Raw genomic sequence first — 66,546 nt, forward strand, 5'->3', positions numbered from 1 at the left:
AAACTAAAATTAAGAAAATAACTTGCTTTTGTTGTGGAATAGTAGGACATAAAGCAAATGCATGTAATTTTAGGAAAAGTAAAACTAAAAGAAAAAATAAAAGGGTATGGGTTCCAAAAGGAACCAACTTGACTAACCATGAAGGACCCAAGAAAACTTGGGTACCTAAGATGACATGATTTGCTTGTGTAGGAGTGTCTTGCAGCCAAGGTCAACAAAACTGCTGGTATTTGGATAGTGGCTGTTCAAGGCACATGACGGGTGATAAAGATCAATTTTCACCCCTTGAAGCTAAGAAGGGAGGTGCTGTGACTTTGGAGACAACAACCAAGGTCACATCATTGGTATTGGTAAAGTTCAAATCACCCCTTCTACCTTTATAGATAATGTAGATATGTTGATGGTCTTAAGCATAATTTGTTAAGCATTAGTCAATTATGTGATAAAGGATATGATGTTATGTTTAAACCATCACTATGTATTATAACAAATCCTAATGATAATAGTTTAGTTTTTAAAGGGATGAGACGTGGAAATGTATATGTGGTAGATCTAGAAGACCTTACAAACATAACCAATGTTTAGTTGTTAATGAAACTAAAGAAAATGATGCTAGTTGGTTATGGCACCGTAAGTTAGGTCATGCAAGCATGGACACAATAACTAAACTAGTTAAAAGAGACTCCGTGATAGGTTTGCCAAAATTAAAATTTGAAAAGAACAAAATATGTGAAGCATGTCAATTTGGCAAACAATCTAGAAACTCTTTTAAATCCATAAAATGTGTCTCTACTTCTAGGCCTCTAGAATTACTACACATGGACCTATTTGGTCCAACTAGAACAACAAGCCTAGGTGGAAATAAATATGGTCTAGTTATAGTAGATGATTACTCTAGGTACACATGGGTCATGTTTCTAGCGCATAAGGATCAAGCATTTTCTATGTTTAAGAAGTTCCATAAGGAAGTAACAAATGCTAGAGAGTCCTCAGTTATAGCTATTAGAAGTGACCATGGTACCGAATTCGAAAATCAATTATTTGATGAATTTTGTAGTAAAAAGGGGATAACCCATAATTTCTCAGCACCAAGGACACCACAACAAAATGGAGTTGTGGAAAGGAAAAATAGAACCCTAGAGGAAATGGCTAGAACGATGTTATGTGAAAGTAACCTCCCTAAGTACTTTTGGGGAGAAGCCATTAATACTTCTTGCCATGTATTAAATAGAGTTCTATTAAGACCCATCATAAAGAAAACACCATATGAACTGTGGAAAAACAGAAAACCAAAGGTTAACTATTTTCATGTTTTCGGATGTAGGTGTTTTGTACATAATAATGGGAAAGATAATCTAGGGAAATTTGATCCAAAATCTGATGAAGGAATATTCCTAGGTTATTCTACAACTAGTAAAGCCTATAGAATCTTTAATAAAAGAACCCTAGTTATAGAAGAATCTATACATGTTGTTTTTGATGACTCTAGTGACATCTCATCTAGTAAGAAGGTTAATTTTGATGATGATATTGGAATACTTGAAGAAAAGATAGATGAGATGGGATTACAAGATGATAATCAAAAGTTGATTGAAGGAGAATCATCAAACCAAGAGCCTATAGTGGATCATGGGCTAACTAAAGCTTGGAGGTATGCTCATGGGCATCCTAAGGAACTAATTCTAGATGATCCATCCCAACCCGTTAGGACTAGAGCATCCCTTAGAAATTTGAATAACCATCTAGCTTTTGTTTCACACTTTGAGCCCAAACATATAGAAGAAGCCGAAAATGATGTAAATTGGATAAATGCAATGCAAGAAGAACTAAACCAATTTACTAGAAACAAAGTGTGGGATCTAGTAGAGAGACCTTCTGAATATCCAATTATAGGTACAAAATGGATATATAAAATAAGCTAGATGAAAATGGAATTGTTATAAGGAATAAGGCTAGACTAGTAGCAAAGGGTTATAATCAAGAAGAAGGTATAGACTTTGATGAAACCTTTGCTCCCGTAGCTAGACTTGAGGCTATTAGACTATTATTAGCATATGCATGCTCTAAGGACTTCAAGCTATATCAAATGGATGTAAAAAGTGCTTTTCTAAATGGGTTTATTAATGAGGAGGTATATGTGGAACAACCTCCTGGTTTTGAAAATCATCAATACCCCAATCATGTGTATAAACTGAACAAAGCACTTTATGGTCTAAAACAAGCACCTAGAGCATGGTATGAGAGACTTAGTAAATTCCTATTAGAACATGAATTCTCTAGGGGAAATGTAGATACAACATTATTTCTGAAAAGAAAAATAAGGATATGTTATTAGTACAGATTTATGTTGATGATATCATTTTCGGTGCTACTAACAATCGCCTCTGCGAGGAATTTGCTGATTTGATGCAGAGTGAGTTTGAGATGAGCATGATGGGAGAGCTGAACTACTTCCTCGGACTTCAAATCAAACAATCTGAAGGAGGCATCTTCATCAATCAAGCCAAATATATCAAGGAGATGCTCAAGAAGTTCGATATGGAGGGAAACAAGTCAATCAGCACCCCCATGAGCTCATCATGTAAGTTAGACCAAGATGAATCAGGTAAATCTGTAGATCAAAACTTTATAGAGGTATGATAGGTTCTTTACTGTATCTTACTGCAAGTAGGCCTGATATTATGTTTAGTGTGTGCATGTGTGCTAGATATCAGGCTAATCCTAAAGAATCACACCTAGCTGCAGTTAAGAGAATCTTTAAATACTTAATAGGAACTAAGAACATAGGGCTTGGTATCTCTAAAGAATCTAGCCTAGACTTAATAGGGTACAACAGATTCAGACTTCGCTGGATGTAAGCTTGATAGAAAAAGTACCAGCGGGTCTTGTCAATTTCTAGGAGAAAAACCTAATCTCATGGTTTAGCAAGAAACCAAAACTCGGTTGCATTATCCACTGCAGAAGCTGAATATGTTGCAGCCGGGAGTTGTTGTGCTCAAATCTTGTGGATTAAACAACAATTAGAAAGATTATGGCAATTAAACAAGATAAAATCCCATTAATTGTGATAATACAAGTGCCATAAACCTAACTAAAAATCCAATTCAACACTCAAGAACTAAACACATGAGATAAAGACATCACTTCATAAGAGATCATGTATTGAATGGTGATGTGACTCTCCAATTTGTTTGGTACTGATAATCAATTAGCAGATATTTTCACAAAACCCTAAGTGAAGAGAGGTTCAGTGTAACTTAGGAGGGGATTAGGAGTGATTGACCCATCCTAGTGGGAGTTTCCACTAGATTAATTGATTTTGATGGTTAAAATGAGGTTAAAATAGAGTTTCTATTCAATGATCATCAAATCAGATCCCAACTAGGTGATTTTCCCTCATTTGGCACGGTTATAAGCATGATTTTTAAGTGCGTGCCAAGGTTAGAGACGACTCGAGTAAGTTTCAGAGCCGGCTCCTAAGGGGGAGTCGACTCGCGCATTTGGGGGAGTCGACTCGCAAAGTTGGCAGCTGAGGGGGAGTCGACTCGCACATTGTCGGGAGTCGACTCGAAGTCTACAGGCGCATAAGGAGAGTCGACTCGCGCATTTTCTGGAGTCGACTCGAGGTCGAGTCGACTCGCGACTCAAGGGAGTCGACTCGCAGTCGGGATCCGACTTTTTAACCCTAGGTTTGTCGTTTCGCAAACACTTTTTCTCAAGCCGCCACTGTTCACAAAGCCCTAGAGCCGACTCCTAGGTCATCCTCGATCGTCTCCAAGCCCTTTTCCCGTCGATTCTTCGCCGGACATTGAGTTTCCGTCCGTTCCTAGGTCTTTTCAGGTCAGTCCCGAGCTTCCTCTATCGATCCTTCTTCATTCTCTAGGTTTTCATCTCGTTTAGGTCAAGATGCCTCGCAAGGGAGTTGTTAGAAAGAGGTCCCGTCCCGTGGCCGGTCCCGAGCGGCGCTCCAAGGCGCGGCACGATCCCGCGAGGCAACCTCCTCCGGATCGTTCCCCGCCTAGGGTGGTTCATGTTAGGCCGTTGGCCGGGAAGGCCGTCACCTCCGGGAGGTATGTCACTTTCGACTATCTCTCCCGAGAAGGATTCACCATAGGCGATAGGCTTAGAGCCCAGGGTCTAGAGTACTTCCTCACCTTGGACCTTCCCACCTATCCTGGCCTAGTTCAAGAGTTCTACAGTACCGTCCATCGGGGAGATGGAGGTATTGAGGGCACGGTATTAGGTGTCCCATTGGTGTCACAGAGGACCTCATTGCCCATATCCTCCACCTTCCATTAGTAGGGGTGGCTCCTGCACATCCTGAGGATAGATTTGAGGCCCTTACGATCGTCTTAGGGCATCCACCTCAGTCTCCCCTAGATGAGGTATCTGCTAGCTCACTTCCTATTGAAGTGAGAATCCTTTTGAGCATTTTGTCCAGGTCCATCTTCCCTAAGACAGGAGATTTGATTTTGTGAATGAGAGGGAACCTAGCTATTATGTCTTACATTCTTCAGGACACCCCCGGTCAACTTCTCCAAGCTCATTTATAGGTATATGTGTGAGCCCCTGGATAGACTAGGCTCTCCCTCCCATACGGATGTTATTCACTCTTCTCTTTAGGCAGTACGAAATTTCCATTCCTGAGAAGGAACCCTCTCGTGCCTTGCGATGGGACTGATCGCTTGGGTACGGGGACCATGCACAGGATGGGATTTCGGAAGAGAGAAGGGATCTGGGTTAGGAAGTCCACTCTCACCGCTCAGACCACCAGACCATCACCCAGTCCTGAGCCAGATTCTGACTACCCAGAGTCCCAGACCATTCCAGACCTTCCATCCACTCCTCCTGCTCCTAACCACCTCTGCCGGACCCTTCCTCCTCAGCTTCCACCATCTATGGAGGTCCGTATTGATCCAGAGCAGCTCCGGGAGCTGCGGCAGGAGATCGTCCGAGATTTGAGGGACGAGCTGCTCCGGGAGCTCCGAGTTCCGTTGCCAGCTCCCACTCCTGCACCACTCCATCCTCAGCACTGGTCCCATCCTTGACAGCCGTGACAGACATTGACGGCTGAGGTGCGGCAGGAGATCTACAACATTAGGACCCTGGTGCAGGCCCAGTTCCACAGCATGAGCGAGGTCACGAGCACCACGAGGAGGATGCGGGATGACATCCGCCGTGACATGCACACCACCACCGAGGGGCCGAGCGCTTGTCGAATGTGCTCATCGACAAGCTGGACGCACTTCAGACCTCGGTGACTGGGCTTCAGACGTCGGTGACTGAGCTCTCCACTACACATAGCAGAGCCACCACGTCTATTATCACGCAGCTGGGCCATGTTACAGAGGCAGTCGCCCTCCTCATGGAGCAGAGCCGATCGAGAGGAGGAGCTACATCCTCCAGAGGAGGAGATGTATCCTCGAGAGGGGGAGCTACATCCTCCAGAGGAGGAGATGTATCCTCGAGAGAGGGAGGCACATCCTCGAGGAGGTCATAGATGATTTTGAGTTGTGTTTTGTCCTCTTTTGTATTGTTCTTGCTTTACCTATTGTATGCTCAAATGTATTCACCTTCATATCAATACAATGAGTAGACATCTTATCTTTCATTTCTGTGCCATTTGATGATTGACTGTGCCATTTGTGCCATTGATTGTGCGTGATTACCTCCTTTTTGGTATGATGACAAAAAGGGGGAGAAATGTGTAAAATAATGTAAAAGGGGAGAAATATTAAAAAATATGTAAAAGAAATCAATGGAAATAAATAAAATGATAAACTCTTAAAAACACACATAATTTGTTCTAAGTGGATTCGGTACCTTGAGGCTCATTATCTCTCTTTTGGGGCTCCTAATGGAGTAATCTCCAGAATCTATTCAAGGGATATTCGGAGATTAGCTGAATCCTACTCAAGAACAAATTGACAGATTTTCCCTCTAAAAACAAAAATTTTAGTTCAAAAATTTCAAAGCATTAAAAGGAAATTCAGGAAAATCAAACATAGTTGAATGCATATGTTGAGGGGGAGAATCTGAATTTTAATCAAGCTAAATCATTAATGTCATATAAGCCAAACAATTGATTGCAGAATATGAAGGCTTATATAATTCCAAATGAAAGGGGGAACTTAACTCCGAAATTTGATGTTTCACTCCTTTCAAACTTGGATAAATTAAATTATCAAGACATTTGAATTCATTTATGGAGTTTATTTCATTATTTACTGAGCAACTCATTTTACATATACTCAAAGTTTTGTCATCATCAAAAAGGGGGAGATTGTGGAGTGATCGATTAAAACCCCGTTTGATTTTGATGAGCTCAAAGCATTTGAGTATATTTTGTGATTACTAATGAATTCAATTGAGTGTTTCAGTGAAAATCCTGTCCAAGTGTCTCTAGACTTGGTTCATAGCATTTTGGATAAGTTAAGAAGTCTGCATGAACCAATGTCTGAGATACGAGTCGACTCCCGAGTTTCACGAGTCGACTCCAAGCGTATCAAGGTCACTGGCACGAGCTCGAGTCGACTCCTGATCAGTACGAGTCGACTCCGACTGAAAACAGACAGAAGGACAGAAGAGCAGTTTTTCAGGTCTGAGATTCGAGTCGACTCCAGTGGAATGCGAGTCGACTCCCAGCGGTACACACAGAAAAAAGTCAGAGAGCGTTTTATGGACTCTGAGATTCGAGTCGACTCCAGTGGAACGCGAGTCGACTTCCAGCGGTACACAAAGAAAAAGTCAGAGAGCATTTTATGGACTCTGAGATTCGAGTCGACTCCCGCAGTACGCGAGTCGACTCCGAGACTGTGCGACCATCGACAGACAGAAGACCATGTTACTGCCTCTGAGATTCGAGTCGACTCCCAGACAGCTCGAGTCGACTCCAAGACAAGCTTCACGTCAAAAGGCAGAAGACCAACTTTCGAAAACTGAGAGCCGAGTCGACTCCAAGGAAGTTCGAGTCGACTCCAAGACTGGATGAGCCAAAAGACAGAGAATCGGGAGTTCGGGCTCTGAGATTCGAGTCGACTCCCAGGACAGTCGAGTCGACTCGAGTGGACAAAATTCAAATTTGGATCCACGGACTACAGAGGATGAGCCGACTCCAAAATTGCCAGGTCAGCGCCAGAAGTTGGCGAGTCGACTCCGGGTCAAGACGAGTCGACTCCCAGTCAAGACGGCAACTTTAATTCAAACTGGGAACAGTTGCCGAGTCGACTCCGGAAAAGCTCGAGTCGACTCCTGCTACAGCCGAGTCGACTCCTGATCGCGCGAGTCGACTCCAACCCACCAACGGTCACATTGTCAGGCTGCGCAGAGTGTGCAGAACGGCCAGAAAAAGCAGAGTAACGGCTAGTTTCCGTGGGGGTTGACTTAAATAGCCACAGAAGACTGTAGCAAGAGAGACAACACATATTCCACTCCTAGCATTCAAGTCGTGAAGCTCTCTAAGTGCTCTTCAACGAGAAAAAGGGAAGATCTGCATTTACTGCTCCACCAACATCTTCCCAGCATTCAAAGCTTCCTCCTCCTGCTTTCAAGTCGATCACTCTTTCAAGAGGAGACCGGAGTTCCAGAAGCCACACCTCTTCACCATCTTAAAGCGTTTGAGGGCTTCTAACTCCTTTACGATTATATTGTTTTAAATCTGCTTTTTGAGAAGCTATTTTCTGTTTTCTTCTATCTCGTGTATTTACTTGATTCAATCGGGGGATTGAATCAAGGGGATTAAGGTTGGTTGGTGAGCCGGTTTAAAACCAACGAGTGTAAGGGTTTGATTGTGAGCCCGGGAAAACAATCGGGGTTGGTTCTAGTCGATGAGCCTGGGAAAACCGACCGAGTTCGTTGTGAGCTCGTAAAACAACAAGTTCGGTTGTGAGCTTGCAAAACAACCGGCTGTAATCCAAGGGGTTATAGTGAAATTTCCAAGTGAGACTTGGGGAGTAGACGTAGGAGCAAGGGTTAGCTCCGATCCACTATAAAACTTTGTGTTTGTAGTGCATTGTCTCTCATCTTCTTCCCCACACATTACTCACAGCACTTAGCTTTAATTAAATAACTGGCTATAGTATTTCGTTAATCATCCACAAAGTTTTAATTAGCTAAGTTAATTTAAAAACCCAATTCACCCCCCTCTTGGGTTGTCTATCTGGGCAACACAAACCTATAAGGTCACACGCATAGAAGTTTCCTGAATGATCAAGAAGGCTGATGAATGATTAAGAATCATTTGGCGATAATTTGGTCAATTTGATTAGCAAATTATCTTATAAAATAATTAAAGTAATTATTGAAGGATTAATTAGTAATTAAATTACTAATAAACTTAATTTGATTGAGTAATTGTGCTAAGGATGAGCCAAATTGAATTGGATTCAACTTTGGGCTCAATCAGGGTTTTGACCTGATTGGATTAGGTCGGAACCAAAAAGGACTTAAGCTGATCAAATTAATTTTAAATTAATTTGCGCTTAATTGGGGATTGACCTAATTGGATTAGGTCCAACATAAAATAATTAATTCAATTTGATTGAGTTTGGATGAGCCAAAAATTGAATTGGGTTCAATTTGAGCTCAATCAGGGTCTGACCTGATTAGATTGGGTTCAACCAAATTGCTTTGTTTTAATCCGGGTTTGACCAAATTTGATTAGGTGCAACCCAAGGGGATTAGGCTCCGATGATGTGGCAATTAGTGGTGACATGGAATTGGATTTCATGAATTTTAAATAAACCAAAATTATTGCATGGCGCATGGACCCATTGCTTGACACATGGCGACATTGTTTGTTGTTTGAATTTGAATTCAAACATTAAGCAATATATTAAGTGATTTCATACATCAAATAACTTTTCAAGCTGGCGTGTGAACCTCTGAATCATTTAAATTTGAATTTCAAATTAAATATATGCGACAAGAGGAAGGAAAATTCTGCCGCATGGATTTCAAATTCCTCCCCTTTTGCATATGTGTTTAAAATTTGAATTTAAATCAGATTTGATTGAGATCTGATTTAGGTTGTTTCTATTCCATTGCATGCGCCAACTAAAGGAGGTTTTCTAAAGATAATTTTTGAATTTTGAATGAAAATTCGGAGGCCATTAAAAGGGGTTAAACATGGGCACCGGCAACACATCCATTGCAGCCTTCTTCCTCACACGCCTCCTCCTCCTCTTCTCCATTTTAGATAGGGTTTTCAGGGTGAATATCTAGAAGATTCAAGATCAGATCTGAGTCCTCTACTTTCCTTACAAAACTCATCTCCATCTGCTTCAAGATGATTGATCAAGAGTTGATTGAATCTCGGCGAGCAGATTTCAGCTTTCAAGTATTCTGCAGCTGCTAGCACTATTGCGGAAGAAGATCCTTCAGGGCTTCGCATGTACTTCTCGTAGAGGCCATTCGTGTGCGTGGATGCGAAGTCAAGAATCAGATCCACAACTTTCATCCATCATAAAAGGTATTAATCTAGCATTAATCATTTATTATGGTGTCAAAGTCTAGGTCCGATTCCCCGAGGTTTTACCCTCTTTTGGGGCTCCTCACGGAGATATCTCCAAAATCCATTCGATGGATATTCGGAGATTAATTGGAATAGAGTTCTTAAGTTTCAGATCTGATAGTTAATCATGCATAAAAGTTTTAGCATAATTGTTTAAACAATTCCGGCATAATCCTATGTGTTCTTAATGTGCTGATTTCTAGATTTGATCTTGTAAGCATGCATGAATTAAATTGTTTGATTCATTTTTCCGCTGCGTTTTGAAATTTAAAAAGAACTATGTGTGGCTTGATCCTCCTTGTGAAGGGGTACGTAGGCAACCCGATCAAGTTCAGCCATGGTTTTAAAAAAAAAAAATTCATCATGCTAAACACCGAAGAACCTAGGATACACTTTCAGGTTTTGTGCAGGTCCCCAGGAGCGCAGGAGGCGGCTCCCCTTCTTCATCTCGGACGGCGGCTTCTCGTCTTCCTCCAGCGTGGTCACCCTTTGGCCAAGTTTCAACCACAACAAGCACCATCTTATTAAAATATTGTGACCACACTTGCCAGAAAAGCGCCATGGGAGTCCCGTTTAAATTGTGCTGCGCATGATGAGGACGAGGCACATGTGGAATTTGGATATTAATATGTCGTGGACCCACGATATCCATTTATGGATGGTGTTACGGGGGAATTTAGCCACCATGCCCCACGTGACCGGCACGCGCGCCCAGGAAGACTACGGCAGTCCCTTGATCCAGCAATCCGACCCCGAGTCGGATATCTTCGGCTCCGCAGCCCGACCCCGAGTCGGCTGCCCCTTGATCCAGTAATCCGACCCCGAGTCGGATATCTTCGGCTCCGCAGCCCGATCCCGAGTCGGCTGCCCCCTGATCCAGCCATCCGACCCCGAGTCGGCAATCTCCCGACAACGACAGGCTGTTCCCCTGAGGCACGCCACGGCCCCCTGCTCCACTACTCCCTGCAACGGTCGCATCCGGCGCTGCTCCACGATCCCCTGTAACAGCCGTACAAAGCGGAGCCCCACTACGCCCTGTCATGGCCGTACCCAGCGCTGCCCACGACGCCCTGTAACGGCCATGCCAGTGGCAACTCCATCATGCCACACGATGACCAACCCCCCAGAAAGACCCCCCAGCCTGGTATATATGCGGCTGGGGGGGAGAAGGGGGAGGGTAAGCAAAGGTTTTCCAGAGTATTCTCTTATCCGCTACTACTATCTCTCCTTCTCCTTCAATCTCCTCTGACTTGATCGTCGGAGGGCCCCCACTACCCCAGTGGTGGTGCGAGGCTTGCCTGCAGGTTTCCCGGTGGAAGGTGGAGCGCAATCAACCCAACTCCAAGGGAACCCCGTTCACACCGCTGTGCCAATCGTTCTCGGTTTGGACCACCAGCAACAGTTGGCGCTAGAAAGGAGGGCACGGATCTTAGAGCGATCGTAATGGCACGGCGAGGTGGTCGTGGAGCTTCCAATGCTTCCGGTCGCGGGGCCTCTCGCGCCTCTGGCCGGGAAGCCGCTGCATCCCCAACACGCTCTCAGCAACACTCCACCGCCCCACCGCCCATTCAGATGGTCGAGGCCGCCCAATTCGACCAGCTAACCCAGCAGGTACGCACCCTCGCGGAGGCGGTGCAGAATCTGCAGGGTGCGATGTCCCGGGCGCCGCAGCAGGCTCAGGAGCCGCCGCTGCCTGAGCGTTCGCCTGTCCTCCTCAACCCGCGTTCCTTCCTCTCCCATGGGGAGGAGCGCCGACGCGAGGAGGATTCTCGAGCACGCTCCATTCTGCCGGGACCTTCCCACCGGAGCTGCGCGGGGTACGAGAGGCGGGCCCGGGCGCGTTCCCAGACCCGCCAGTCCTCGAGGAACCCGTGCTCCAGTCGGTCCCCCTCTCGCCGCTCCTTGTCTCCCACCCACCGGTCGCGCTCCTGGATCGGCGGGTGGACGATCTCCACCGACAACTCCAGGTCCTGAAGGGCCATTCCAAAGATCCCTTCGCCGACTTGGAGATCTCCTCCCAGCCGGCGCTTGCCTCGAGGATCCTGCGGACCCCGAATCCGCCGGGTTTCAAAATGCCGGCGATCGAGCCCTATGACGGGGCGGCGGACCCTCGGGATCACGTCGAGAGTTTCAGGACCCTCATGCTCCTCCACGGAGCATCAGATCCCCTTCTCTGCAAAAGCTTTCCCGGCAACCCTCCGTGGCCCGGCGAGGGCGTGGTTCGCCGGGCTGGAGGCTGACTCGATCCGGTCCTTCGACCAGTTCACTCGCCTCTTCATCACTCACTTCGCCGTCAGTAGCCGGCGGCGACTGGTCTCCGACTCCCTCTTTGATGTCCGGCAAAACGAGGGAGAGAGCCTGCGGGATTATCTTACCCGCTTCAACAAGGCTACGCTGGAGGTCCGGAACCTGAGTCAGGAGGTGGCCCTTTCAGCCCTGAAGCGTGGCTTCCGGAAGGGCAGACTCACCTTCTCCCTGGATAAACGCCTGCCACGGAGCTTCCCGGAGCTGTTGTCCCGGGCGAACCAGTATGCGGACGCCGAGGAGGCGGCCGCCCACCGGAGCAAGGAGGCCGCCGAGATCCCTCCAAAGCTTGGGAAGAAAAGGCGAAAAGAGGCACGCCAGAGGAGGAGCCCGACGCCCCAGCGTCGGCGCAGAAGCCCGTCGCCGGCGAGGAACCACGGCGCCCCACGCCCTCGTTCTCCGCCTCGACGTTTCAACCGGTACACCCCTCTCCTGACTCCCCGGGCCCAGATCCTTATGGAGATCAAGGGGCGGGAGGATCTCCCGGCTCCGAGACAGATGCGGAAGATCCCAGGGAAGAGGCCCTCTCGGGCGTACTGTGAGTACCACCGAGACCACGGCCACGACACGGAGGACTGCTTCCAGCTTCGGGACGAGATCGAGGCTCTCATCCGTCGGGGGCGTCTCGGTCGATATGTGAGCGACCGACGTCCCCCCGTGGACCCGCGTCCGGCCGACCCGGCTCCTCCGGAGCCTCGGGAGCAGAACCGACCCGTTGCGGGCGTGATCCATACTATCACTGGGGGCTGCTCTCGGCCTGTGAGGAACGCAGGGGGCTCGGCGGAAGCATCAGGGATGGCCGTCGTAAAGAGGCAGAGGGTCGGCAATGTAATCACCTTTTCTGATGAGGATGTAAAGGGGGTTCAGACTCCCCACGATGACGCCATGGTGATCTCCCTCACTATGGCAAACTATGATGTAAGGCGTGTTCTTGTTGATAGTGGAAGCTCAGCCGATATTTTGTTTTACGAGCCTTCCAAAAGATGAGCTTGTCCAGACAATTGTTGCACAAAACATCCACCCCCCTCATCGGATTCACTGGTGACGCTGTTCCGGCCGAAGGAGTCGTCGAGCTGCCTGTGACTGCGGGCGTTGCACCCGCAGAAGCCACGGTGCGACTCGGGTTCTTGGTCGTCCGTGTTCCCTTGGCCTACAACGCTATCCTCGGACGACCCGGACTGAACGCCCTTCGTGCGGTGGTCTCTACGTACCACTTGCTCATGCGGTTCCCCACGGCGGCTGGGATCGGAGAGGTCCGAGGTGACCAACCGACCGCACGGCAATGTTTCCTAGCGACTCTCAAAGGGAAGAAGCCCGTGGAAGCCCTAAGCGTCGAGTCCCTTGACGCCAGAGACGAGGTGGCCTTGCGGCAGGGGGAGCCAGCCGAGGGTGTGGTCGAAGTTTCCCTCGAGGAAGGCCGCCCGGACCGGACGGTCCGGGTCGGCGCCAATCTCGACTCGGGAGCTCGGGCCCGGTTGGTGGAATTCCTCCGAGCCAATGCCGATGTATTTGCCTGGTCGGCGGCCGATGTACCTGGGATCGACCCGGAGGTCATTTCTCACGCCCTCAATGTCGACCCGACCCACCGACCAATAAAGCAGAAGAAGAGACACTGTGACCCGGATCGGATCCAGGTGGTCGACCAGGAGGTAGACAAGCTCTTGGAGGCAGGATTCATAAGGGAGGTAAGCTACCCCGAGTGGCTGGCAAATATTGTACTTGTCCGGAAGGCGAGCGGGAAGTGGAGGATGTGCATCGACTATACCGACCTGAACAAGGCGTGCCCTAAGGATAGCTTTCCGCTTCCGCGAATAGACCAACTGGTCGACGCGACTTCCGGATATCAGCTGCTGTCTTTCATGGACGCCTTCTCCGGTTACAACCAGATAATGATGGCCCCACAGGACGAGGAGAAAACTGCCTTTATAACAGACCGGGGGCTGTACTGCTACAAGGTAATGCCCTTCGGTCTGAAGAATGCTGGCGCCACTTACCAGCGCCTCGTCAACAAAATCTTCAAAGAGCAAATCGGCCGGAACATGGAGGTGTACGTGGACGATATGCTGGTGAAGAGCCGCCATGCAGACCAGCACATCGCGGATTTGGAGGAGACTTTCACCACCTTGCGGAAGTTTCGCATGAAGCTGAACCCAGCGAAGTGCGCCTTCGGCGCTTCGGCCGGGAGGTTCCTCGGTTTCATTGTCAACCAGCGGGGTATCGAAGCCAACCCAGACAAAATCCGGAGCCGTTCCGGCTCTCGAGGCGTATCCTCCCACGATCTCCTAAGAGTCGTTCTCCTTAATTGCATTCTTCATGCAGGACACTCCGGGCAGCGTGTATCCCGCGGCCCACGTATCTCCGCTCGCGCCCAGGCCGCATCCGCCTCGAAGAGCGCGCGTATCGCGGCCGCTTAACTGACACTCCTTGCAAGCAGCAACTGGCGATCCGATTTCCCAAGTAACGCTTCAATTAGCATTTAATGCCCTTCCAGTGTTCCTCAGGCGACGCTTGGAGAGGAGGAGAAACACGATCGTAGCTGGCCACGGAGAAATTCCGTCGAGCGGCAAGCGACAGGCGCGTGGCCAACGAGCGGAATTTCCCGAGGCTCGGCCCTCGGATGCCAGGCTAACCCGATGATCATCCCGGGAGCAGACTAGCCTGAAGCCCCGACCGGTCGCCTCGGCTTGCGCCAGCCTTGGCCGACTAACGAGCGGAATTTCCCGAGGCCTAACCCTCGGATGCCTGGCCTAGCGCCGGAAGAATTCCTGAGGCCTAACCCTCGGATGCCTGGCCTAGCGCCGGAAGAATTTCCTGAGGCCTAACCCTCGGATGCCTGGCCTAGTGCCGGAAGAATTTCCTGAGGCCTAACCCTCGGATGCCTGGCTAGCGCCGGAAGAATTTCCTGAGGCCTAACCCTCGGATGCCTGGCCTAGCGCCGGAAGAATTTCCTGAGGCCTAACCCTCGGATGCCTGGCCTAGCGCCGGAAGAATTTCCTGAGGCCTAACCCTCGGATGCCTGGCCTAGCGCCGGAAGAATTTCCTGAGGCCTAACCCTCGGATGCCTGGCCTAGCGCCGGAAGAATTTCTTGAGGCCTAACCCTCGGATGCCTGGCCTAGCGCCGGAAGAATTTCCTGAGGCCTAACCCTCGGATGCCTGGCCTAGCACCGGAAGAATTTCCTGAGGCCTAACCCTCGGATGCCTGGCCTAGCGCCGGAAGAATTTCCTGAGGCCTAACCCTCGGATGTCTGGCCTAGTGCCGGAAGAATTTCCTGAGGCCTAACCCTCGGATGCCTGGCCTAGCGCCGGAAGAACTTCAAGAGTTAGGAGTCGGCGAGACGCTACCAAGAGTTAAAAAGAGGAAGGACGAAAGTGAAATGAAGAAACTCTATTTGCATTAACTTTCATTGTTTCAGGGCCGAGACCCATACAACTTGGCAAAACGCCAACATACAAAGAAAAGGACAAAGAAAGGTACAGAGGGTCAGCTTGGAGGAACCCCTGGGTCGGGAACGCCGGGCACGTCCGCAAGGGGTAGGGAGGCAGTTGGAGAATCAGCAGGCAATGGCGCCGGAGGGGAGTCGAGGAGGGAGACCCCACTCAGGTCAATCCCGGGGTATTTGGCCGACACCCTTGCCAAGCCTTCATCGAAGCCTAAGACAAAGGAGTCGGACCCCGCGTCCGACATGTCACGGATGAACTCGGCGGACTGACGATAGGCCTGTACTGCCAGACGCCCGATTTCCGCGCTCTTCTCGGCCAGCGCCGCCTCTGCTCGCTCCGTAATCTGAGCTTTTGCCTCCATGACCTTCGCCACAATCCGGTCGTCCGCCTCGGAGGAGACCCTCAGCAGATCAGCCCGAGCCTCCTTGTGCTTCGCCTCGGCAGCAATGCGAGCAGCCTCGGCCTCCTCCAGGCGCGAATGAAGCTCCTGGTCGCTCGCGCGGGACTCCTCCAAGATCGACTCCAATTCGCCCAGCTTGGCTTCAAGAGACCGGGTTCGGTTGCGGGCGTTGTCGGCTGACTGCCGGGCCTTCTCCCACCTCTCCCGGAAGTCGGCAGCCTTCCGGGACTGCTTTTCGGCCCGCTCCTCCGCCTTCCTGATCTCGCTTTCGAGACCCGAGGCAACCTTGAGTTGCTCCTGAGCCTCCAACAGTTGCCTCTCGAGGGCGGCGAAGCCGAGTGCCCACTCTTCGGCCACCTGGAGCCTCGTCTCGAGGTCCCTGGTCGTCCTCCCCGCCGCAGCCTGGCCTCCCTCCTCTACTGCTTTCAGTTGGCTCTCGGCCCTCGCCAGGAGCCTCGCCTGTTCCTCGTGGCTCTCCTCCAGACGAATCATGTACTGGGCGAGCTAAAAGATAGGAAAAATGAGAGCGTCAGACGGGGATTAATAGAACTTATAAGTGGCGGAAGCGACCAAAAGAACACTCACCGACATAAGACAGACGCAGCTGGCAGCCCCGACGTCAGGGATCCTTATCTGCCGGACCTGCCTACGGTCCTTCTCCAGCAGCACCGTCTCGATGAGGTTTCGGGCGCCGGCGAAAGTGAAGGCCGACCCCGACTTCGCCCCGGAGCCGGACGGTGGTTCTACAGCCTTACCCTTACCCATCGCTTGGGGAAGAGTCGTGCTGACCGTGCTCGGGGCGGGGGCCGCTCCAGGAATCGACAGGGTCCCGCTTGGCCGGGGCCTCGGCGCGCCCCTCCTTCTCGTGTCATCCGAAGCCGACCGAGTCGAAGGCCGGGTTGGGGACCGATCGCGTCCAACCCGGCCGTCTCGGGTGCGCTCGGATGACACCTCCGGAATAACGGTAGTCTCATCACCGGAGGGCTGATACAGCGCCAACTGTCGGTCCGAGCCCGCGGCGTCCCCGGTTAAATAGGCGGAAAGGCGGATGACGCCTCGGTGACGCCAGAGGACGCCTGGCTGCCGAAGGATCGCTCGCGCCCCAAAGGCGAATCGACGCCATTAAAGAAGGATGTCCGCCGAAATCCGCAGACTGCCAGTTCGGCGACAACCGCTATACGCCATAAAGGAGGCGGGGAGCTCGAAGCGCGCGCGCCTTTCCGAGGGATGGCGGCAATCTCGAAGCATCACTCCCTTCACCCGTTCCCCTCCTGGTTCTAGGCTCGGAAGTGGGGGGCTACTGTTACGGGGGAATTTAGCCACCATGCCCCACGTGACCGGCACGCGCGCCCAGGAAGACTACGGCAGTCCCTTGATCCAGCAATCCGACCCCGAGTCGGATATCTTCGGCTCCGCAGCCCGACCCCGAGTCGGCTGCCCCTTGATCCAGCAATCCGACCCCGAGTCGGATATCTTCGGCTCCACAGCCCGACCCCGAGTCGGCTGCCCCCTGATCCAGCCATCCGACCCCGAGTCGGCAATCTCCCGACAACGACAGGCTGTTCCCCTGAGGCACGCCGCGGCCCCCTGCTCCACTACTCCCTGCAACGGTCGCATCCGGCGCTGCTCCACGATCCCCTGTAACAGCCGTACAAAGTGGAGCCCCACTACGCCCTGTCATGGCCGTACCCAGCGCTGCCCCACGACGCCCTGTAACGGCCATGCCAGTGGCAACTCCATCGTGCCACACGATGACCAACCCCCCAGAAAGACCCCCCAGCCTGGTATATATGCGGCTGGGGGGGAGAAGGGGGAGGGTAAGCAAAGGTTTTCCAGAGTATTCTCTTATCCGCTACTACTATCTCTCCTTCTCCTTCAATCTCCTCTGACTTGATCGTCGGAGGGCCCCCACTACCCCAGTGGTGGTGCGAGGCTTGCCTGCAGGTTTCCCGGTGGAAGGTGGAGCGCAATCAACCCAACTCCAAGGGAACCCCGTTCACACCGCTGTGCCAATCGTTCTCGGTTTGGACCACCAGCAACAGATGGATTCAGTGGTTGCGGTCTCCGCTCCTTCTTACCCATATCCGTCTCTTCCTCGTTGTGGTGCAGCGCCTTGGACAAGTCTTCATTTCTAGGAATTTTGGGAGAAAAAAAATCACGGCCAAGTGACAACCGCACAACTCGAATGAGCCAAAAGAGATAAAATTATGAAGTCAAGAGCCAACGGCAGCACATGCACCACTAAAAGAAGCTTCTTTCTGTGGATGCTCTTATTCCACTTTAGTTATCACATTGCCCGTGTGCTATAAGTAGGAGATGGGTGGAAGGATCATCGCATCTCGGAAGAACAAGGAAGTGGGGATTACCAAAAACTAGAAAAAAAATATGATGCCATTTAAGGCGTTTTTCATCCTTTTGGCTCTCCTCTGCAGTTTAATCATCCAACCAAGTATGGCTACCAGGGATCATGCCCATGATACACAAACAAGTGAGCGTCATCTTATGTCGGCTTTCCTCAAGCCTTATTTATCTGTGTTTCTTATGTCTTTCTTTTCCTCCATTTTTCTGCCCAACCAATTTATTTTGTTTCATTTTTAGAGGCTCACTAGTTTAACACTAACATGTGAAAACAAATTCATCGCAGCAGACATGGTATGGTTTTTCTAACCGGCATATGACAAGCTATGACCCCAAAAAATGATACTTCACATACCAGAAGGGACAAAAATATAACTTTGAGCGGTGTTGGCATAGTAATAAAGACTTACACAATAACTGTTGCATAGATGAAGTTGAAATTTTCTATTGATTTATTGTGGGAGATGTACGGTTATTGATTGCAGCATGTGGCCTTGCTCAGTGTAATCAGAACCCCCTCTTAATCTTAAAAGTTTCTTTTCTTCAATTGCAATAGCCTCACTGATTTCGACATGCGGCCTTGCTTAAAGAAATCAGAACACCTTTAATATCTCCCAATTTACTTCTTTTATTAAAAATATATTGCTTTCTTTTAATTAATATCGCATAAGTTGTAGCTAGAATATGGAGTAAAACATAAGTTACAGCCAAGCCATTCTTTTTTGTTCTCTTTTTTTTTCCAGATTTCCCACTTTATTACAAGAAATTTATCTCATATTTGAAGCAAAAAAGATAGGGACATCTGTAGGCACATAATGTTCTCTGGCTACATGATATGAAGGGACAAGTTTGCTCTTTGAAAATTAATGTGATAGGTAGGGGTGGTTTAATATTGAGTTACCACAAGTGGTATTATCATGCACGTATTAGAACTTCTTACGCACAAAATAGATGTCTTCTATCTGAAAGTGGAAGAGGCCTGACATGAATTAGACTGGTTGCCCACGTGCTGCCATCAAGGCCTAGGGGTCTAAGAGAGCTAAGCTTGATCAAGCTTGGACCTGATTAAGCTTAATTTGAAACTAATTTTAAGCTGGAAACTCAAAGATCAAGTTCGATTTTTCTTATCAATACTTCAAGCTTAATTTCGAACCAACTCGAAGACGAGTGCACTTGATCAGCTCAATAATCTTAAATTGAGTTGAAATCAATTCAAGCTTGATCAAGCCTGGTTCAAGTTTGAATTTTATAGCTTGATTTTAAGCTTGACTCAAGTGTGAATTAATATTTAATTGATTAAAAGAATTATATTAATCAAAGTCCTAATTCAAAAATCCATTATCTATCTACCTGTGTACCTCTCTATACAAACGTACTCACGTACACAGTAAAAGCTTGTTTTATTGATTTAGATTTAATTTATTTATCTGCAATTTGCGCTTTCCTCAATCTAAAGCTTGATCTGAGTTTGACACAATTGGTTTGACATCCCTATCTGCAACACATCATACTGCTAGGTTAAAATAGTTGAATGTGAATTTAACTTCCTCTTGTCCTTCATAACCTAGTATAATCTACTACAACTAGTTTAGAATGGAGGTAAGAAACTTCCTTCAAATATTTTTCTTTTTAAAAAATGAATGGCAAAGGTAGGTCTTGGTGAATGCCGTTGGAATGTTATAAATTTTGAGCTTTTATCTTAAAAAGAAAATTAAATACATCTTTCCCTCTAAGATAATACAAATAATAATTTACAATTGGTTGCGCAGAAGTAGGTGGCCAGAAGCCGGTAGATGCTAAGCCTATTACTCCTGGTGCGTTAAATCCGCGTAGGCCAGTTTATGGAGTGCCCAGCGGTAGGCCTTACCAACCTGGCTGCAGAAAGATCTACGGATGCCGTGCTAATCCTCCCACCCCATAACTGCCACTAAAATTATATCTATACTAGTATCCGGGGCCATTGACCAATCCCGGGTCGAACGTATATTATGTTCACTTTGTATCAATCCATGCATGCACTAAATAAGCAGCCCAACGCAGATGTCAGATCTGGGCTTGTTCAACTTACAACGGAGAGCTATATAATATATACCTCTATATTTTGAGTGCTCTTCTACTGTTATTGTCATTGTTCTAAGACTTGGGGCTCATGTCCATATTATGAAAATCATCATCATTATTGCTGAGTAAAAGAATATGGACTCCTACCCTTGAAAATTATGTTTTATGCTTATACTTTTCTGTTCTGCACTTTTTTATTTTTATTTTTTATTATTTTTTGACAAGCCGGATAGAAGTATGGCAGATCAAAAATAATTCATCAAAAGAAATCAGATAATGCAAATAAACAAGAGTAATAGCAACTGCAATAAATGGCGATAATCTTAGGAACTAAGACCCTATACAAGCAAGTCCATATATGGCTATATTAAAATTATTTTCGTTTGCTTTATAAACTATTTCCATGTTATTAAAGCAGTAGCAATTTGAAAGACAAATCTCGCATGAAATGCAATCCTGATTGAAGACATTGCAGCTGAATCTAAGAAGTTGGGACCACAGGCCTTACGAATTAGAACACTAATTAGTTGTTTCTTCACATGGCGAGCCAACATCATAGTCTGAGGCATACGAGATCCCACAACTGGATGAAGTGAAATCTTGGTTCTTGGTATTTTTTTCTTCCTCATAGTGCTTTCACGCATTCTTCATAACCTTAAATGGTTGGTCTTTGAAGAAGCGCCGCCCCCGTTCTCCGATCCTTCACAAGAAAGTGAAACGAGTGAAATTCCAAGAAGACATCATTGTCTTTAGTGAAGTTATGAATTGAATTCAGGTTTGTGTTAATTGACGGAACACAGAGAGTATTAGAGAGTTTGAAGGAGTGAGGAGAGGAGGGAATGGATGTAGAGCCGACATGGGTTACACGCAAACCTGAACCATCACCGATGACGACCTCGTAAGTGCTATCATATTCGGAGTGGATGGAGAGATTGGCAAGATCGGAAGTGACGTTGTGGGACGTCGCCGAATAAACGAGCTATTTCTTGTTCCAAGAGGAAGATGAAGGAGATGCACAGTTGGCAGAGACGCCAGGCCGCGGCTTCACACAACAAGTTTTAGCTGAATGACCTGGAATGTCGCAAAGTTGGCAAGTGAGGGTGGCCGTATCAGGACGACGATGAGGCCTGGACTTGCCAGAGTGTGGGCGAGAGGTCTTCTTGTTGGAATACTTGTGGTGGTTGGACGCCCGGCATTGGGTGGAGTTCGCAGTGGCAACAAGAGTAGCCGTGGACGTCTCGAGACGACGGATACACTACAACAATAAAGGGTTCTGGCGACTCTATATTGCCGACGCTACAAAAAAGCGTCGGCAAATTTTTTTCTTGCAACGGTAAATGCCGACGCTTGGGAAAAGCGTGGGTAAAAACGTTCCGCCGACGCTTTTAAGCGTCGGCGTAGGAAAAAAATACGACGACGCTTATAAGCGTCGTCGGACTTCACTTCTCCCCCCCACAAAACCCCATCGACCCCCTCCCTCCATAGCCCACAGCCCTAAATCCCTAACTCACGGCGACCGACCCTCTCCGTCCTCAGCCCTTTTCACCGATCTCAGCCAATCTCCTCCGACGAACGATCCCAAATCGTGTTCCTCCGCCGCATCTCCTTCCCCTCCTCCCCCTCTCCGTTGGCCAGGTTTGGGATCTTCTTCTCTTGCTTCGATCATAGGATTGGGATCAGGTATGTCGTCAATCTTGGTTTCATTTTTTTAGAGCTTGCAGGAATTTGTTCATGTTCTCTTGGGTATGAACCCTTGAATTTTATCTATATACGAGGGTTTTCCGGCCGATTTCAGTTTTTTTTTCAAGAAGATGATTAATCTTCCGCACTAGCGAACGATATCCTCTCTTCTTGGATCATCAGCGGTAGATGCTTATCTGAGAAAATTTTGTTTCGTTTAGTTTGGTTTGGCGATTGTTCTCTCCTTCTGGATCATTTTGGATTTCGAAAAGGAATGAGGTTTTGTGGATCTGATTCGGGCAATCTCCGCGTTTTCGGACTTTTAATGGAGCAATAGCCTTCTTTCTTTTCTTTTTTTGTTCGGTTAACGCCTTTTTTGCTTTTCTTTGTTTCTTCAGAATTTTAATGTTGTGATTTCTTCTTGATGAGGTTCTCTTGATCTTTTCTTGGTTCTCTTGGAATTTTTATGTGGTAGTACTTCTGTTTGAGACCCTTTTCTTGATCGCGCAGTTATTGCTTCTTTCCTGATGTACCCATATTTTTTTGGAATTCTACAAGGTGATTCCTTTTTTTCGGTTTTCTTGATTGTTCAGGTGGAGGATATAACGATGGCTGCTAAAAATGGCTCAACGACTATTGAGAAAGAGCAGGTATTCCGGCATTCTTGACAGACTCATAATCTTTTTTATTAGGCATTTTCAAGAAAACAAAGAAATGATTGAAAGAGCAAAAAATAAAAAATTCCCATTTGTAGTTGGATGTGCACCATCGTTTGCTCGACTTCATTTCTTGTCACCTGTATTCTGCCTCTAAAGTGTTTGCCGAGGTCTCTACAAGAGGCTGCATGCATGATAATGCATAGGCATCAATTATCCTGTCTTATCAATTTGTGGGTGGATGTGTAGATCCTGCTCAACCGTTTTTATTAGGCATTTTCAAGAAAACAAAGAAATGATTGAAAGAGCAAAAAATAAAAAATTCCCATTTGTAGTTGGATGTGCACCATCGTTTGCTCTGACCTTGTTTCTTAGTATGGATGGCATGTAGGGTGGTTATCCCTCTGGATCTGCTCATTTGGTTCGGTGGTTGATGAGATAAGTAAATTTGCAGGATTGAAGAGAACAACTGCAGGATCCGCTTCTCCCCCGGCTCTCGCCTACTCCTCCTCCGAGGAGATCCCGTCCGAGTCCCCTGTGTCATCTTGAAGGATGTAAATCTGTTTTCAAACATAATCTTGGAACTACTTTGCTTGAATTTGTCGTTTCTTTTTTTTTTCTTGAGTCACCATGTTTTCTTGAATGCTTTTCTTAGTGGAATATTGGAAAGCTCTGCTACGAATTCGACAGAGCCATACTCGCTCGCCCGGGATAAACAAGTCAAAGTGAGTTATTCATATTGGATTTGCCTCGCTTTTTTTTTCAGGCAAAAAAAAGCAAGAAAGATTTGGCCTTTTCCTGGCTTTTCTTCTCATTAATGATATCTTGCAATTGTACTTGTAGGATTTTGCCTCTCTATCTGGAATCGAGGTGTTCTCCCCTGTGAGCCATACTCTCTTCAATCCTGCAGTTGTTATAGGAAAGGTAGTCCCTAGCTCTTGTACTATCAATTATTATTAGCAGACTCATCAAAAAAAAGGAGTATTACTTGAGGTAAGACTGAAGTTGTGGTATTGGTTGCATTTGTTTTAGAAGGTAATATGGCAATCGATAGGGGGTGGTATTGACAACCAACAATGAAAGTATTGGGTGGTAGTGGTCAGTATTACCTTATTGACAACTTCATTCTTCCTAGTCTCATTGCATGCCCACTCTAACATCCTCATCTCCCCATACTTCAAAAAACAGCTATGGGAATGCGAAATGTACACCATTTAACTAAATGGTGTGTGAGATTTGATTTTAATCACAGAAACAATTTTTAGATGCTCCAGCTCTTTTATATCTTTGCTTTTCCCATTGTTGGATCTGAACTATTGGTCCAGCCACTCTGTGTCAAGCTTCATGGTACTGCAGGGAAGCTCTTAAATAAATTAGAAAGGTTGGGCTAGTGCAGCAATTTGTGAATCATTAGAGTTACCTAATCCTAAATTGAGGTACCAAACTCTGTGAACAATTCTTTGTATACAGTTTAACAATTTTGATGGCTTTTCTTATGTCACCTTTCATCTCTGTAGTGAGGAAGATATACTTATGAACATCTAGATGCTCAATACTTTTGATTTTGAAAACAAAGTTTAAAAATTTTTTAAATTTTTTTTAAAAAAAATAATATTCTAACGACGCTTTAAAGCATCGTTAAAATCACGAAATTTTTTTTTAAAAAAATAATATTATAACGACGCTTTAAAGCGTCGTTAAAATCACAAAATTTTTTTTAAAAAAATTATATTCTAACGACGCTTTAAAGCGTCGTTAAAATCACGAAATTTTGTTAAGAAAATAATATTATAACGACGCTTTAAAGCGTCGTTAAAATCACATTTAACGACGCTTTAAAGCGTCGCTACAAAGCGTCGCTAATTTCCGACGCTTTTGAAAGCGTCGGAAAATATTTTCCCCACTGTAGCATAGGCGACGCTTTACCGACGCTTAGGAAAGCGTCGGGATGGTTTTTACCGACGCTTAAAAGCGTCGCTAAAGGCCAAAAAAAGCGTCGCTAATGCCCAATTTTCTTGTAGTGATATAGCTCTCATGGCCGAGCAATAGATCATGCAGTTCTTCAAAGGTGAGAGGATTCTCACGAGCACGAATGGGTGCAGCAATATCTCGATACTCTGGTCCGAGTCCATTAAGGACATGGAGAGTGATGTCGTCCGCCGAGAGAGGCGAATCAATGACGGCTAACTCATCAGCAATGATCTTCACAGCGTGCAAGAAGTCAGTGACAGATCGGGAACCACGTTGGATATGGGTGAGATCCTCCTTGAGCTGCATAACTCGGGTACAAGAACAATTGGCATAGAGCCGGGATAGTTTCGACCAAGCAGCATGAGACGTCTCCAACGTAGCAATCAGTGGGATGACAGCTTCGAAAACGGAAGCCAAGATTGCATGGAGCAGGAGCTTGTCCTGCCGAAACTAGAGAAGATACACTAGAGAAGGAGACGCAGAGGCGGAGGAGGAGAAGTTTTCCTTCGGCGGATATGGGTTTGTGCCGTCAACATAACCCAAGAGATCATAGCCGATGAGGAGGGAGACAAACTGGGCACGCCAGGAGGTGAAGTTAGATGACGTAAGCTTCAACGGAAGCTGGGTTGCTGCATTGATCGAGATCAGTTGTATAGTAATGGTGGTGGGTTATTACCGACAGCGATCGTAGCATTGGATGAGACGCTGGAGGCCATGGAAGAGGGGAAAAGGATCGCTTTCTTCTCGTTGGAGGAAGGAGCGCTCTGATACCATAAAGAAATAGAAGTCTCAATATTTCACGATAGGAGGATAAGGTACATATAGAAGAGAGAGAGAGAGAAGAGAGTGGTTAACAGAATAACCAACTGGGATGATCATATCCTAAGAGATATACACAAATCCTTTAGTCGGTGCTGAAGTATCGGAGGAATGGGTTAAGCGAAGGATTATTCGATGTTCCTGTTAAAAGCTGCTTGATGGGGGATGTTTTCTGATTCCTGTTTACCTAAAAATACGCTAAACAGATCGTTGTTAGAACCGACAAACAATGTTTAATTTAATTATACTCTTACCTTTTCTACTCGAAGAATAGTGGTCATAAGAGGTCGATCCACAGGGAGGCGATTGGAGTTGCTTAAAAATTAAAACGTTCACTTGGATTAAAAACCGATTTTTGAATGATAATAAAAAAAAACATTACCTCAAGAAGGTTGAATGATTCTCTGGTCTACCAGAGAATATTTTCTATTTGAAATTAATGAAAAGACAGGTACTTAGATTCAAAAAGCATTTATATATTTAACTAATTAAAGAAGAGCTTTGGCATAGAAGATTGATGGAAGCTAAGAAGATTGAAGCCTGAAACATAAATTGCATAAAAGAAAAATTAAATATATTGCATAAAAAAAATTTAAAAGATTGCATAAAAAAAGAAATTAACTTGAACCTAGAACAAGGATTGCATGAAAGAAAAATTTAATAGATTTCATAAAAAGAAATGATTACAAGAAGTAAAAAAAATTGAAGATGAAGCCAATGCTTCTTTTCTTCTGCAAATAAAAAGGGAACAAGAAATAAAGGGAAAATCAAATAGAAAACTCCCCTTTCTTCTCTCCCCTATTTTTTTATTCTTCTTTTCAAACAAAATAGAGCCATGCTCTGTTTCTTTTTCTTCCTCCTTCTCGGGTCACCCCCTCTCCCTTTTTGAACCAGCCGACCCCCCCCCCCCCCTCCTCCTTCTTCTCCTCTCCTTAAATAGGTCGCCCACCTCTTTGGCCCGCCAATGGATCCCTTGATGGAGGAGTAACAGAAGCTTGATCGCAGGGAGAAATGAGCTAGCCACGAGATGCTGGGATCACGGAGAGGTGGGATTCCAGGAGGTGGATCCGATGAGGGGGCGCTGCGGGATCGCTGGGAGGAGGCGATCGTCCGGGTCGCGTGATCGATGGGAGGGAGTTGATCACGGATGTGGTGCTTGGGGGATCCGATTGCTGATTTGGGAAGGAAGCTGGGATGCAGAATGGCACGGGATGAGATGCTGGAACTCGGAAGAGGAGGACGCGGCATCTTGGATCAGCCTTGCAATCGGACGGAAGAAACTGGGGCTCGTGGAATCGCTGGGAGAAGAAATGGATGCTAGGATCATGGCTTGAAATCGGACGTGGGAGGCTGAAACGGAAGGGAGGAGATGCGGAAGAGGCGGACGGGCGTGGGATCCTTTCTTCTCCCCTGTTTCCGCACGGGATGAAGCTGGAGATCTTTGAAACGGGTGGCCGGAAGCTTTGGACGCTGGGATCTGTGGCTGGAATCACGCTTCATGGATTTCCTCTTTGGACCATGGGAGGATGGGAGCGCCGGCTGTGAATCTTGGCTGCTGGGAGGCAGGCGTGGATCGGGGAGGAAAGATGCAGACATGGATGCTTCATGGGGACCGTTGCTCCTCCTTCGTTTTCGCACAGGCTGAGACGGGAAGAAGGCTAATCTGGAAGAGGGCTGTGCGATGCAGGGAGATTGCAGAGTCTTAGGATGCGGGGCTGATTTGGAAGGTGATCCGATGGACGGCGCGGATGCTGGGACATCGCAACGTGTTGAAGACGTGATTCTGATGATAAACCGTGGGATGGGTAGTATAATGTGAAAAATCACTCGGGGGCAAATGTGCTCGACTAGGTCATGGTAGGATTGGGCCTGCGCAATCTGTACCAAATGCGCATTTAAACTTTAATTTGTAATAATCTGTACCAAACGAAAATATAATATTAAACCGGTGAATTTATCATTATCAGTTAGCAATAACACTAATTTAGGTGATATGTAGATCGCACTTTTGTGCTCTCATCACACCCCCCAACTAGCTTATTGCTAGTCTCTAGCAATTAACGAGCAAACAATAAATAAGGGTACAAAAAATGTAGTCTAACCTATGACTTTTTTTTTAATTGAAGCTAAATACACAAAACTAAGATATGTACCCATTTTCGTAAGGAATCACGATTGCACTTAGCATGTGCAACAAGCCTTTAAATTCCTAGGTTACCCTAGTGGACGAGTGTTGTCTCGTGAGGGTTTGCAGTGAAGTTACCCACAAACTTCATCAGTTAGGAATTTTCAATGTTTAACTTGAATTTTGAACAAGTATTATTGTTTGAACCTAGAATTGCAAGGACAATAGAGACTTATTGCTATCATCTTTAAACAGATTCTAACTCAAGTTTCATTATACCCCATCTATTTGCTAACAAGTCAAGAATGTAGTGAGGTGCAAGATAGTATCATATAAATGAGTGGCTTTCACTTACTTCCAACATGATCACTCCAATTTTCAAGACTTTCTATAGTTAAATGGTAATAAACATCCCAAATTTATTTATTATTATTATTTTTTTATTTTATTTTTTTAATCAGATTGAATGCTAAGAAGAATGACTTGTACAATATCTAGCCTTAATAAGCTTTCTAGCTAACCCATATAGCGAGTGTTAGGCCAATGACTCCCCATCCAGATGGCTCAGGGCACTAGGTGTAAAGACACCCTAACAGGCTTAATAACTCAAGTCAACCAGGCTCCAAGGCCGAATTAGTCACTCAGAGTTTAATCTAAGTCATTTTCACCTTTTCATGCGAACACTCGCTGCTTGCCAGGCAAGAGGCCCGGTTACTCAGTGAGAAGACTTAAAATAAACTCCTTTCTTTTTTCTTTTTTTTTTAGTGTGTTCATCACATATCTAACTTTAAATTATCCAGAAGATTAAAAGTATTCATATTAGTTGCAAGTTTACATACCCCACTATTCATGTGCTTACGTGTAGGTGCTAAATCATCTTCTATCATGTTAGCAGAAGATAGGTGGAACGAAAACTCAAGCTAGAACTGCTATCATATTTCTTAACTCAAAGCTATTGTCAAAGCAATTCCTAGTTTATACAGCCAAAAAGATTAGATTTTGAGTTAAAAATTTGAAATCCCCTTTTTTTTATCTTTTTAGGCAGAAAAATCAAAAATATTTTCACCCCCATACCTAAATCTAACATTGTCCTCAATGTTAAAGAAAATTTAAAGTAGTAATAGGACAGAGGAGAAGTTACCTGATATGGATAGGTAAATTGACAATTGAGGCAAAAACCTACAAACCTGTATGTTAGTAATTTATTGAAATATATTTTTTTTATAATATTTACATATTGGGTTGCCTCCCAAGAGCGCTAAGTTTTATGTCTTCAGCCAGACAAAATGTAGATTCATTTTTTTTCAACCATTATCTAAGAATGATTTTGGAAGAGTCCGAGGAAGAACAGTCGGCTGATGACGATCTATGCTCATAAGGGGAACAGAATTAGGGAGCGCATGCTTGACCCCTTCCTTGGAATGGGCAAGGTAAGCCTCTAAAGGGTCCGTACTATAAGTTTGTAAGAAAGTCTTCTGAACCAGACTTTCAATCATGTCAACTTCATTGATTTCTTCATCGTCTGGTGGTTGTTTACTTATGTTGAAGACATTAAGCTCGACTTTCATTTTGCCAAAAGATAACTTCAGCATGCTATTTCGACAATTTATCACAGCATTTGCTATGGCTAAGAAAGGTCTACCTAAAATTATAGGTGTGTGATTATCTGGATGTATTACAGGTTTGGTTTCAAGGATAACGAAGTCTACAGAATAGTAAAACTCGTTTACCTTCACTATTACATCCTCTACAATCCCCTTGGGGTACTTCACCGTCTTATCTGCTAAGAAAAGGATAATATTTTTGGGCTTTAATTTCTCCAAACCTAACTTTTGGTACACATAGTAGGGAAGTAGGTTCACACTGGCTCCTAAATCTAATAGGGCTCTCTGAATGATCGTCTCTCCTATTTTTATTTCAATGGTGGGGCAACTAGGGTCTTTGAATTTCGGGGCAATCTGTTGTTGAATGAGAGATGAGGCTTGTGCAGCCATAACAGCTTGCCTAGGAATGCTGGTTTTTCTTTTGACCGTGGTGAGGTCTTTCAAGAATTTTGTATAGGAGGAAATTTGTCGTATGGCATCGAGAAAAAGTATATTTATTTGAACAGTTTTAAAGACTTCCATTATTTCATCAAAGTTAGATTGTTTCTTGGAGTCCTAAAGTCTACTGGGAAAGGGAACCTTAGGTTTGTATGTTTCTATGGGTTCTTCCTTTTTGTCCTGTTCTTGACCCCTCTTTTGAATAGAGTTCTTATTGGATTCATTCTTATTTTCTTTTACGTGTTCAGGAAGTTGGACTTTATTGTCCACTTGCTTGCCAGACCTTAAAGTGGTAATTGCCTGGACTTCATAGGTCGGATTTTTATTAGAATCGATTTGATACTGACCTCTCTGACCTTGATTTTGTTGTCTACTAGGGTTAGGCACTGGTTGACTAGGTAGTTCACCTTTCTTCCTATCCCTTAGAGAGTTTGCTATTTGGCTTAGACTAACCTCAAGTTTTGCAATTGCTTGCGTATGGAATTGGTTAGTCTGGGCTTAGGCTGTATTAGTCTGTTGTTGTTGCTTGATAAAATCTTGTTGTTGTTTCATCATATTAGCCATCATGGTTTCTAATGGTGAAGGTTGCTGTCGGATAGGGACATTATAAGGAGGTACAGATGGAACCAAAGGTTGGTTCTGTGATGGACCTATTTTGGAAAAGTTGTTCTGAAAACCTGATAGACCACCTTGATGCTGAATAGGTTCATTTTGCTTGTATGAGAAATTTGGATGGAACCTATTGTTGGGAACCCGCCCATGCTGCAGAAAATTTAAAAAATTCAGATGGCAGCGGAAGTGGCATGCGTGGGATCAACGTTCATCTCATGAACGTTATTCAAAATCGTTCGTAGATAAATTAGGATTAAAAACTTTTAAAACAATTAGGAAGATCAGATCTTCACCTTGTGCGAATAGATGATCACCGCAAACTGAAGTTCGTAGTTTAGGATGAAGGTTTGCTTGAAGCCGCACACGCGTCCGGCCTCTACGAATATCCACATGAAGTAGAGAACCGATCAAAGCTTCCTAGTCTCCCCGAGGTGCTAGCTCCCTTGCAAAGACTACTTTAGATGGCTGATTTCCTTCCTTTGAATCAACCCTTGATTGTGCTTGGGAGGAGGAAGAAGAAGGAGGAATCTTGAAGAAGAATCAAAGGCAAGACCCAGCCTTTTTCTTTTCCCTGCGTTGGAAGAAGGAAGGGAGGAGGAGGAGGCTGCCAAGACCTTCTTTTCTTCTCCTTGCTTGCGGCTGAACCAAGGAAAGGGAAGAGGGAGGCGTACGGCTGAAAGGGGGAGGGCTTCAATGCCCTAGAGTGCTGCCCATGGTCCCCTTAAAAAGCATGAGGAGCTCCTACAAATTAGGAGCTCCTTGATTACTTTCCAAGAGGGGTGCCGGCCCCTCTTGTTTGCCGTACCAAGGGAGAATAAGGGGAGGGGCGTACACCCCTCCCTCTTGGCTAGCCCTAGTCCTCCTCTAAGGAGGATTAGGATATGCCCCTCCCTCTTGGTTAGCCCTAGTCCTCCTCTAAGGAGGATTTGGAGGCCTTCATGTGGCTAAGTCCTAATCTAATTAGGCTTAGTCCAAGGGTGAACCAATTTTGGGTTTAATCCATGCAAGTCCTAATCCAATTAGAACTCAAATGAATTATGACTCAATTGAACTCTTCAATCCTAATCCAATTAGGAGTCATTGTAATTCATTAGATTAATAATTAATTAGGACTTAAGAAATCCTAATCCAATTAGGACTTATTTAATTTTAGTCCTAATCTAATTAGGACTCTAATTTGAATCCGAAGTCCTAATCTAATTAGGACTTCTAGGAATCCTACACTAAGTAGGAATCCAAGTTGAATTCAAAAATCCTAATTCAATTCCCAGTCCCAATCCAATTAGGACTCCAAGAATCCTACACCAAGTAGGATTCATGTTTAAGTTCAATTAATCAATTTTCATTGTTCCTTCTTCAACTGATTATCAATCGAATTAATTACTCGTGATTCATAATCATATTTCAACCATCGGATCGGTCAATACCTCTAGTGTGTGTAACCCCATAGGTTCTATTCTGTCTGGTAGTGAGATATATTGCGATCTCTATCACAATATCATTGAAAACTTCTTTCAATGGGTTGGAACAGTTCCAACTCAACTCATCGAGATTTATCGATCATCAAGATATTCCCTGTGAGTCTTACCATCCACCAGTGACACCTAGCAGCATGTAGTGGCTACCCAACAGAATGGAATGATGAATCTCTAGGTGCAGTTATCGTATGATACAGTCCTTCTATCATGGATCCCTACAGGACGGAGGTCATGGACAACTCGTCAAACCCCATCATCTGTCATATGTCAAGATTTATTTGACTTAAGTTTGAGAGTGGAAAACTCTTTCTCCACTGTGTATACTGCCCCGGCCGAGGTCTTACGAACTCAGTCTTATAAATCACATAGGATCTCTCCTTATCTATCAAGATCGATAGATTCCATATAGGTGCATACCCTACTCCTACAGTGAACCTACTGCAGCCAATCTACACTGCATGGACCCGTATGTCTAGAGACAATGTATACGTGTAGTCAAACTACAATAACCTCACTGTGAGTAGCCGAAGCACCGCAGGTCAAAGGACCAGTCACACTACTGCAACATCAAGCAAGTCACTGACGAGTGGATAGACATCCAAGTGACTTCTTGTCTTGGTCATGCTCAGTACCCTTGTTCTTTAACAAGCACCTGCACTATTACTTCAGTGTCCCTACACTATGGACTTGAGTCTCGTCCATCCTCAAGGAAAGTAATGTGTGCACTGATCTCATCGGATCGATCACCGTCCTCGTGATGATCCATCGATTAGGAGCATTTAGAAATTAATCACCAATGATGCATGGCTCAAATTCTCAACTCTTGAGAATATGCATCATCATCTTATTAATTCTTTGGACGATTCATAGACACATTAACAATATGAATGAAAAAGATGCCTTTTATTTATTCAATAATAAAGTCAAGTACAAAATTATGTCCCAGAATTAATAATGTGTCAGCCAGATTGGCTTGTAGGGCATACATCTAACAATCTCCCACTTGCACTAAAGCCAATCAGTCATATATCTAAGTCCCATCTTCTCAGGGTGGGCTTCAGTCTTTTACTAACTCAGCTGCTTAGTGAACGGGTCCGCTACATTGTCGGCGGAGTCTACTCTCTGCACCTCGACATATTTCTTCTCAACATAGTCGCGTATGAGGTGAAAGCGCCGCTCTATATGCTTGGACTTCTGATGAGACCTTGGCTCCTTAGCAAAAGCTATGGCGCCATTATTATCGCAGTAGAGTGTTATGGCATCTGATGACATTACATCCAATTCCGCAATGAATTTCTTGAACCAGAAGCCTTCCTTAGCAGCTTCAGAGGCGGCGATGTATTCAGCTTCCATAGTAGAATCAGCAATGATTGGTTGTTTAGAACTTTTCCAATTTACCGTACCACCATTGCACAAGAACATATATTCAGATGTAGACTTTCTATTATCAATATCAGTCATGAAGTCTGAATCTGTGTACCCTTCTACCTTTAACTCTGATGCTCCTCCAAAGACCAAGAATAAATCTTTAGTTCTTCTTAAGTACTTAAGAATATTCTTCACAGCTGTCCAGTGCTCTTCACCTGGATTCGACTGATATCTGCTAGTGACACTTACAGCAAGGGCTATATCAGGTCGTGTACACCGCATGGCATACATGAGGCTCCCTATTGCCGAAGCATAAGGGATCTTGCTCATGCACTGAATCTCTTCAGATGTGTTGGGGCACATCTTCTTAGAGAGATGAATTCCATGCCTAAGGGGTAAGAGATCCCTTTTGGAGTTTTCCATGTTGAACCTTTTCATCACTTTCTCTATGTACATCTTCTGTGATAGGCCAAGCATCCTTTTGGATCTATCTCTATAGAAATTTATCCCCAAAATATAGGATGCTTCCCCAAGATCTTTCATGGAGAACTCTTTTGACAACCAGACCTTAACTGAGGTTAGCATGGGAATATCATTTTCTATTAGGAGGATGTCGTCCACGTACAGTACGAGAAATACGACAGCACTCCCACTAACCTTCTTGTAAACATATGATTCCTCTTCGTTCTTGATGAAATCAAATATTTTGATTGCATCATTGAAATGAGTGTTCCAACTCCGAGATGCTTGCTTTAGTCCATAAATGGATCTTTGCAGCTTGCAGACCTTGTGATCTCCATCACTGGAAGTGAAACCCATAGGCTGCTCCATATAGATATCTTCATCAAGATATCCATTTAGGAAAGCAGTTTTCACATCCATCTGCCAAATTTCATAATCATAAAATGCTACAATGGCAAATAATGTTCGGATGAATTTCAGCATGGCTACAGGTGAAAAGATCTCCTGATAGTCAATGCCTTCGCGCTGACTATACCCTTTCGCTACTAGCCTTGCCTTATAGGTCTCTACCTTTCCATCCGAACCTATCTTTCTTTTGTAGATCCATTTGCATCCAATAGGTACAATACCTTCTGGTGGATCCACTAAGGTCTAGACTTGGTTAGAATGCATGGAGTCTAACTCTGACTTCATAGCTTCCAACCATTTTTCGGAATCGATATCTGATATCGCCTCGTCGTAGGTTTTGGAATCCTGTATGTGTTCCCTATCTCCCATGAGGAACATTTCCTTAGTATCCTCTATCGGGAGGATGGGAGACCCTACTAGATCTGCGAGGTGGAGAAGGGACAACGTGTACTGACTTTGTATGAATGGGTTCTATAGGATCCATGACTCGTTGCTTTTCAAAGACTTTCTCTTCAAGCTCAATTTTCCTTCCACTGCCTCTATCAAGGATAAACTATTTTTTCAAGAAGATGGCATGTCGGCTCACAAACACATTGTGATCCTCTGAGACATCAAAATTATATCATAATGACTCTTTAGGATATCCTATAAAACGAGCACTTATGGTCCTAGCCTCTTGCTTGTCCGCCTGTAGTCGCTTGACATGGGCCGGACATCCCCAAATCTTGAGATAACCAAGACTTGGTTTCTTACCATGCCATATCTCATACGGTGTGGTAGGAACGGATTTAGAGGAAACTCTATTCAGTAGATAAATTGCGGTACGTAAGGCATTTCCCCAAAGAAACATAGGTAAATCAGTGAAGCTCATCATGGACCGGACCATATCTATCCAATAGAGTCTGATTTCTCCTCTCTGACATCCCGTTGAGTTGAGATGTACCCGGAGGAGTCCATTGTGAGACTATGCCATTCTCCTTGAGATAGTTCCGGAATTTTCCACTAAGGTATTCTCCTCCTCGATCTGATTGAAGAGCCTTAAGGGGTTTTTCAGTTTGTTTTTCTACTTCATTTCTGAACTCTTTGAACTTTTCAAAAGATTCAGATTTATGTCTCATAAGATACACATACCCATACCGTGAATAATCATCGGTAAAGGTAATGAAGTACGAATAACGACCCCTGGCTAGCACATCGAATGGGCCACACACATCTGTATGTACCAGGGTAAGTATTTCAGTGGTCCTCTCCCCATGTCCTACAAAGGGCAATCTAGCCATTTTTTCTTGAAGATAGGACTCGCAAACTGGATATGACTCGAAAGTCAATGAGCCGAGAAGCCCATCTTTATCCATTTTGTTCATTCTGTCCTCTCCAATATGGCCAAGCCTGAGGTGCCACAAATACTTTTGGTTTATCTCATCCCTAGATCTCTTGGATCCTTTGGCACTCACTTCTTGCTCAGACACATTTACAGATACATCCATATGCAAATGATAGAGACTATCAATCATAAAACCACATGCGACTATTTTATTTCTGAAATAAATAGAACAGCAGTCTTTGTCAAATGTAAAAACATGACCTTCCTGTGCTAGACATGAAACCGAAATTAAATTTCTGCTAGCAGCAGGTACATAATAACAGTCTCTAAGTAATAAACTAAAATCAGACGGTAGTCGCAGAGGATAGGTGCCCACAGCCACAGCAGCAACTTTTGCCCCGTTGCCAATCCGAAGGGTTACCGCACCTTCCGCCAGCCTTTTACTTTCCTTTAGACCCTGCATAGTAGTGCATAAGTGAGCACTAGAACCAGAATCTATAACCCAACTAGAAGTAGAGGAAACCGTAAGGTTAGTTTCAATCACGAGCAAGTCTAACATACCTTTTGAAGGTGTGTCTGCCTTTTTGTTCTTCAGGCTCTTGAGGTATAAAGGACAGTTCCTCTTCCAGTGGCCATCGGCATTGCAGTGGAAATATTTTTCTTTGTCATTAGTCTTTTTCTTTTGAACTTCCTTCTTTGGCTTCTTGTCTTTCTTCTGCTTCTTCGCAGGCTTCTTTTTCTTCCAAGTAGACTTTTTCTTGGAGCCAGAAGTCAACTCAGCAGCAAGGACATTGCCCCTTGAACCTTTCAAAGCTCTCTCAGCAGTTACCAACATGTTTAATAGTTCAGTCTTAGTGCATTCAATCTTATTCATGTGGTAGTTTACTATAAACTGTCCAAATGAATCAGGAAGGGATTGTAGGATCAGATCTACTTGCAATTCCTTGTGCATGTTCATACCGAGCTTCTCAAGCTCCTCTAGGTCCTTGATCATAGTCAGACCGTGATCATGGACAGAATGCCCCTCGCACATCTTTGTCTTGAAGAGCCTCTTGGACACTTCAAAACGAACTGTGCGACTCTGCTCACCATACAACTTTTGCAGGTGTGCCAGTATTGTTGGGAATTGTATCCTAAATGTCAATCGTCAGCATGTTGATGATTAAATGAATTGACAAATCAATAAAGTATTTTTTGGCATTATTCATCATTTTACATCTTCAAATGAATTCTTATATGATGAAGTCCTTAGGACTTATTAATGATAAAGGAGAATTTATCTTCGAGTCCTTAAACTAGTTCGCGACCAAATGATATGTTGTTACAAGGACGACAGCATTATCGAGATTAGGTCGTTGTGTGACATATACGTGTTAGATGTATGCCCTAGAAGCCAATCTGGCTGACACATTATTAATTCTAGGGACATAATTTTGTACTTGACTATTTATTATTGAATAAATAAAAGGCATCTTTTCATTCATATTGTTTATGTGTCTATGAATCATCCAAGAAATTAATAAGATGATGATACATATTCTCAAGAGTTGAGAATTTGAGCCATGTATCATTGGTGATTAATTTCTAAATGCTCCTGATCAATGGATCATCACGAGGACGGTGATCGATCCGATCAGTGCACAGATCACTTTCCTTCTGGATGGACGAGACTTGAGTCCACAGTGTAGGGACACTGAAGTGATAGTGCAGGTGCTTGTTAGAGAATAAGGGTACTGAGCGTGACCAAGACAAGAAGTCACTTGGATGTCTATCCACTCGTCAGTGACTTGCTTGATGTTGCAGTAGTGTGACTGGTCCTTTGACCTGCGGTGCTTCGGCTACTCACAGTGAGGTTATTGTAGTTTGACTGCACACATACATGGTCTCTAGCCATATGGGTCCATGCAGTGTAGATTGGCTGCAGTAGGTTCACTGTAGGAGTAGGGTATGCACCTATAAGGAATCTATCGACCTTGATAGAAGAGGAGTGATCCTATGTGATTTGTTAGACTGAGTTCTAAGACCTTGGCCAGGGCAGTAATATAAAGTGGAGAAAGAGTTTTCCACTATCGAACTCGAGTCGAACAAATCTTGACATATGACAGACGATGGGGTTTGACGAGTTGTCCATGACCTCCGTCCTGTAGGGATCCACGATAGTAGGATTGTATCACACGTTAACTGCACCTAGAGGTTCATCATTCCATTCTGCTGGGTAGCCACTACATGCTGCTAGGTGTCACTGGTGGATGATGGGACTCATAGGGATTATCTTGATGATCGATAAACCCTAATGAGTTGAGTTAGAATCGTTCCAACCCATTGAAAGGAGTTTTCAATGATATTGAGATAGAGATCACAATATATCTCACTACCAGTCAGAATAGAACCTATGGGGTCACACACAATAGAAGTATTGACCGATCCGATGGTTGAAATCGTGATTAGGAATCACAAGAAATCAATTCGATTGATATTCGGTTGAAGAAGGAACAAAGGGAATTAATCAATTGGACTTAAACACAAATCCTACTTCGGGTAGGATTCCTAGAGTCCTAATTGGATTAGGACTGGGAATCCTAGTTGGAGTAGGACTGGGATTCCTACTTGGAATAGGATTCCTACAATCCTAATGAGATTAGGAATTTTGAATTAAAATAGGATTCCTACTTGGAGTAGGATTCCTAGAAATCCTAATTAGATTAGGACTTCGGATTCAAATAGAGTCCTAATTGGATTAGGACTAAAATTAAATACATCCTAATTGGATTAGGATTCCTTAAGTCTAAATTAATTATTAATCTAATGAATCAATATGACTCCTAATTGGATTAGGATTGAAGAGTTCAATTGAGTCATGGTTCATTCAAGTCCTAATTGGATTAGGACTAGCATAGATTGAACCCAATTTGGCGAATCCTAATTAGATTAGGATTAAACCATGAGAGAGGCACCTAATCCTCTTTGGAAGAGGATTAGGTTAACCAAGTAAGAGGGGCATCAGCCCCTCTCCACATGGCTAGGGCGACATGAAGAGAGGGGGCCGGCGCCCCCTCTTAGGTAAGTTGTCATGGAGCTCCTAAATGTTAGGAGCTCCACTCCCTTTAAAAGGAGGCTAGGGCCGGCACCCTAGATGAATCCATCCCTCTCCTTGCAGCCGTGGCCTCCTCCTCTTCCTCCTTGGTCTTCAACCAAAAGCAAGGGAGCAAGAAAGATCTCTTGGCGGTCCTCTTCTTCCTCCTTCGTTTGGGATTCGAAGTAAGGGAAAGCAAAGGTTGCATCTAGCCTTCTTGTTCTTCTTCAAGATCCCTTCTTCTTCCTCCTCCACTCAAGCACAATCAAGGGTTGATTGAAAGAGAGGAGATCAGCCATCAAAGCTATCTCTGCAAGGGAGCTAGCACCCCGGTGAGATAGAAAGCTTGGATCGGTTCCTGCTTCGTGTGGATACCCGTAGAGGCCGGACGTTTGAACGGCTTCAAGCGAACCCTCTTCCAAAACCACGAATTCAGATTTGCGGTGATCATCTACCCGCGCAAGGTGAAGATTTGATCTTCCTAATAGTTTTAAAAGTTTTAATTCTTACCTAATTACGAAAGGTCTCGAAACAACGTTCATGTGATGAACGTCGATCCCGCACATGCCTCTTCCGCTGCCATCTGATTTAATTTTTGAAATATCAGCGGCATGGGCGGGTTCCCAACAGTGGTATCAGAGCCTAGGCTTCGTAGATTAAGGTAAGAATTAAATATCTAAAGGCTTATTAGATCTGAAAATTGAATGATCATGCATGCTGAAAAATTCTGCATGCAGATTTTTCAGGGGTGCTGATTTTTTACATGCTGATTTTTATGTGATAAAAAGATGATTCTAAATGCATTGTTAATGGGATTACAAAGTTTAGAATCATGATTAGCATGATCAGCGACCTATGTCATGATATAATCAGTTAGTTTTCAGATCTGAAAATTATAATTGTTGCATACGGTGATGGTCATAGGATTCAACCCCTTTTGGTATCAAATGTAATGACCTGCGATGTGATCTGCGATGTCATGTAATTTTTCAGATGCTTGCATGCATCTTATTTGATGTTTTGAGAGGCTTGCGTGCCTCCTAAAAGGAGATGTAATTTATTTTTATTTTTATTTTACATCTGGTTGTATTTCTGTGATGTGATGTACATCAACGATCAAGTTGAAGCAAAGGCATGAGATGAAAGGTGATCTAAGCGGTTGATGGCGATGGGATCAAGAGTTGATCAAGGATCGAATCAAGGAGGCTTAGAACCAATTCAAGAGTTGAAGACCACTTGATCGATTGATGTGCATGTGCTTGTAATACGACCTAATTAGAATCCATGATCATCACCTATTTAAAGTTTAACTTTATTTGATGCTGCGATTATAACTGTCTGTGATGTACCGTTTGCATGAGATGTGAATGCAAGTCGGGTAGATAGGTTTACATGTGATGTAGCAAACCCAATTGAGACCTAAATCAAAACCTCCTCAATCAAGTCGAGAGTGAACCGACATGAGCAAGTCATATTAGATTAATTGATCTAATTGGTGTCTAGGAAAGCATGAAAGGTGGTTACTTAATTAGGACCTTACTCTCTGAGTAAGGGGAGCCTCCCACCTGCTTACCTGGCCAATTGTTCGATTACCTCTTATGAAGGGCTCAAGTTGCAAACACTAAGACCTGATTAACCAATATTAAGTCAATAGGTCTTCCACTGTAGTAGAGCTGCTAAGGCCTTTCTGATGTTGATTTGTCTCGGCTGGACACAGTGGTCAAGTTGCATCGGGGGGCTGGACCTCTCTATAGACATGAGATGTTGTAGGGTAAAGGTGGGGTTGGGCACCAATAACTGTTAGATGAGGACCCAATGGCGACTTTATTCCTACGGTTGTACGGTGGGTCTGACTTAACTATGAAATGGGACCAATAACTGTTAGGTGAGGTCTTCATGGCTTAGAGACCAAGTAACACTGCAACATGCTTGAGAAGCATTGTACAAGAGTTGTACACTCATCCATCTATGTGTCACCAATAACTGTTAGGTGAGGTGGCATGTAAATCGGTGGGACCGCAGTACCCACTAGAAATCCTAGTCGTGTGGGATTTTCGTTTTCCTACCAGGGGAGTGTGAGGGATTCGAGAAAATAGTGGGAGTTACATTTGTTCTAAAAGACCTTAGAACAGATTAGGATCAAGTACAAAAGTCTAACTAGAATCTTTACTCTCTGCAGATACAATGTCAGCTTCAAACCCTTTGACCCGTATTCTTGAGACCAACCGACTGACCGGAACCAATTACAAAGACTGGCTTAGAAATCTCAAAATTGTTTTGGACTGTGAGAAAATAGGCTATATACTCGATTCAGATATCCCCACACTACCAGCACGTCCTACTGATGTTCAGCGTGAGATGCATAAAAAGTGGTTGGATGATGACATTAGAGTAAAATGCTATATGATGGCATCCATGTCTAATGAACTCCAATGCCAGCATGAAAATATAAAGACTGCTAGGGAGATACTGGCACACCTGCAAGAGTTGTATGGTGAGCAGAGTCGCACAGCTCGTTTTGAAGTGTCCAAGAGGCTTTTCAAAGCGAAGATGCGCGAAGGGCAGTCTGTCCATGATCACGGTCTGACCATGATCAAGGACCTAGAGGAGCTTGAGAAGCTCGGTATGGACATGCACAAGGAATTGCAAGTGGATTTGATCCTACAGTCACTTCCTGATTCATTTGGTCAGTTTATAGTAAACTACCACATGAATAAGATTGAATGCACTAAGACTGAACTAATCAACATGTTGGTAACTGCTGAGGGAGCCTTGAAAGGTTCAAGGGGCAATGTCCTTGCTGCTGAGTTGACTTCTGGTTCCAAGAGAAAGTCTACTTGGAAGAAAAAGAAGCCTGCAAAGAAGCAGAAGAAAGACAAGAAGCCAAAGAAGGAAGTTCAAAAGAAAAAGGCTAACGACAAAGGAAAATGTTTCCACTGCAATGTCGAAGGCCACTGGAAGAGAAACTGTCCTTCATACCTCGAGAGCCTAAAGAACAAGAAAGGTGACACACCTTCAGAAGGTATAGACTTGCTCATAATTGAAACTAATCTAACGGTTTCTTCTACTTCTAGTTGGGTTATAGATTCTGGTTCTAGTGCTCATTTGTGCACTACCATGCAGGGTCTAAAGGAAAGTAGAAGGCTGGCGGAAGGTGCGGTAACCCTTCGGGTTGGCAACGGGGCAAAAGTTGCTGCTGTGGCTGTGGGCACCTACCATCTGCGACTACCGTCTGGATTTAGTTTAATACTTAGAGACTGCTATTATGTACCTGTTGCTAGCAGAAATTTGATTTCTGTTTCATGTCTAGCACAGGAAGGTCATGTTTTTACATTTGACAAAGACTGCTGTTCTATTTATTTGAGAAATAAAATAGTCGCACGTGGTTTCATGATTGACAGTCTCTATCATTTACATATGGATGTATCTGTGAATGTTACCGAGCAAGATGTGAGTGCCAAAGGATCCAAAAGATCCAGAGATGAGATAAACCAAAGATATTTGTGGCACCTCAGACTTGGCCATATTGGAGAGGATAGGATGAACAAAATGGATAAAGATGGGCTTCTCGGCTCATTGACTTCCGAGTCATATCCAGTTTGCGAGTCCTGTCTTCAAGAAAAAATGGCTAGACTGCCCTTTGTAGGACATGGGGAGAGGACCACTGAAATACTTACCCTAATACATACAGATGTATGTGGCCCATTCGATGTGCTAGCCAGGGGACGTTATTCTTACTTCATTACCTTTACCGATGATTATTCACGGTATGGGTATGTGTATCTTATGAGACACAAGTCTGAATCCTTTGAAAAGTTCAAAGAGTTCAAGAATGAAATAGAAAAACAAACTGGAAAACCTCTTAAGGCTCTTCGAGCAGATCGAGGAGGAGAATACCTTAGTGGGGAATTCCGGGACTATCTCAAAGAAAACGGCATAGTCTCACAATGGACACCTCCGGGTACACCTCAACTCAACGGGGTGTCAGAGAGGAGGAATCGGACCCTATTGGATATGGTCAGGTCCATGATGAGCTTCACTGATTTACCTATGTTCCTTTGGGGAGATGCCTTACTCACAGCGACTTATTTATTGAATAGAGTTCCCTCTAAATCCGTTCCTACCACACCGTATGAGATATGGCATGGTAAGAAACCAAGTCTGGGTCATCTCAAGATTTGGGGATGTCCGGCCCACGTCAAGAGACTACAGGCAGACAAGTTAGAGGCTAGGACCATAAGTGCTCGTTTTATAGGATATCCTAAAGAGTCATTAGGATACAATTTTTACATCTCAGAGGATCACAATGTGTTTGTGAGCCGTCATGCCATCTTCTTGGAAAATCAGTTTATCCTTGATAGAGGCAGTGGGAGGAAAATTGAGCTTGAAGAGAAAGTCTCTGAAAAGCAACGAGTCATGGATCCTATTGAACCCATTCATACAGAGCCAGTACACGATGTCCCTGACCACCTCGTAGATCTAGTAGGGTCTCCCATCCTCCCGATAGATACTTAGGTATACTAGAAGAGGATACCGAGGAAATGTTCCTAGTGGGAGATAGGGATCACATACAGGATCCCAAAACCTACAACGAGGCGATATCTGATATCGATTCCGAGAAATGGCTGGAAAGCAATGAAGTCAGAGTTAGACTCCATGCGTTCCAACCAAGTCTGGACCTTAGTAGACCCACCAGAAGGTATTGTACCTATTGGATGCAAATGGATCTACAAAAGGAAGATAGGTTCGGATGGAGAGGTAGAGACCTATAAGGCAAGGCTTGTGGCGAAAGGGTATAGTCAGCGCGAAGGTATTGACTATCAGGAGACCTTTTCACCTGTAGCCATGCTAAAATCCATCCGAACATTGCTTGCCATTGCAGCATTTCATGACTATGAAATCTGGCAGATGGATGTGAAAACTGCTTTCCTGAATGGACATCTTGATGAAGATATCTATATGGAACAGCCTTTGGGTTTCACTTCCAGTGATGGAGATCACAAGGTCTGCAAGCTGCAAAGGTCCATCTATGGACTAAAGCAAGCCTCTCGGAGTTGGAACACTCGTTTCGATGACGCAATCAAAACATTTGATTTCATCAAAAACGAAGAGGAACCATGTGTTTATAAAAAGGTTAGTGGGAGTGCTGTCATTTTTCTCGTACTGTACGTAGATGACATTCTCCTGATTGGGAATGATATTCCCATGCTAACCTCGGTCAAGGTCTGGTTGTCAAAAGAATTCTCCATGAAAGACCTTGGGGAAGCATCCTATATTTTGGGAATAAAGGTCTATAGAGATAGATCTAAAAGGATGCTTGGCCTTTCACAGAAGATGTACATAGAGGAGGTGCTGAAGAGGTTCAGCATGGAAAACTCCAAGAGGGGTCTCTTACCCCTAAGGCATGGAATTCATCTCTCCAAGAAGATGTGCCCCAACACATCTGAGGAGATTCAACGCATGAGCAAGATTCCTTATGCATCGGCAATAGGAAGCCTCATGTATGCCATGCTATGTACACGACCTGATATAGCTCTTGCTGTGAGTGTCACAAGCAGATATCAGTCGAATCCAGGTGAAGAACACTGGACAGCTGTGAAGAATATTCTTAAGTACTTGAGAAGAACTAAAGATTTATTCTTGGTTTTTGGAGGATCATCAGAGTTAAAGGTAGAAGGGTACACAGATTCAGACTTCATGACTGATGTCGATGACAGGAAGTCAACATCTGGATACGTGTTCTTGTGCAATGGTGGTACGGTGAATTGGAAGAGTTCTAAACAACCGATCATTGCTGATTCGACTATAGAAGCCGAATACATCGCCGTCTCTGAAGCTGCTAAGGAAGGCTTCTGGTTCAAGAAATTCATTGCAGAGCTGGATGTGATGACATCAGATGCCATAACACTCTACTGCGATAACAATGGCGCCATAGCCCTTGCTAAGGAGCCAAGGTCTCATCAGAAGTCTAAGCATATAGAGCGGCGCTTTCACCTCATACGCGACTATGTGGAGAAGAAATATGTAGAGGTGCAGAGAGTAAACTCCGCGGATAACGTGGCAGACCCTTTCACTAAGCAGCTGAGTCAGCAAAAGACTGAAGCCCACCTTGAGAAGATGGGCCTAAGATATATGACCAATTGGCTTTAGTGCAAGTGGGAGATTGTTAGATGTATGCCCTAGAAGCCAATTGGCTGACACATTGTTGATTCTAGGGACATAATTTTGTACTTGACTATTTATTATTGAATAAATAAAAGGCATCTTTTCATTCATATTGTTTATGTGTCTATGAATCGTCCAAGAAATTAATAAGATGATGATACATATTCTCAAGAGTTGAGAATTTGAGCCATGTATCATTGGTGATTAATTTCTAAATGCTCCTGATCAATGGATCATCACGAGGACGGTGATCGATCCGATCAGTGCACAGATCACTTTCCTTCTGGATGGACGAGACTTGAGTCCACAGTGTAGGGACACTGAAGTGATAGTGCAGGTGCTTGTTAGAGAACAAGGGTACTGAGCGTGACCAAGACAAGAAGTCACTTGGATGTCTATCCACTCGTCAGTGACTTGCTTGATGTTGCAGTAGTGTGACTGGTCCTTTGACCTGCGGTGCTTCGGCTACTCACAGTGAGGTTATTGTAGTTTGACTGCATACATACATGGTCTCTAGCCATATGGGTCCATGCAGTGTAGATTGGCTGCAGTAGGTTCACTGTAGGAGTAGGGTATGCACCTATAAGGAATCTATCGACCTTGATAGAAGAGGAGTGATCCTATGTGATTTGTTAGACTGAGTTCTAAGACCTTGGCCAGGGCAGTAAGTGGAAAAGGAGTTTTTCATTATCGAACTCGAGTCGAATAAATCTTGACATATGACAGACGATGGGGTTTGACGAGTTGTCCATGACCTCCGTCCTGTAGGGATCCACGATAGTAGGACTGTATCACACGTTAACTGCACCTAGAGGTTCATCATTCCATTCTGCTGGGTAGCCACTACATGCTGCTAGGTGTCACTGGTGGATGGTGGGACTCATAGGGATTATCTTGATGATCGATAAACCCTAATGAGTTGAGTTGGAATCGTTCCAACCCATTGAAAGGAGTTTTCAATGATATAGTGATAGAGATCACAATATATCTCACTACCAGTCAGAATAGAACCTATGGGGTCACACACACTAGAAGTAGTGACCGATCCGATGGTTGAAAAGTGATTATGAATCACGAGTAATCAATTTGATTGATATGAAGTTGAAGAAGGAACAAAGGGAATTAATTAATTGGACTTAAACACAAATCCTACTTCGAGTAGGATTCCTAGAGTCCTAATTGGATTAGGACTGGGAATCCTAGTTGGAGTAGGACTGGAATTCCTATTTGGAATAGGATTCCTACAATCCTAATGAGATTAGGAATTTTGAATTAAAATTGGATTCCTACTTGGAGTAGGATTCCTAGAAATCCTAATTGGATTAGGACTTCGGATTCAAATAGAGTCCTAATTGGATTAGGACTAAAATTAAAATACATCCTAATTGGATTAGGATTCCTTAAGTCTAAATTAATTATTAATCTAATGAATCAACATGACTCCTAATTGGATTAGGATTGAAGAGTTCAATTGAGTCATGATTCATTCAAGTCCTAATTGGATTAGGACTAGCATAGATTAAACCCAATTTGGTTAAGCCTAATTGGATTAGGACTTAACCACATTAGGGCATCCAAATCCTTACCTAATGAGGATTAGGGCAACCATGAAGGAGGGGCACACGCCCCTCCTCCTTTCATATTGCTTGGTGCGGCAACAAGAGGGGCCGGCGCCCCTCTTGGAATTATTTCAAGGGAGCTCCTAAAAGTTAGGAGCTCCACTTGTTATTTAAAGAGGGCTTCATGGGGCTGACCTAATTCATGAGAAGGCTTCTTCCTTGCTGCCGTACGCCCCCTTCTTGCTCCTCCTTTGGTTCAGCCGCCAACAAGAAGAAAGAAAAGAAGAAGCTAAGGCGCCCTCCTCTTCCTCCTTTCCTCCTTCCAACGCAGGGAAAAGAAAGTAGGCTGCAGGGGCTTTGCTTCTTCCTCTTCTTCATTCTTCTTCCTCCTCTCAAGTGCAATCAAGAGTTGATTGAAAGAGAGGACATCAGCCATCAAAGCTATCTCTGCAAGGGAGCTAGCACCCCGGTGAGATAGAGAGCTTGGATCGGATCCTGCTTCGTGTGGATACCCGTAGAGGCCGGACGTTTGAACGGCTTCAAGCGAACCTTCTTCCAAAACCACGAATTCAGATTTGCGGTGATCATCTACCCGCGCAAGGTGAAGATTTGATCTTCCTAATAATTTTAAAAGTATTAATTCTTACCTAATTACGAAAGGTCTCGAAACAACGTTCATGTGATGAACGTCGAACCCGTGCATGCCGATTCCGCTGCCATCTGAAAAATTTTTGAAATATCAGCGGCATGGGCGGATTCCCAACAGTCCTTTCATCAGAGGAGAGATCCCTCAAATTTCTACAACAAGGACAAAGGTAAGGAGAGAGAAAGTGAGGGAATCGGTTGCTATGAGTGCAAGAAACCAGGATATTTCAAAATCGACTGTCCATTACTAAAGAAGAGCATCAAGCACAAGAAGAAGAAAGCTCTTGTCACCACCTTGACAGACTCCGATTCATCATCATCATCATCGGATGAGGAACAAGAGAAAAAGGCCAACTTCTGTTTTATGGCAAATAAAAATGAGGTAACATCTGAAACGTATTTAGATTTTATTTTTGATGAATTGTATGATGCTTTTAATGAACTAATGGATGAATATAAGACAATAAATCTTAAGAATAAAGAACTAAAACTAACTAATCAATCTCACTTCCATAAGTATGATAAATTAATTAAGGACAAGAATTTTATCATTAAAGAAAATTTAGAACTTAAAACAAGCAACCAAATGTTAATTCAAAAACTAATACCTTAATTAAAAATAATGAAAAACTAACCATGGAAATTTCAGAACTTAAAAACGGTAAACAAACTATAAAAGATAATCTCACAAAAGACTTAAATATACTAAAAACAGAAAAACAAAAGCTAACACAAGAGCTTGAAAAATACAAACCTATTGTTGAAAAGTTTACATATAGTTCTGAAAAATTGGAAATGATACTTAATAATCAACGAGCTGTGTTTAATAGAGCCGGTTTAGGGTATAAACCTAATAATAAGCAAAAGCTCCTTAAAAATTTCTTTGTGAAAGCAAGGGAAAGTAAAACTAAGAATATAACTTGTTTTTGCTGTGGAAAAGTAGGACATAAAGCTAATGTGTGACCATAGGAAAGTATAAGCTAAAAGAAAAATTAAAATGGTTTGGGTTCCAAAAGAAACCAACATTACTAACCTTGGAGGACCCAAGAAAACTTGGGTACCTAAAATTGTATGATTTCCTTGTGTAGGAGTATCTTGCAGCCAAAGTCGACAAAAACTGTTGGTATTTGGATAGTGGCTGCTCAAGACACATGACGGGTGACAAGGAGCAATTCTTCACCTTAGAGCCTAAGAAGGGAGGTGCTGTGATATTTGGAGACAATAACCAAGGTCACATCGTTGGTACAGGTAAAGTATAAATCACCTCTTCAACCTTCGTTGATAATGTACGACTTGTAGATGGTCTTAAGCATAACCTACTTAGCGTTAGTCAATTATGTGATAAAGGTTTTGATATTTTGTTTAAGCCATCTTTATGCATCATAACCAACTCAATTGACAATGGATTAGTATTTAAAGGAATTAGACGTGGTAACGTCTATGTAGTAGATCTTGAAGATCTTGCTAAAAACAGTCCTTGCTTAGTAGCTAGTGATACTAAGGTTGATGATGCAAGTTGGTTATGGCACCGTAAATTAGGTCATGCAAGTATGGATACAATATCTAAGTTAGTTAAAAGAGATTCTGTAATAGGTTTGCCAAAACTAAAATTTGAGAAAAATAAAATTTGTGAAGCATGTCAATATGGCAAACAATCTAGGAGCTCTTTTAAATCCATAAATTGTGTCTCTACCTCTAGACCTCTTGAACTACTACACATGGATCTATTTGGACCAACTAGAACCACAAGTCTTGGTGGAAACAAATATGGTCTTGTTATTGTAGATGATTTTTCTAGATATACATGGGTCATGTTTTTAGCTCATAAAGATGAAGCATTTTCTGTATTTAAGAAATTTCATAAGGAAGTAACTAATGCAAGAAATGCTTCAGTCATAGCTATTAGAAGTGATCATGGAACGAAATTTGAAAATCATCTATTTGACGAATTCTGTAGTAAAAAGGGAATAACTTATAATTTCTCTGCACCTAGGACACCACAACAAAATGGAGTTGTGGAAAGAAAGAATAGAACCCTAGAGAAAATGGCTAGAACCATGTTATGTGAAAGTAACCTCCCTAAGTATTTTTGGGGAGAAGCCATTAACACATCATGTCATATATTAAATAAAGTTTTATTGAGACCAATTATAAAGAAAACATCTTATGAACTTTGGAGAGATAGAAAGCCCAAAGTAAACTATTTTCATGTTTTTGGGTGTAGGTGTTTCATTCATAATAATGGCAAAGATAACTTAAGTAAATTTGATTCTAAATATGATGAAGGTATCTTTTTGGGCTATTCTACATCAAGTAAAGCTTATAGAGTCTTCAACAAAAGAACCCTTGTTATTGAAGAGTCTATACATGTTGTTTTTGATGATACTAATGATGTCTCTTCTAGCAAGAGAGTAGCTCTTGATGATGATGCAGGAATACTTGAGAAAAAGATAGATGATATGATATTACAAGAGGATGAACCGAAGCAAAGTGGAGAAACCTCAACAAGCCAAGAGGTAATTGATGATCATGGGCTTACAAAGGCTTGGAGGTATGCATACGGTCACCCTAAAGAATTAATATTAGATGATCCATCACAACCTATTAGAACTAGAGCTTCTCTTAGGAACTTAAATAATCACCTAGCTTTTGTTTCACACTTAGAACCTAGAAACATTGGAGAAGCTGAAAATGATGTAAATTGGATAAATGCTATGCAAGAGGAACTAAACTAATTTACTAGAAACAAGGTATGGAATTTAGTAGAAAGATCCGCTGAATACTCAATAATAGGAACAAAATGGATATATAAAAATAAACTTGATGAAAATGGAGTTGTGGTTAGAAACAAGGCTAGACTAGTAGCAAAGAGCTATAATCAAGAAGAAGGTATAGATTTTGATGAAACCTTTGCTCCTGTGGCTAGACTTGAAGCAATTAGATTATTACTAGCATTTGCATGCTCTAAAGACTTTAAACTATTTCAAATGGATGTAAAAAGTGCCTTTTTGAATGAGTATATTAATGAGGAGGTTTATGTAGAACAACCTCCTGATTTTGAAAATCATCAATACCCCAATCATGTATATAAACTAAACAAAGCACTTTATGGTCTAAAACAAGCCCCTAGAGCATGGTATGAAAGACTTAGCAAATTTCTATTAGACCATGAATTCTCTAGAGGAAATGTTGATACAACACTGTTTTTAAAGAAGAAAAACAAAGAAATGTTAGTAGTGCAGATTTATGTAGATGATATTATTTTCGGTGCTACTAACAATCACCTCTGCGAAGAATTTGCTGACTTAATGCAGAGTGAATTTGAAATGAGCATGATGGGAGAGCTGAACTATTTTCTCAGGCTCCAAATCAAACAATCTAAAGGGGGGATCTTCATCAATCAAGCTAAATACATCAAGGAGATGCTTAAGAAGTTTGATATGGATGGAAACAAGCCAATCAGCACACCCATGAGCTCATCATGCAAACTAGATAAGGATGAATCAGGTAAATCAATAAATCAAAAGCTGTATAGAGGTATGATAGGCTCTTTACTATATCTTACAGCAAGTAGACCTGATATCATGTTTAGTGTATGCATATGTGCTAGATATCAATCTAATCCTAAGGAATCACATTTAATTGCAGTTAAGAGAATTTTTAAATACCTAATAGGAACAAAAAATATAGGTTTATGGTACTCTAAAGAATCTAGCATAAACTTAATAGGGTACACAGATTCAGACTTTGCTGGTTGTAAACTTGATAGAAAAAGCACCAGCGGGTCATGTCAATTCTTAGGAGAAAATTTAATCTCTTGGTTTAGCAAGAAACAAAACTCAGTTGCACTATCTACGGCGGAAGCCGAATATGTTGCTGCCGGAAGTTGTTGTGCTCAAATCTTGTGGATTAAACAACAACTTGAAGATTATGGTATTAAACAAGATAAAATTTTCATAAACTGTGATAATACAAGTGCCATTAATCTAACTAAAAATCCAATTCAGCATTCAAGAACCAAACACATTGAGATAAGACATCACTTCATAAGAGATCATGTACTGAATGGTGATGTGACACTTCAATTTGTTTGTACTGATGATCAACTTGCTTATATCTTCACAAAATCTTTGAGTAAAGATCGATTTAGTATACTTAGAAGAGGGTTAGGAGTGATTGATCCATTCTAGTGATACTCTCCTCTAATTCATTGATTTTGATGATTAGCTTATATTAGACATAGGATCTCTTATCCATGATCATCAAATCAGTTCTTAAAATCTAGAATATTTCCATAACTCTCTCCTATGGCACGGAAATAACAAGCTTGTTGGATATATGCCAGAGTTCGAGTCGACTCTAATAGATTTTAGAGTCGGCTCGTGGGCGAGTCGACTTGCGCATGTTTGAGAGTCGACTCGAGGTCGAGTCGACTCGCGACTTACCGGAGTCGACTTGAGGTCGGAAATCCGACTTTTAACCCTAAGCGGAATATTTTTCTCTTCACTTCTATTTTTAGCCGCCACTATTCAAAAGCCCTAGAGCCGTCTCCGACCTCGTCTCCGACCCATTTTAGATCATTTCCGTCGAGTTTTCTTCCATTTTTCTTGTCCTTCCCCCGTGTTTAGGTCAAAAATGCCAAGAAAAGTCGTTGTCCCAAGCCGGAAGAGACCCCTCGCCGCGAGCGGCGCCGAGCGACGGTCAAAGGCTCGGAACGAACCTGCGAGGCCACCACCTCTGGTTCCTTCCCGCCTAGGCCGATTCCCTCGCGTCCGTGCGCCGGGAGGGCAGTCTCCACCGGGAGGAAAGTCGACTTTGACTTCCTCTCCCGGGAAGGGTTCACCCTAGGGCATCGTCTTAGGGCTCAAGGGTTAGAGTTATTCTGTTCATTAGACCTCCCTACTTACCCGGGGTTAGATAGAAAATTCTATGGGACTGTAGCCCGAGGTAGTGGTGGTATCCAGGGAACCGTAGCGGGTGTCCCTGTATTCATCTCGGAGGACTTCATTGCTCGAGTCCTCCATCTCTCCCGAGAAGGGATCTTTACCACTCACCCCCATGATAGGACTGAGGCCCTTACGGCAGTATTAGAGAGACCCCCTCAGTCCCCTATAGAGGAAGTGTTTGCAAATCAGCTTTCAGCTGAAATGCGGCTCCTCCTCAGTATCATTTCTAGGACTCTCTTTCCAAAAACTGGCCGATTCGATTTTATCTCTGAGAGGGACCTAGCCTTGATGTTCCACATACTCCAGGACACTCCTATCAACTTCCCTAAACTCATCTACAAATATATCTGTGAATCCCTAGATAAGCCTAGGTTGAGTCTCCCTTACGGTATGCTATTCACTCTCATTTTTAGGGAGTTAGAGGTCCCTATTCCTGAGGGGAAACCCTCTCGCTCACTGCGTCACACAGATCGCATGGGTGAGGGGACTCTCCATCATATGGGCTTTTATAGAGTTGAGGAAGTCTGGGTACGAAGACCATCCACTTCCACACCATCTGACCCTACCACTCACCACTCCCCTAGCCCTGACCATGACCAGGAGCTCTATACAGATCTTTCCACCTATCCTTCTATCTCTGATCCTACTCATACTGAGCCCTCCACCTCCACTGCCCCACCTTCTCAGCAACAGCCCCTGGAGGTTAGGATATCTTCTGAGCAGCTCCGAGAGTTGAGGCAGGAGATAGTGAGGGAGCTGAGGGATGATCTTCTGAGAGAGCTACGAGGTTCTCAGACTGCTCCCTCTACCGAGATAGTCCCCTCCTTGGCAGCCGTGACCGAGATGATTGCACACCTGAAGGAGGAAATCTACAACATAAGGAGCCTAGTTCAAGCTCAATTTTGGAACATTAGCGACGTAAAGGATGACACAAGGGAGATGCGAGACAGCATCAGAATTGAGCTAGGTAGCCAGACTCAGGGAGCAGAGAGACTAGCAAATGCCTTGATCTCCAAGCTTGACACCCTCCAAGAAAGTATGACTCAGCTCACCACGATACAGTCTAGTGCCACCTCGGAGATCATCGAGCAGCTAGGGAACGTCTCTGAGAGGATAAACTTAGTCATGCAAATGAGTAGACTAAAAACGGGAGCCACATCCTCCACTACAAAGAAATATTAGTGTATTTTTATCTGTTTTTATGATGTACAGTCCCTTAAGGACTCTTTTGATATGTAATCACACTTGTACTCAAATTTGAATTTAATACAATGAGTAGAAATTTTCTTTCAAAATTGTGCATTCTTGAGTTCTTGTACTTTTCTGTGCTTTCTGCCTTTTTGCTATGATGACAAAAAGGGGGAGAAAATATATTGAATTGAAATGTAAAGGGAATCAATAAAAAGAAAATTATTAAAGCACAAAGTAATTTGTTCTAAGTGGATTCGATACCTCGAGGCTCATTATCTCTCTGTTAGGGCTCCTAAAGGAGTAATCTCCAGAATCTATTCAAGGGATATTCGGAGATTAGTTGAATCATACTCAAGAACAAATTGGCACATTTTTCCTCTAAACCAAAAATTTAAGCTCAAAAGCTTCAAGACATTAAAAGAAAACTCAGAGAATCTAAACAAAATTGAATGCATATGTTGAGGGGAAGAATCTGAAATCTTAAGAAAGCAAATTCATTAAACACATATAAGCCAAACAATTGATTGCATGACATGAAGGCTTATATAATTCCAGATGAAAGGGAGAGCTTTAACGTCAGGATTTAATGTTTCACACCTTTCAATTTTGGATAAATTAAATAACTAGACACTTGAATTCATTTCAAAAGTTTATTATAAATCTCCTTTTGGTTGAGCAATTCACTTTACAAATACTCAATGTTTTGTCATCATCAAAAAGGGAAAGATTGTGGAGTGATTGATTATAACCCTATTTGATTTTGATGAGCTCAAAGCAATTGAGTATATCTGATGTTATACTAATGAATTCAATCTAGTGTTTCAGCCAAATATTTATGAATTTATGCTTAAGTGTCTCTAGCTTTGGTTCAATACATTTTGGCTAAGTTTGGAACTCAGTTTGAACCAAAGTCTGAAGCTCGAGTCGACTCCAAAAGATTACGAGTCGACTCCAAGTGTTTCAGAAGTTCTGGCACATGCTCGAGTCGACTCCGGTATACTACGAGTCGACTCCGATTGAGAACTGATAGAAAGACAGAAAGTTGATTTTCAGACCCTGTCAGCGAGTCGACTCCAGAAGGGTTCGAGTCGACTCCGATGGTTTCCAAGTCGACTCCCGATGTTTCCGAGTCGACTCCAAAGGGTAACAGAAGAAAGACAGAACAATGTATTTCAGACCCTGCAACCGAGTTGACTCCAGAAGGTTACGAGTCGACTCCGAAGTTTGGCGAGTCGACTCCTAGTTAAGTACGAGTCGACTCTAAGAGGAAAGCAAGACTAGAAGGCAGAGAACCAACTTCGGACTCTGAGACCCGAGTCGACTCCAACAAAGTGCGAGTCGACTCCGAGGCAGTTCAACTCAAAACACAGAAAAATAGTTTTCGGACTCTGAGAGCCGAGTCGACTCCAAGATGATCCGAGTCGACTCGAGAAAGAAATGCAGAAAAATAGATCTCTGGAACCCTGAGAACGAGTCGTCTCCAGAGGGCCGAGTCATCTCCGGACATTAGCGAGTCGACTCCAGGGTTGGCCGAGTCGACTCCAGAATGGGACAGCACTTTAATCAAATCCTGACCAGTGCGCGAGTCGTCTCCAGTAGAGCATGAGTCAACTCCAGCAACAGCCGAGTCGACTCCAGATCGAGCGAGTCGACTCTGATCCCAACGGATACACTGTCAGGAGTTGCAGATTGTGCAGAACGGCCATAAAGTGGTGTCTAACGGCTAGTTTTCAAAGTGGACTGCTTAAATAGCTAGAGTGAACAGTAGTAGACACCAAGGAGAGCTATTCCATTCAAACAAAAAGGGATTTCCACCTACCAAAGGATCTCAAGAGTAAATACAAGAGAAAGAAGGAAAAAGCGCATTAAACTTCATCCAACAAATGTTTCCTTCACATTCAAGGCTCTCCTCTGACATCAAATCTTCAATGCATTCAAAGAGGAGACTCAGAGTTCGAGAAGCCCCTACTTCCTCTTCCAAAATCTGTTTGAGGGCTTCTAACTCTACATTATTTATATTGTTCATATTTGCTTTTTAAGAAGCTTTCCCTGTACTCTTTACAAACTGTTTTCTTATTACTTGATTCAATCAGGGGATCGAATCAAGGTTGTTGAGGTTTGTTGGTGAGCCGAAGTTAAAACCAATGGTGTAAGGGTTCGATTGTGATTCCGGAAAAATAATCGGGTGGTTCTAGTCGGTGAGCCTGTGAAAACCGACCGAGTTCATTGTGATCTCGTGAAAACAACAAGTTGGGTTGTGAACTTGTAAAACAACCGGCTGTAATCCTAGAAATTATAGTGAACTCTCAAGTGAAGCTTGGGGAGTGGACGTAGGAGCAAGAGTTAGCTCCGAACCACTATAAAACCTCTTGTGTTTGTAATTGGTTCATTGTCTCTTCCATCTTCTCCACTCACTACAACTAGTAATCTAATTAATCTGCCTGCAATAATTTTAATTAGTTACTCATTAAGTTTTAATTTGCAATTATTACTTAAAACCCAATTCACCCCCCCTCTTGGGTTGTCTTCTTGGGCAACACTTTCGTTGCTGGATTAGAAATCCAGGTAGTCCGGTACTAAAGTATAGTGAGTTGCTTGCAAGCCACCGGTTGCAATCTCAGGTCTAAAGCATACATATACCCATATCCACTCGGAACCACTCTTGACAAGAGAGAGTCCGTCAATTGGTCACGTTCAGTGAACGTATACTACCGTTGTATACCATACTAGTATCTCTATACTCTTTGGTTTGGAAGACAACCAACAATTATGATACACAATGACCTATGTCCGATAATACTATCGTCCTATTAATAGTATATCATACGGTCATGAACATTTAAGGACCTGTGTGACAAAATCATATTTCATTACACAAAGCATCCTAAGGACTTCATCACATTGGAGTTTGTGAAGATGTTCTGGTGATGAATAAATACCATGTTATTTATAATTGATTCAAATACATTTACAATCACCAATTGATTGGATTTAGGACATAATTCCCAACAACTCCCACTTGACCTAAAGCCAATCAGTACAATATCGTATACCCATCTTCAAGTAATGATTGTCAAACTCTTTTACACTGAGGGCCTTAGTGAAGGGGTCGGCTAAGTTATCCTTTCCGTCAATCTTTTGAAGATCAATGTCACCTCGTTCTACTATCTCACGAACAAGGTGATACCGGCGTAGAATGTGCTTGGTGCGCTGGTGTGCCTTTGGTTCCTTAGCTTGAGCGATGGCCCCAATAATATCATAGTATAGTGGGACTGGTCCATCAGCGGAGGGTGTAACTCCTAGCTCAGCAATGAACTTTCGTAACCAGACAACTTCTTTGGCGGCATCAGATGCAGCAATGTATTCAACCTCGCATACAAAGTCTGCTACGGTATGCTGCTTGAAACTTTTCCAGCACACGGCCCCACCTAACAGGGTAAACACATAACCAGACACAGACTTGCTATCATCACGGTCTGATTGAAAACTTGAATCGGTATAACCGACAAGTCTCAACTCAGTATCTCCATAAACAAGCCACTTATCCTTAGTATTTCTCAAATACTTGAGGATAGTCTTTACAACTTTCCAATGGCTCTCTCCTGTGTCAGATTGGTACCTACTCACTACTAGTGAATACGCCACATCTGGTCTAGTACATGTCATAGCATACATAATAGATCCCACAGCAGAGGCATATGGAATTCTACTCATACGCTCTCTTTCTTGAGGAGTTGTCGGGCAATCTTCTTTAGAAAGAGTGATTCCATGACCTATCAGAAGATAGCCTTTCTTGGAATTTTCTATTCTGAATCGTTTCAGCACAGTATTTATGTACGTGGATTGGGATAACCCAAGCAACCTTTTAGACCTATCCCTATAGATCTTCATCCCTAGGATGTAGGATGCATCTCCCAGATCTTTCATGGAGAACTGTGATGACAGCCAGATCTTTATTCCCTATAGTGCAGGAATGTCATTCCCTATTAAAAGAATATCATCCACATACAGCACAAGAAACATCACTACTGAACTATTTACCCACATATATATGCAAGGTTCCTCTTCGTTCCTAACGAAGCCATACGTCTTGATCATCGTATCAAAGCGTATGTTCCAATTCCAAGAAGCTTGCTTCAGTCCGTATAAGGACTTCTGAAGCTTGCATACCTTAGATTTATCTGCAGAAATAAAACCTTCAGGCTGTATCATATACACCTGCTCCTCTAAATCTCCATTCGGAAAAGCGGTTTTAACATCCATCTACCAAATCTCTAAGTCCAGATGTGCAGCTATCGCAAGCATGATCCGAATGGATTTCAGCATTGCCATAGGAGAAAATGTCTCGTCATAGTCTATGCCATAACATTAGCAAAATTTCTTGGCAACCAGACGGGCTTTGTAGGTTTCCATATTTTCGTCTGCGCTTCTCTTCCTCTTGAAGATCCATTTACACCCAATGGGTTTGATTCCTTCAGGTGGGTCAACCAATGTCCATACATCATTGACCTCAATGGACTCCATTTCGGATTTCATGGCATTAAACCATTTCTCAGAATCAAACCTTTGCATAGCATCCATGTAGGTGACGGAATTCTCTGTGTTCTCATCGAGACCAACAGGTTCGCCGTCCTGGACCAGAAAACCATAGTATCTGTCCGGCTGATGCGGTACTCTACCGGATCGTCTCACGGATGTCTCTATAATGGGTTCTGGATCTGATCTAATCAAATCCGATTTTTTAGTCTATACTGGTTCTTCTATACGTTGAACTTCCTTAAGTGCAACATCAGAGCTGTTAGCTCCTTCACCAAGGAACTCCTTCTTAAGGAAAACAGCCCTATTATAGACAAACAACTTTTGCGTATCAGTATTATAGAAGTAATACCCTAAGGTTTTTTTTGGATATCCGACAAAGGAACATTTATCAGACTTGGATTCCAGCTTATCTGCTTTCAAACGCTTGACATAGGCCTTACACCCCCAAACTCTTAGGTGAGTGATCACTGGCTTACGCCTAGTCCACATCTCATGTGGAGTTTTAATTACAGATTTACTAGGAATGTTATTTAAGATATAGCAGGCAGATTCTAGAGCATATCTCCAAAAGGATAAAGGCAGGCTAGCGAAACCCATCATGGACTGGACCATGTCTAACAGAGTCCTGCTCCTCCTTTCAGATACACCGTTATGTTGAGGTGTTCAAGGAGGGGTCCACTGAGACAGAATCCCATTCTCTTCCAGATAAGTCAAGAAATCACTGGAGAGATATTTCCCTCCTCGATCAGATCGAAGAATTTTAATATACTTTTCAGTTTGTTTCTCTACTTTATTACGGTATAATTTGAACATTTCAAAGGACTCGGACTTATGCCTCATAAGAAACACATGCCCGTACCTAGACAGGTCGTCTATAAATGTTATGAAATAGCTGTACCCTCCTCTGGCACTTGTACTCATAGGTCCACATACATCAGTATGTACGAGTCCTAGAATATCTATGGCTCTCTCACCTTTTCCAGTAAAGGATGATTTGGTCATTTTACGAAGAAGATAAGACTCACAAGTTCGAAATGATTCAAGATCATTAATATTCAAAATACCCAACTTGGCCAACTTGTTGATCCTGTTCTTGTTAATATGTCCTAGCCGGCAATGCCATAGGTAGGTATCAGAGACATTTTCTATCCTGAGTCGCTTACTTGATGTGTACATTACACTAACAGGATGTGATATTGTGTAAATGCCATTTATTAATTGTCCATCAACCATAATAACATCATTCACAATGATATTACAAGAATGATTCTTTATTGATATTTTATAACCGTTTTGGACTAAAAGCCCTACAGAAATGACGTTCATTAAGAACGACGGATAAAAAGTGACAGTCACTTAAGGCGATTACATGAGAATTGAAAACTAACTTAAGATCTCCCAATGCTAGAACTGGAACAGTCCTTCCATCTCCAACATTCAGGAACCTCACATTATCCTCAAATCTCCTATTGACATGTAGTCCCTGTAACAAATTGCAAATATTATAAGGACTTTCGGTATCCAATACCCAGGTCAATTTATCACATATGGAGAAATTATAAGGAGTTATCATATAAGTACCTTGCCCAGCAACTATCTGCTCATTTCTCCTGGGCCTGTTTGGATCAATGGTGGCTATATACGGAGGACAGTTCCTTTTCCAGTGTCCCGATTTCTGACAGTGGTAGCACACCTCCTTTCTAGGGTCAGCCCGCTTTCTTATCATCTGATAAGATGTCCCGACACTTAGCACCTTTCTCTTCCTTTTATTTTTATTTTTAATTTTATTTTTGTTTTTCCCTTTCCCAAAGGGACGACGTCCTGCCCCACCACCAACCACATTAACCGGCCCTTTCCTAAGCTGGTTATCCTTCTCAAAGTTCTGCAACAACCCCAAAAGACCATGGAAGTTGAGTACAGGCTTTGTCATTCTATAATGAGTGAGGAATGGTCGGTAGGAATCAGGCAGGGAATTCAAAATCGCGTCCTTTCCCAATTGTTCATGTAGGAAAAAGTCGAGTTTGCTCAGGCGCTCTATCAACTCGATCATGTACAGTACATGGTCCGTAACAGAGGCCCCTTCCTTGAGTTTGGCATTGAAGATACAGCAACTGGTACTATATCTTTTATCATCATCAAGGACGCCAAACGATTCATTCAACACTTGAATGATCTTGTTCGGCTGAGCACTCTCGAATCTCCGCGAGAATTCGTCGCTCATTGCCGCTAGCATAATACACCAGACAGTGATCCGATCACTCGTCCATTTCTGGTAAGCATCACGAACTGCTACCCGTGCATTAGCAGGAGGCAATTCAGGTGCCGGATCAGTAATTATATACATGGTCCTCTCGTGTTCCAGGACGATCTTAAGCTTTCTAAGCCAGATTGAAAAGTTGGGACCGGTCAACTTATTATTATCTAATAATGACCTAAGTGACAATTGAGTGGCCATTTCTGCAAAGAATGACAACAAAGCCTAATCAGTAAATGAATCAATATAATCAAGAAATTTGGATTTTAGTCCAAAGATCCTCCCACCATTTTGTACGAATCAATAGCCTCTACTTTAATCTGAAGAATTACTCCTAATTCTTTAGTGGGTACCGGAATCCACATAGACCACAGATGGGCCCAAGTGTGTCTCGGCTAACCCATCTATTTCTAAGGATAGGTTCATAACCAATTGTTTCACCAAACAACTCCCAGTAATATCCTTTTGCCACAGGCCACTTCAGCAGGTGTGTGTCACCTCCACTGAAAAACCTGGTCAGGTCCAACCATCAACTTGCTGCAATAAGTTCATCACATTAGTAGATGACCAAGCCCGAGTGTGGCTCGGCTCACCTAACCACCTATTTAATGGATGCAACCGATTCAACATTAATTGAGTGACAATCCCAATAGCCGATGAGCACCAGGCATGTATCGCCTCCAATGATCATAAACATATTGGACTCATTATCATTTCAACGCCATGGGAGGCTATGACACGGTCATCTTCCATTAACCGCACCATTTTTAAGAACTCGATAATTTAGAGGATTTTTATGAAACAAGAAAAGCTGACTAACCTTGATCCTCCCACTGACTTCTTCAAATCAGAGGTTAATAAGAACAGGTTTGAGTCAGTGCACCTAAATCGGTCCGACCGATTTCCTTATTTGGCATGGGTCAACAAGAGTTAATCAGAGATCTGATAAAAAAAGATTCACCTAGATGGCCAGGTAAGTGAAATCAGCGGAAGGATATGCCATTAACTTGACTGGACCGAAACCCAGCAAGTAGCTCCCAATTAAAAACCTACTGATAATAGTTGCCTTAGACACCAACTGGTTAATCAATTTCAATTCGATCAATATCAAAACTCAACGCTCAACTGCGGAGCCCAAATCAACATCCATTTGGTCTTATCAAGAGACATGGACTTGATCAACTACAGCTATTGCAAAGATCAAGAGTTACCTTGATCGAATCCAAAGTAAACATTTTAAATTAGATTTGACCAGTTATTGTTCCATATTTTGATTTTGACCATTGGGTCTAACCCAACCAGATTTGATTAGATAACCCATTACCCCCATGATTTATGCAATGTCTTAGATGTTTAAATCACATTTAAAATCTAGGATCTATATCAATACTTAATTCACAAATAAGTGTATTGCATTATTCATGTCTTATCTTGGTTTTGCATGCAATACAACTTTGAATCATTAAAACCCCTTTTAATGTTCAAGTTAATTGGTTTCCACATGCATACAAACATGTCTATTCATCATATGAATAACATCATAAAATAATATAATCAGTTTACATCATATGTAAAAGATCACATTTTGCATAGATATTTGATATCACAAAGAACTTGAACAGCTCTAATACCACTGATAGTATGCATGCAGAGGGCTAAGCATTAATTTCAGAAAATTTAATGCGGAAAGAATGGGTTAAATATTTTAACCTAAAACATGCTTGATATTTTAGATATTTTTGACTCTGGTACCAGTCAAATACAGTCTTCAACTGCACATCACAAGTGGCACGGGCTCAGTCCCAATAAATAGGGTGACACCCGCGTGTGCCTATCAAAGCACTCATCATATGAGCTCCTGGGTGGAGAGCCACGCTTCGTCACACGATCACGTGAGAGTTCCCAGAAATCGGATAGTCTCCACTAATCCTTTGCTTTGACACCAAATATCACAAAGCCCTCAGATTTCGAGGATTGTGTGATTCAAATAAATATGCATAAATCACAACTTCTTGTGATTTGAAGATTGAGATCATATCTCAACCGTAAAAGAGATCAGGTCTCTTACCTTTAGAAGGGGGTTCCTTCAAAGATGCTTTGCAGCTGCACAAGCGTCCGGCCTCGATTACTCGTCCACGCGAAGCTCTGGAATGATCAGCTTCCCAGGGAGTGCTGGCTCGCAGGGAGGCAGAAGGTTGGCTGAAAGAGAGAAGAAGGAAGAAGATGGACCTTCACAGCTCAAGAACTCCTTCTTGGGCTTTCACCTTTAGAGCTACTCTCTCCTCTCACTCTCTTTCTGTGGTGCTCTTTTTTTGTGTGTTGAGAAGAAGAAAGAGAGGTGGCCTACTTGTTGCCCAGTAGATACAACCCAAGAGGGGGGTGAATTGGGTGTTTTAAAAACTTTTTGTCTGATTAAAAGAAAACACACAAGTGTATGTGCAAAAGTGAAACTAAAGTTGTAACCATAGTCAATTGCAAACACAAAAGTTTATAGTGGTTCGGAGCTTCCACTGCTCCTACATCTACTCCCCAAACACCTTTGGGAATTTCCACTATAATCAGCGATTACAGTCCGGTAGTTTTGCGAGTGCACTACCCAACTCGTTGTTTTACCCCGGGCTAACAACGAACCCTACAATCCGGTAGTTTTTCGAGTGAACTACCCAACTCGTTGTTTTACCCCGGGCTAACAACGAACCCTACAATCCGGTAGTTTTTCGAGTGAACTACCCAACTCGTTGTTTTACCCCGGGCTAACAACGAACCCTACAATCCCCCAATTTTAACTTAGGCTTGGGACGCCTATCCCTTGTTCCAAGTCTCTTGACTGAAACAAGCTCAATATTCAAACGTTTTACAAAGATTTAAAAGCTCTTATGAAAGCAAATATAGCAATGAGAAACAATAAAATCGGAAGAACCCTTTTTACCGTTGGAAGCTTGGATGATGGTGGTTCTTCCGATGTGGATCAAGTTGGCTTGAATGCGAGCTTTGATTGCCAAGTGGGAGTGAGTAGATGAGCACGAAATCAGATGGAAAAGCTTGAATGCACTTGATTTCTCCTCTTGAAAGCACTAACTCCCTTGAACCTCTTTCTCTTTCTTCTCTCTTGAATGATCTTGTGTTTGGTTGGTGAGAAGTTGTTGAGAAGCACTTAAGAGGTCCCTTTTATAGCCCAAAAAGCAAATATAGCCGTTAGACACAAAGATATGACCGTTTGAAATTCAAATCTACCTGAAAAAATTGTCAGTCGCGTCCCAGGCGCTCCGGGGACGTCTCCGCTTCAACGCGAGACGTCTCGGCTGTATAAAATTTCTTTTGACGTTGTTTGGAGTCGACTCGGCGCTTTACGGGGACGTCTCTGAAGAAGAGCAGCTTTTTGCATGGGGACGACTCCGCAACGTCGGGGACGACTCCGTAGTTTTATCACCAAAAAACAAGTCCTCTGGAATCCCCTGAGAGAGTCGACTCCGCGCTTTCTGGGGACGTCTCGGAAAGTTTGCTTTTTATGCGTGGGGACGACTCCGCGTCCTTCGGAGACGACTCGCGCGCATCCCTTAAAATTGGTCTTTCTGCCGCCTCTGAGAGAGTCGACTCCGCAAAGTCGGGAGTCGACTCCGATCCTGCGAGACGCCTCGCCAGGTGCCGGGGACGTCTCCAGACGTGCCAATTTTTTCTGTTCGTGCCAGAGACGTCTCTGTGACAAACCGGAGACGTCTCGGCTGTCCCTGATCTGTTTTATTCATCTCAAAATTCTTCAATAAATCTTTGAAAAATATGAGAACTTGCCTAGACATTTCTTAACAATATTCTTAATTAAACACCTGAAATCCTCAAATAAATTGTTAAGATAAAGGGAATTATACTCTAGTGTTTTGTGTTCATCAAAATCCATTAGGGGGTCAACAATCTCCCCCTTTTTGATGATGACAAAACACTGAGTATATGCAAAATTCGAAATTTAAACATATACACAGTATTTGATCAGATGTTCAAGTATTGTGTTTTGGTTAGAGCTAGTTACAATGTGCATAATTCAAAATAGTCAACTTTCAGTTCTATCCTTATGCATAAGTATTGATCTTAGTAGCTCTTGAGCAATTTTAGCATATCAACTGAATTTGAATCAAGTTAAGATGTAAATTAATGAAATATTGATGCTAACAACAATTAAAAACCAAATACTTTTGACTCCCCCTTTCTTTTCCAGAAGGACAATTGTCTTAAAGCCAATATTCTTCAATTTTATCTTTTCATTTTGTTGATTCTAATTAAAATTTCAAGTATGAGTTTAAATTTTGCATTTTGCATTCCATATTGGTTCTACTCCCCCTTTTTGACAAAACTTGGAGTAAATGCAACACATAAAGCATTATGAGCATATACTCAGATATTTCTCCCCCTTTTTGACAACATCAAAAAGATAGTGAAACATTAAGCACAAAGATAAGAATGCTCAAGGCAATAATGTTAGAAAAAGATAAATGAGCATAGATCAGAGCCATTTCGGATAATTTCAGAGCAAATTATGATGAGAGCACATCTAATGTGATTCCAAGGATAGTTTTCAACTCAAGTGTAGATGGAATCTTTCTTAAGTTAATTCAAGAAGTACCACAAATGATATTCAAGGAAAGCACGAATGGAAATCTAACCTCTCTTCAATAATAAGTATGAAAGCTTGTTCATTTAAGATCTTTTGCCCAATATATTAAGTATTTTATCAACATGAGAGCAATTTAATTAATTTTTAGAGTATAAGATCAAAACTTATATACTTAAAAAACATATCATCATGTTGGATCATTAATTCTTAATGACTTCAAAGTTCTTTTATGCATAAGATATATTATCCAATTAACAAGCCTCAAGGTGTATCATAAAGATTTTCAGATTTAAATTTCAGATGATACATATTGGAGAGTATTAGGATCACTTTTCATTTAGTATTCTTTCTCTCTCCTTTAGTTATGGATTTATGCGATTAAGTTCCATAAGATCTCTCCTTCTGAGATTTTCTTTCTCCCCCTCAATTGATCATTCCATTTAAGAGTTTAGAATTTGAAGATAATGTTCAATAAAATTGTCAATCTCAAAACAAATATATTTTCTATAAGTTTCAGCTTATTTTCATAAGACTCAATGTTTGAGATAAGACAACCTTTATAGAACTCATCTCAAGGTATAAACTTATTATATAATTAAAGCAAGTCTTGCAATATAAGGAGGTTCATCAAAATCAATCCATAAAAATCAAGGTATGAGATACTGAATATCTAAAGCTCCCCCTCAAAAGATGCATTCTTCTTTAATCATTCTTTTTTTTATTGTTGAATTTCAGATTTAGTGATAAACGTGAATAAAACTGAAATTCTATGATATCGAGAATGTAGAGTAATCTAGTGTTATTCAAAATTTTATAGCAATTACTCTTTCTAATCCTTCAAGAACAAGTTATGCTTTTTCTTAATCTTAGAAAAAATGTATAGAAATATTAATCAGAAAATGATTCATTTGAAGCTCAGTTTCTTTCAAAAGCATTTACATTTTCTTTCTTTTAGAATCATTTGAGTGAGCTGAAATATTTCTAGCTTTAAGATCATTCACTCTATATATATTCTGATGGAAGTCTTTAAGAGTGTAGGAGAGAAAAATATATAGATGATCATTGAGGTATATATATTTATAGAACTCAAATTCTTAATCATAGTTTTTCAGCAATGTATACATGAAGCACAATAAATCTTTTAATATCAAAATAAAATCATATATTTAGAAATTTTTTGTTTGCAATCAAGATCATCGAAAGACACATCATTTGGACCAATATTAGTACACTTTAAAGATAAGAAATGATATGTTTCAGATGCGTATCGGGGCAAACAATCAAGGCATCAGAATTTTTCTATTTTTCTTAAACTGTAGTTTTTATCTAGAAATCATATTGAGTTTAAGCTTTTATACAAAATCAGATTCTGAATTTCATAAAGATTTTCAATAGAGGCTTTCAAAATCATAATTTGAGATATGTATCTTCCACATTGTAGCTCATCTTAAATCATTACTATTGAAAACACATATTTCAAACATATAAGAGCATATTCAGAATATTTGTATTTATGTTGAGTTTTGGTATGAATTAGAACATTATATACCAAGGTTAGGCAAGTTGAAAGATAAAACAAAATCAATTCATTTTGCCTAATTAGAGATATACTTCTCTTCTCCTTTTTACAAATTTATTCAACTTTCAGATTTTGACGATGATTGTGTATGACAAATCTGGAATTTCTTTTCAATATTATCAAACAAAAATTTTATGTAGTATTCCAAATATTCAATCAAATTGTCCAAGCATGGAGCATTACAAAATATTGAGAACTTATAATTCAAGACATCATGCCATATGCAAAATATATCATGTGTTAAGTCATGCATTAAAATATTAAGAAAAAGCATGTCAAGGATCAAAATCAATTCTTTTCAAATAAACTACCCCTATTTAAATATAATTTTACATTGATTTCATCCTTAAAATGTGTTTTCAAGTGATTAAAAATTTGACTTGATTCTTCTTATATACTTTCATTTAATTTGTCTTTCATTTTTACTTTCTTATGCTCTATACTCTATTTGCTCCCTATCCGGTGGAGTTGGAAGGGGCACGAGGTACTACACTAGCCTCCCTCTTGTGCCGTCCCTAATATACCCTACACCGAATAGTTGGGTCAAATAGTGCCGGGTACTACCACTAGCCTCCCCATTGGCACCATCCCTATGATGAGCAAATAATAGAAAGGTTAAAATATTTACTTCAAATTCTCTCTATTTAAGTATAATTCATTATGGATTTTATCCTTCCAAAAGAATACTCACACAAGTCTCACAAATGTGACGAATATATTATGCTTGTTTTTGTTTTCCTTAAGATTGGAGTATTTGCCTTTACTTAGATTTTACTTCTCTTGAATAATGTCCAATTTCTTTTCTTATCTCTCTCTCTTTTTGTTATTCTCAAGTAATTTACATGAAAGAGCAGAATAAAGAAATAATCTTATGTATCATATAGATGTATATCATGCAAACAACATTTTCATTATGCTCAAGGATTCATAGCTTCTCACAAGTTATTTTTAAATCAAAATTTTAAGCA

At 42.7% G+C, this 66,546-nt stretch overlaps 1 protein-coding gene across 7 annotated transcripts; it reads left to right on the forward strand.

Moving 5' to 3' along the window:
* The first annotated feature begins 17,912 nt into the window (after positions 1-17,912).
* On the forward strand, positions 17,913-40,312 carry LOC103697698 ((6-4)DNA photolyase-like). Of its 7 annotated transcripts, XR_005510155.1 has the most exons (7): positions 17,926-18,145; positions 19,785-21,756; positions 22,350-22,406; positions 22,867-22,966; positions 23,068-23,137; positions 23,256-23,336; positions 23,445-23,958. XR_005510155.1 is itself a non-coding variant. In XM_039122861.1 (5 exons), the coding sequence occupies exons 2-5, from the start codon at positions 22,378-22,380 to the stop codon at positions 23,490-23,492; spliced, it is 429 nt and encodes a 142-aa protein (XP_038978789.1). In that variant the 5' UTR covers positions 17,913-18,145; positions 22,350-22,377; the 3' UTR covers positions 23,493-23,958. The 7 variants fall into 7 exon arrangements, 5 of the variants coding, with proteins under 5 accessions (XP_038978789.1, XP_038978787.1, XP_038978786.1 ...); XR_005510154.1 differs by having other exon boundaries at positions 17,927-18,145; positions 23,256-23,958; XM_039122861.1 differs by lacking the exon at positions 19,785-21,756 and having other exon boundaries at positions 17,913-18,145; positions 22,867-23,137.
* Positions 40,313-66,546: the final 26,234 nt, after the last annotated feature.

Source organism: Phoenix dactylifera, unplaced genomic scaffold, assembly GCF_009389715.1.
Source record: "Phoenix dactylifera cultivar Barhee BC4 unplaced genomic scaffold, palm_55x_up_171113_PBpolish2nd_filt_p 001833F, whole genome shotgun sequence".
Classification (NCBI taxonomy): Eukaryota; Viridiplantae; Streptophyta; class Magnoliopsida; order Arecales; family Arecaceae; genus Phoenix; species Phoenix dactylifera.

Coding starts and splice junctions, on each gene's coding strand:
- LOC103697698 (XM_039122861.1), top strand. CDS start 22,378: ATGGCTCAACGACTATTGAGAAAGAGCAG. Junction 22,407..22,866: donor CGACTATTGAGAAAGAGCAG/GTATTCCGGCAT, acceptor GTAAATTTGCAG/GATTGAAGAGAACAACTGCA. Junction 23,337..23,444: donor CTGCAGTTGTTATAGGAAAG/GTAGTCCCTAGC, acceptor CATTTGTTTTAG/AAGGTAATATGGCAATCGAT.